Source organism: Macaca mulatta, chromosome 3 (assembly GCF_049350105.2).
Source record: "Macaca mulatta isolate MMU2019108-1 chromosome 3, T2T-MMU8v2.0, whole genome shotgun sequence".
NCBI classification, from domain to species: Eukaryota; Metazoa; Chordata; class Mammalia; order Primates; family Cercopithecidae; genus Macaca; species Macaca mulatta.
This window is the reverse complement of record NC_133408.1, coordinates 184150020-184210967: the sequence shown is the minus strand read 5'-3', so window position 1 is coordinate 184210967 and position 60948 is coordinate 184150020. Positions and strand designations below refer to the sequence as shown.

The 60948-nt window shown below is 44.7% G+C and overlaps 2 protein-coding genes and 1 long non-coding RNA gene across 4 annotated transcripts; 2 read left to right on the top strand and 1 right to left on the bottom strand.

Moving 5' to 3' along the window:
• Positions 1–5341: 5341 nt before the first annotated feature.
• Positions 5342–30583, bottom strand: ARHGEF5 (Rho guanine nucleotide exchange factor 5). Of its 2 annotated transcripts, none has more exons than XR_013415681.1 (15): positions 30451–30583; positions 20147–23312; positions 19559–19616; positions 19066–19130; positions 18622–18875; positions 14694–14854; positions 13982–14134; positions 13585–13714; positions 13256–13330; positions 12721–12810; positions 11052–11258; positions 10315–10476; positions 8802–8872; positions 7110–7214; positions 5342–6084 (listed from the first exon to the last, which is right to left on the bottom strand). XR_013415681.1 is itself a non-coding variant. In XM_001094223.5 (15 exons), the coding sequence occupies exons 2-15, from the start codon at positions 23298–23300 to the stop codon at positions 5927–5929; spliced, it is 4794 nt and encodes a 1597-aa protein (XP_001094223.5). In that variant the 5' UTR covers positions 23301–23312; positions 30451–30583; the 3' UTR covers positions 5342–5926. The 2 variants fall into 2 exon arrangements, 1 of the variants encoding a protein (XP_001094223.5); XM_001094223.5 differs by having other exon boundaries at positions 11101–11258.
• LOC144340208 (uncharacterized) lies at positions 29980–50575 on the top strand. The gene is made up of 3 exons (XM_077998193.1): positions 29980–30055; positions 30176–30614; positions 47922–50575. The coding sequence occupies exons 1-3, from the start codon at positions 29980–29982 to the stop codon at positions 47959–47961; spliced, it is 555 nt and encodes a 184-aa protein (XP_077854319.1). The 3' UTR covers positions 47962–50575.
• LOC144340007 (uncharacterized) lies at positions 30740–35457 on the top strand. Its single transcript, XR_013415683.1, has 3 exons — positions 30740–30970; positions 34932–35057; positions 35364–35457. It is a non-coding gene; the product is annotated as an uncharacterized LOC144340007 (long non-coding RNA).
• Positions 50576–60948: the final 10373 nt, after the last annotated feature.

Sequence of the window (60948 nt, the reverse complement as noted above, 5' to 3'; positions counted from 1 at the left end):
AGCTCTCACCTCAGCCTCCCCAGTAGCTGGGACTACAGGTGCGTACCACCACACCTGGCTAATTTTTAAATATTTTATAGAGATGGGGTTTTGCCATGTTGCCCAAGCTGGTCTTAAACTCCTGGGCCCAAGGGATCTGCCCACCTTAGCCTCCCAAAGTGTTGGGATTACAGAGGTAAGCTACTGAGCCCATCACAAGTATTATTTTATTTCAGGGAGGAAGCCCAGTCTTACTGCATAAATCCCATCTCTCCCAAAGATCTGTTTGTACTCTCTTTCCTTGAATCTAAGCAGCCACCTCTACACACACATACTGGACTCTTCAGTGCTTTAAGGCCCTGCTTGTGCAAGGACAATGAACTGCTTTGAAAACACCACCTTGGTTCGTGTTTTCTGGCTCATGTTGTCTGGCTAAGCTCAATTCCATAACCCAAACCTGCTTATTAACAATTCCACAAGTCTGACCACCACCTCCTCCTCCTCTCTCAAAAATATTCTACCTGTGCATTTTCTGTTCACTCAACCTTTGCATTGTATGGCAAATCACCTTCATCACCTTTCGGTGATGAGCACAATCTCAGTAGGTCACTTGCTTACATCCTAGCGGTGGACATGGAGCTGGACCAATCTGTCATTTATAAGCAACCGGCTGTAGGGCCTTAGGTAAATCACTTCCCCTCTCCAGGCTCCATTGTAACCAGTGAGGGTGTTAGACACAAAGACTTTCAGGGTTCTTTCAAATCCAGCAGTGGATAATTTTCTCATTTGCACCACACGTTGATCTCAATAAGAAAGTACTCTAGAACGGGCTGGCTGAGTCCCACCCAGGGCCCATCATTTCTTTGCTTTCTGCATTTCCCTTTTCTCCCTGAGACTGTCTCCTTCTGGGATAGCCTACAGTCTGTCCCATTGGGCTGCTATGACTCTCCCACAAGATTCCACGGTCTGTTGCTTTTGCCCACCCTTTCCCCAACAGTCTGAATGTTCTCCTTGGTGCTCAGGAGCCCCTTGGTCTGTGCAGACGCAGAGCCCCCATCTCACTCAGCACACCACGTGGACTGGCTCCCTCTCTACTTCTGGGTTTCCATCTGCATTGTTCAGAGCTAGATGCCTCTCTGAAATGCTCAGGTAAACTGCTGGAAAATATTCATCTGCCCCTTGGTGGTTCTGCAGAATGCTGTGAGCCAGACGCAGCCCCTCCCTAGAGCAAGTTCTGCCCTCAGCCCATGACTCATTCACGGAGCAGCAAACACCAGCTACCCCCACCCCAGCAGTATGGAGACAAGTTTGTAATGCACACCAACCCGGCTCCTTTCCTACACAGATGCCCCACTCACAGCCACCCAGAATCAACACCCTCACTCACTCACCTTCACTGCCAGAGTTTTGTCTGTGCCCTCAGCCTCGTTTTTGCGACGCTCCTTGGGAACTGCAGGGTGAATGGATGCTATTCCTAGGAAGAAGCTAGGGAAACTTCCACTCCATGATTTTCATTTACAATGGGCGGGTTGGAAAAATGGGTCAAAGACTAGTAAGCATAGAGAATGTTTTCTAAATCTAAGCAAGAAGTGCATTTGAATCATGACTGAGTTTGGCATCTGTCTCTCTTCAGCTCATTTACTCATAACCTTCGGCCCTTCCACACACCTGACTTCAGAGTTAGAAGATTACCCTCAACTACAGGCTTGGAAGTGCTGTAATCACACAGCTTCTGAGTCATGTTTACAGCCAGTGTGGCTCTGGGGTCACTGGACTGTGTCAGTGATAGAGCGGAGTTACCACCACAAAAGGTGTTTACGTAGAAGTCTGAAACAAGTACAAACCTGCACAAGTCTCAGTGATGTGTCTCAAGGGGATGGGTGGGGAATAACTGTCTGTGAAGGGCCAGTACACCAAAACACTGGAATTCTCATTTGACCCCATAAACAAGAGGAGTTTATGATAAGGGCGACATCACTAAATACTTAAAAAGCACACAGACCATCAAGAATAGACCCGGCTGGGTGCAGTGACTCACGCCTGTAATCCCAGCACTTTGGGAGGTCGAGGCGGATGGATCATGAGGTCAGGAGTTCGAGACCGGCGGATGGTGAAACCCCATCTCTACTAAAAATACAAAAATTAGCCAGGCACTACCAGTAGCATGTGCCTGTAATCCCAGCTACTCGGGAGGCTGAGGCAGAAGAATTGCTTGAACCCGGGGGATGGAGGTTGCAGTGAGCCGAGATCGCTCCACTGCACTCCGGCTTGGGTGACAGAGCAAGACTCCATTTCGGGCGGGGGAAGAATAGACCAACATGGGGTCCCTAAGATAATCAAGTTTATTTATTTAAGGGGGTAAATACGTGCAAAGGAAGGGGAACCAGCAAATGTAATCTGGGTTTTAAAAGACATTTTGCTGTTGCTGTTGTTGTTTTTGGGGGGACGGAGTCTCACACTGTCGCCCAGACTGGAGTGCAGGGGTGCTCACTGCAAGCTCTGCCTTCTGAGTTCACGCCATTCTCCTGCCTCAGCCTCCCGAGTAGCCATTACAGGTGCCCGCCACCATGCCTGGCTAATTTTTTGTACTTTCAGTGGAGACAGGGTTTCACTGTGTTAGCCAGGATGGTCTTGATCTCCTGACCTCATGATCCGCCTGCCTCAGCCTCCTAAAATGCTGGGACTGGGATTACAGGCGTGAGTCACCACACCTGGCCTTAAAAGACTTTTTAACCACCTCAATCCTAAAGGTTAAATTAAAACAAAATCAGTCATAGAACTCAGATTCATTTTATCTGTCATGGACATAAAAGTTATTTGAGACAAAAAACAAAATTAGGGAAAATAAACACATATTAAACTGTGTGCTTTCCAGATACTTGTAGGCTGATCTTATTAAAATCACTACAAATGGCCAAGACAGAGCAAGTAGTGCACAGTTAAAAGCTAAAGGTCATAGTTAACTTTAAGTACAAGTTGGTAGTAAAAATAAACTTTAAAAAGTAGCTTTCTAAGCTGTGTGCTTAGGCAAAAATGACAGAAGTCCAATGTGGTCAAGTGTACACATAAAATAACTGAGCACACACCTATATGATTTTAAGCTTCAAGCATATTACAATTCAGAAAAGGTTCTATGAATAGAACTATTTTTGAGTCTCCTGAAGACACTATTCAATGCATTGTTTTGCTTAAGAAAGCAACAAAATACTGTATATTCATACATGCTTCAAATGTAGTTCTGTCCAAAAAGTCTTGGTTGATGATTGTTTTCATAATCTCTTTTAAGAAATGGCCAGTAATCACTGAAGAAGTTGAGTTCAATTCTGGAAATTTGAAGACGGATGGGACAGTGAGTGAACCTATATTAAATTTTTCCAAACCTAAAGCATAGTTAGTAATTCAACTGAAGAGACATTACTCATGTCTAAATTTCTCTTTTTCTTTTTTTAACCAAGGACTTAAAAGACAGGTAAAGCCTAATGCTTTCTAATATCCCAGATTAGGTGAGCATAACCCAATTAAATGAATACATATTAAAAATCTAAAAAATGGTTTTAGAAGTCTTACAGAACTTATGTTCAAAGGGAAGAGAAAGCCTTAATAACTTCAAGCAAAGAAGCAGTCATGCAACTCAAAAAATTATTTGCATTCAGAAGCTGATGTTGTATCTCTCTGAGAAAATAATGGAGAATTTGCCTTGAAAATAATATAGGGCTATATATGGAACTGTTTGAGCCATAGGGCCAGTATTCAAATACTGGTTTGCACAAATAGTTTGGATTATAATTATTGTTATTGCAATCAATATGAATCAATTATTATTTTATATGTTAGTTTGTGCAAATTATAGCACATACAAATAATATATATTATCTACTTTAAAAATCTGGCTTTTTGAAAAGAGAGAAAAACCTCAATTGAACTTCTCTAAAACCATCCAATTTTTGATATTTTTGCAATGTCATCTTGCTTATGATAAAATAATATTAGCCCACATCTTTTTTTTTTTTTTCTGACATGGAGTCTCACTGTGTTGCCCAGGCTGGAGTGCAGTGGGACGATTTTGGCTCAGTGCAGCCTCTGCCTCCCGGGTTCCAGCAATTCTCCTGCCTCAGCCTCCTAGGTAGCTGGGATTACCGGTATGCACCACTATGCCCGGCTAATTTTTGTATTTTTACTAGAGACGGGGTTTCACCATGTTGGCTACACTGGTCTCAAACTCCTGCCCTCAGGTGATCTGCCCGCTTTGGCCTCCAAAGTGCTAGGGTTACAGTCGTGAGCCACTGCACCCAGCCTAGCCCACATCTTAATGACTACAGTGATAATTTTTTTCAATATTAAGTAAACTGGCCAAACACAGTGGCTCACACCTGTAATTCTAGTACTTTGGTAGGCCAAGGCAGGATAATTGCTTAAGGCCAGCAGTTTGAGACCAGCCTGGGCAGCACAGCAAGATCCTGTCTCTATAAAAAATTAATTCATTAAACTTAAAACATTAAAAAAATAAAAACTTTAGGAAGCTAACATATGTTAGGATACACTGAAAACATAGTATGTTATTAAAAGGATGACAATTATGTCACATCATTGTTAAGTGGGCCTAGGACAAACTTTATAGCATCATTCTTACCTTTGTACAAAGCTGCAATGCAATTCTACTTCTGAGCCTCCTAAACACGAAACAGAGTAGTAGAGTGTCAAAGGAAGGACTATTATAGATGAAAAGATGGCATAAAAGATAACTATGGTATTGTTATATAAGGACATTAATGAGAAAAAAATTTAGTCATATTCTTCAACCGAGACAGGCAACCTGAAAGAAACTAGAGAATAACACATTTGTTAGAGTTAAGTAGGGCTTTGGACGTTACTTGGTTCAAGCCCACGTTTTACATTTAAGGGCACAGAGACACAGAAGGGTTGAACTCTGGCAGCGTGGGGCCTGCAGTTTGGGTCTTGTGACTTGGATCCCAGGCCTCTTTCCATCCTGCCTTTCACAAAGAAGAAAGCTAAAGCAGCTGAGAAGATATTTTCACAGTAATTCAGGTCAGAATATAAAATCATGGATGGTCCGAGTCGGATCTGCCCAATCCACCCAAATCATCCTATACCTATACCTTATGAGTACAGCAACGCTGAGGTTTTCACCACCTGTCAATTACTTCTAACTTTCTCTACAACCTCTGAAGCTGTAACAAGCAGAAAAGCTGTCCAAACTCTCAGGGGTCAGAAAGCAGGAATCAGGAACTACCATCACCTAGGCACCACCTTAGTCTTTTATGACACCTAAACCCAACAGGCTGGAACTCTTGGGATTCCATGTTTTGAACCTTTTTCAGTGCTGAGGAGTTTGAGAAGAAAATACTCGGAGAAGTGCCAAGTTTATTAGAGTGAGAGAGTATTACCCTCACATTGCCACCAATAGACATAGATCTCAGAGACACACTGACCTCGCACCATAATTATGGAGAACTTCTAGGTTGGAAGATACCTTAGAAGTCACTGGGCTGACCCTCCCATCTGATGTGTTAACCCCTCTTAAACATCTCCCTCCAGGACACTGAGGTCAGATTCTGTTTAACATACGGCCATCAGAGAAACTCTGGCCAGCTCTGAATCTGCACCCTGGAGGCGGAGAATGTTTAAGCACTGTAACGCAGTAGAAGGAAAGTTCCTTGGCTCAGGCCCCAATGGTCCCCCTTTTTTTTTTTTTTTTAAATGATAAAAGGTTCCCAGTGTCCAGTGCAAAGTCCCTCGAAATCCCTCCACCAAGCACAAAGCACAAAAGGAGGCCTGGGCCGAGGGACCGGGTTAGCTGGATTTTGTCCTTGAGCTTTGAGAAGGCCTAGTTCTCTGTCCACAGAAGGCCTCTCTTGCAGGGTTCTGGGGCCAGCCCTTGCCACGAGCAGCTTGTTCTTCAGCTCAGGAAAGTCCTCTCAGAGAAGACTTAGGCTTGCTGTTCCACCAGCTGTAGCTTGGCAGTCTTGACTCGATGAGCTTCCTTCAGGTTCCGCGCACGGACCTCTGGGTTGGAAATGAACTCCACCTGTTGCACAGGAAACCAGCCTCGCTCCCCGTCTGAGAGCCTCACGCCCTCCAGCCAGCCTGTGGGCACAGGGTGAGTGGGAAGAATTACCTGGGAAAGGCTCTCTTGCTTCCCTGGATCACCTTCCTGGAGACTTTTCTGAATCCTCAGGCTGAGTGAACTGGGGATCCTCCAGCATAAACCCAGCCTCCAAATGTCCTAACATGGCGGCCCTGGGTGTGGCCAAGTCTACAGCTGTCCACTCCTGAGCCTTCACCACTGTTAATGTTGCATCATGTCCCTCCCAACATTTATGTTGATGTTCTAATCCTCCGTACCTCAAAATGTGACCTTATGGGGAATGAGGTTGTCACAAATGTAATTAATAAAGTTAAGATGAGGTCATACTGGAGTAAGGTGGCTATTAATCCAGTATAAGTGGTGTCTATATAAAGTAGGAAAACTTGGGCTGGGCGTGGTAGATCACGCCTGTAATTCCAGCACTTCGGGAGCCCGAGGGGGGTGGATTGCTTGAGGTTAGGAGTTCAAGACCAGCCTGACCAACATGGTGAAACCCCATCTCTACTAAAAACACAAAAATTAGCCAGGTGTGGTGGCTTACGCAGCTACTTGGGAGACTGAGGCAGGAGAAACACTTGAACCCAGGAGGCAGAGGTTGCAGTGAGCCGAGATTGCGCCACTGCACTCCAGCCTGGGCAACAGAGCAAGACTCTGCCTTAAAAAATAAATAAATTAATAATAATAATACATAAAATAAAAAAATAAAGGAGGAGAACTTGGACACAGACACAGGAAGGCAGAGGCAGAGACTAGAGAGATCCTGCCATAAGCCAAGGAACAGCTGGGGCAACCAGACCAGAAAAGGTATGGAAGGATCCTCCCTAGAGGTTTCAAAAGGCGCATGGCTCTGCCCACACCTTGATTTGGGACTTCTTGCCTCCAGAACTGTGAAAGAATGCATTTCTGTTGCCATAGGCCACCCAGTCCATGGTACTTTGTTACGGCAGCTGCGGGAAGTGAACACATTCCCAGCGCTGCCCTGCCTGCAGTGCCTGGCCTGCTGCTCACACGTCCTCCCGCTTACCATCATTGCTCTGCTGAGTCACCATCACCACGTCGGCTTTCTCCAGTGCCAACTCGTCGTTCTCTCGGGGCTTGTAGGCTCGAAGGCACTGTACCTGGGGGGAGTCTTTGGAAGAGAAGAGTGTGAAGAAAGGTTAGGAGACGCAGGGGATTGGAACACAGACAGGGACTTGCAGGGGGGTGGCGTGGGAGGACTTGAGATAGAGACGGGTTTGGGCTGTTGAAAGTCACAGACAAAAGAGGAAATTTGAAAATGGTTAATAAAGAAATAGACATACCAGAAATGAAATGGACCAAAAATTCCACTTCTCCAGAGGAGACGGGTTGAGAAATACATTGTGACCACCTTTAGTTCCTCATCTCGAATACCTGAGATCTAGCTAATGACCCATCTTCCCTCTGAAACCCTCCCTGACTCTAATCTTCAATGGGTTCTGAACTCTTAAGACTGCTTGTTCATGCCAAGGCATTTATCCCTTATTTAACTGCTACATGGACATGTTTTGCCTCTCCAACTGGATTATAAAATCTGAGTCTGTGTCTTATTGTTCATTTTCTTCCAGGAACCAGATGTGGAACCAAGAAAGACTTAACCAGTGGGGACCCAGGTCTGACCTAAGCAAGAGACTGAATGCCCTGGAGCTTCAGTTTCCTCATCTATCAGTGATCAAGATGGTTATTGATCAAGGTTGATCAGATGACTCTTGAGGACATTCAGGATTTCTCTATTTCTATGTTTTTGAGAACCAGGGGACATGTCCATAGAGCTGAAGCTCAAGAAAACAAGCCTCAGAGAATGCTTCACCTATCAGTATTCCATCGTATGTGGGTTTATGGCTCTTTTATGTTACCACACTGCCTTGATTCTCTTGTAAAACAAACGGAATACTGCATTACTATTTGCTTTCTCAAGATCCTCCCCATTGGCCATTCGCAAGGTCAAAATGAAGGAGGAAGAGTGCTCCTGCCCTCCTCACCCACTGGGGAACTGAAGCCAGCAGATGGAGCACACAGAGAGCAAGTTAGCGGAGCTCAGTTACTACACGGCTCTCCTACTTCATTCCCAGGGTTCCTTGTAGTTGTTTGTTCTTTTCAGTCACTAAAGGTCCAGTGTTGAGATCAGATTCTCTGTTTTTAAATTAGGAAATCTTTGCTGGAGGACAACTGTGGGGCTGGCACGAGAGGCATAAGAAGTCCAGTCTTGGTGTGAACGCAGACACATACAGAATATGTGTGCGCCTGCGGCTCCCCATGGGCACCCAGAAGCCTGGGGTAGGTGACCTCAGGTCACCCTCTTAGGAGAAGTGTGGTCAAGACAGATCTGGGGTGCTACCCTCCTGCACACCTCCCACCACCGTCAGGCTTTCTTCCCCTACCCTCACAAGACCTTCAAGCAGCTAAAATCTAGGCGAAGTAATGTCAGCTTAGACTTAAGGGGACAAATGTTTTTAAAAAGAGCAAACTATTGCCCAAGGAAGGGCATGTATAGGGAAGGGGGACTGCCATGGTGACGAGCAGTTTTAGGCGATACGTTTCAGGCATTTAAGCTCTAGAGGCCAATCTTCCACCCTGACATTTTACAGAATATCAATAAATGGAAGCCTAGAGTTCCCACCCAGTCCTTTAAACCCCTGTATCCAAAGGTGACATCTGACCCTGCTTGCTTTTCTCTCCCTCTTAGACCCTCACTCACCGTAACACTCCAGGAGGTCCAACTCTTCTCTTGGCATGGCCAAGGCTGAGATCCACCGAAGCTTTTCACTTCTGAGAAAACAAAGCAGGGTCATAGCGTCAACTGTGGGGGTGTAGCAGGAGGGCCAAGGATGGGGATGGCAAAAGACTGTGGGAAGGACTTATTAGTTCCACGACTTCTACCACAAAACTATATAGGACTCCTTTTGGTTGGAAACATGACACAATCTTGAACTATATGTGAATGTGTCTTGTCACACTTTACTTTTCCTCTTCTCTTTCCAGAATTATCCTCCTTAGGGCTTCTCATATCTTCCAAGTTGGGGCATAAAGTCTGTTAGTCATAAAGTCTATAGATTTTCTGTTTTGGAAATTGTGCTAAGTGAAGCGTCCATCTCAGTTTAGAGTCCCTCCACCATTTTGCATGATTCTTGATACTCCCTTGCCTATCTCCCTCCAACCAAATATCTCAGAGATGAGCATTGTTTCATAATAATAATTAGATCAGGGAGATATGTCTATTTTATTTGTTGTTGTTGCATAGTGTAATACAAGCCTAAGTTTGTAATCATTTGAAGGTTTTTACATTCTCTTTGCCTCTGCGCTCAGTTGTGCCTAGGTAACTGAGCCCAGACACTATTACTGTTCCAGAACACCGTTCAAAGCAGCAAACCAACAACATGCATCTGCATCTGATTATTTGACTTATGTGCTATTTCGCACACAAACTCCTATACTAGTCCTTCTGTTCAATAAATGAGAACAGGTGTTGTCGGTCCCACTCTGAAGTATCTTCCAAGGGACAAAACTGAAAAAGTGTCTACAACATAGGGATCCTCAAACACTTAGATATGTCAAACTTTTAAACGACTGTTCATATATCTTTTATAATAGGAATAACAGCTACAGGCTTTTATATGTTCATGATTGCAGGCACTGTGTTCCAGATTTTATAGGTCCTATTAATACTCTCAAAAGTGTATGTCTGTGTGAATGCATTTTATTTTATTATTATTGAAAACAGGAGCAAATAAGCATTCTCAACACTATGGATCTCTGGTCAACAGAGGACTGGGTTGGAAGATGGGAGCACAGAAAGCGAAAGTCACCCGGCACTTGTCTTATTCACATCTGTGCGCACCAGCTGGGGCATAGAAGGGCTTCTGCCTCAGGCATGGAGGCAGGTGCCCACAGATATCAGTATTCCAATCCCTTGCTCACTCCATACCAGTCCTTCTCTTTTCTGATACCACACAGACCTGGTCCTTCTTGAGTAAAGAGTGTAAAATAGATGCTAGGCCTCGGTGGTGACTTTGTACCCTCTCCCACCGCAATCTCCTGCAAGTTATCCATTAGTTCCAGGCGTTTGGATTTCTCTATGGTGGTCCCCAGTCCAGAATGGGTTAAACGAGGCCGTGGCTGTTTTCTGGACACATTTTCTGTCTTGGTGCCACTTCTTTTCTAGGCTGCCCATCTTCCCCCATCCCCAACTCCTCTGCCCAGCCCCGTCTCACTGAGTCTCCGTGCTGAAGAGGAGCTCGGCCTGGGCGCCCTGAGTGCTCTGCCGCAGAAAGAGTCGGAACAGGTTTTTGTGAGGTCCATGTAGCTTCATTTCACACTTCTCCCCCCGAATGGAGGAGAAGGGAGCATGGTCAAATACCAGGAATCGGCTACCCCTGCAAAATACAAATCCTTTCAACCTGATTCTAGAGTTTCCATACTTCACCTACCCTCATAACCTTGGATTCAAAATTCCTGCATCTGCAGCCTGCAAATTCCCATAAAAACCACAAGATGGTCCTAACTTGCTCCCAAGATGGTAGCTCCAGGGTCCTCAGGGCTTTGTCACTAGTCTGGCAAACCACACACCTAGTGCAATGGATACATTACCACTTTAAAGAGGTGAAGAGGTAGAATTAATATACATTTCCCAAGAACCTTAAGACCAGAGACTTAAGATCTGGAATTAGCTAAGTATCTCTAGAATAGTAGGTTGAGCCTAGTCCAAAGAAGCCACAAATAGACTGATATGAGAACGTGATAAGCTAATTTGCTACATTTTGCTCTGTGTCTATAACACAGTACATGTCCTGCCATGTGGTCTCATGACATAGTTTGATGGGATCCCCTTTTTGCTTTGGGCTTGTTTTTCTCTTCTCTAGGCTATGACCTGGGCTCTATGGGTTAAGCCATTGACAAGGGCTCTTCTAGGAACATGACCTGTCTCTCTCCCTTTCCGACCCCCTCTTGCCTCATCCCCTTCCTCTCTTGTGCCCTGGCCTGCCACTCCAGTCACTGACTCTCGGGGCCGAGACAGCAGCAGACAGTCATTGAAGAGGTGAAGGTGGACTGGACGTGTGTTCAGCTTCCTTCGCAGCCCTGGGGAAACACTGAACTCCAAGGCTGTCAGCTCCCCACTCTTCACCAGCCAGCGTGACTGAGAAATGAGCGGGAATATCTACAGGGCAGAGGAAGAGAGAGAAGGCAGTGTCACATATGGGAGAAGCATGAGGTTTGCTCCTGGTCCCACCCTCCTCCCCATGACACTTCCATGCAAGTTCCACCTCGAACAAGCATCTCTTCCACATCTGCCTTCTGGCTCATAACCCATCACTTAGATTCTCTTTCTCTCTGAACCCTCTAACTACCACTGTCCACTGGTGTGTGGATCCCATGGTTGTATGCTCAGGCAAACAGAAGATGCCTATGGTCCCACTCAGGATAGTGAGTGTGTGGGACAGCTCTGCCCTAGAAGCCTGAACCGAAGGAGGGATGGAAGAGTCCAATCAGGGTATGTGATGGAACAAGTCAGTGAACACTGTATGTGTCTTAGAGGTTAAAATATCAGAGGCAGGTCTGGTATCAATTCCATTTTTTATTATACCAGAGATATGTGAGCAGTTGGAATCAAACGTGGGGGTGAGAAGAAGAACCAGGTGGGGCGTCTTGGAGCTGGAATTTGGTTATAGATGAGGGTGTGGTCTATGCTTAGTATGTGAATAAGGGATTTTCTTTCTTTTTCAGGAGTGTAAAGATAGTATCTGTTCTAACCACGGGCGTGGTGGCTCACGCCTATAATCCCAGCACTTTGGAAGGCAGAGATGGGTGGATCACTTGAGGCCACGAGTTGGAGATCAGCTTGTCCACTATGGTGAAACCCCATCTCTACTAAAAATAAAAAAATCAGCGAGACATGGTAGTGCAGACCTGGAATCCCAGCTACTCGGGAGGCCGAGGCATGAGAATCGCTTGAACCTTGGAGGTGGAGGTTGCAGTGAGCCGATCGCACCCCTGCACTCTAGCCTGGAGTGACAGAGTGAGACTCTGTCAAAAAAAAAAAAAAAAAAAGAAAAAAAAAAAAGATGGTATCTGTTCTAAGTTGGAATTCGAATGTGGAATGTCTATTTTAGATTTGTATTTCAATGAAGGATGTTGGTCCTAAATTTGGATCCAATCTTATGTAGGTTTGATTAGACTAGAAAGAGATTTGATAAAGTAATAAATGACTCAAGCACCAAAACATTGTTTTATAAAGGCTCATCATGAAAAGTTCTCTCTTATCTGCCCATTTCTCAAATGCACCCCCTTGTCCTCAGGTAACCACTATTCCTTTTTTTCTTATTCTCCTTCCAGAGTTTCCGTATGTACACACAAGCAGATACCTGTATGTATTTGTATCCTCCCACTTTTATACCAAAGGTGATATAATACACACACTTTTCTTTACCTTCTCTTTTCACTTAGCAATATGTCTTGGAGACCGAAGTAGGCCTCCCAGAAATAGGACAGAACAGAAGTTGGGCAGAAATGAGGGGAGGGGCTGGGGATAATGTGAGCAAGGTGGTTCCAGGTTAGGGGTCATCTGCAGGACATGTTGAGGGAGTTCATGGGCAGGGATGGCGTGCATGGGACCGACTCACTTTGCACTCAAACTCAATCTTCTGGCTCAGGTAGATTAGCTCCTCTGTCTGTCGCATACTCTGGACATTGTTATTGCAGTCCCGGATCAGCTAAGGGTGCATAGAGTGAGGAAAGGGGAAGGGCACCGTGTTAGAGGCTTTGACCTTTGAGTCCCCTGCAAGCAATCTGGAAATAGGTTATGACAGCCTCGGTCATTTCTCACAGGCTGGAATTGGGCAGGCAGTATCAAGCACAAGTCCTGGGCAACTTTGCATGACCCGGAAGAACATTCTTGGACTGAGTAAAAATGAGATTGAATGTGGGGGCGATGGTGGAGAGGGCACAGTCCCTTGATGTGGAGCGTGCTCAGCGTGGGACAGGTGGCCGTGGGGTGTGTATGTTTGGAAGTTTGGTGGATGCAGGGAGGTGGCTGAGCTCTCCCAACAGGGTCCCACCTCCCATGCTCCCTGGAGTCACGGGCCTAGGCGGGGAAGACCTCTCTGGGAAGAACACACAGAGGGTCGGAGGGTCAGATTGGAGGTGGTGGCTGCCTACCTGCTCCAGGGCATGGTGCGCCTTCGTGGCCTCTGCCTCCTCCGAGGAGCCAGGCTGTGTTCTCTTCAGAATGTTCTATTGAACAGACAGTGGGCAGGAGTGATAGGGGAAGAAGAAACGGGAAACAGGAAGAAATGATTGGGGGCTGGTGAATGGAGAAGCCCAGGGACCCCATTTCAGCAGCAAACATTTCTAAGCAACCAGGCAGTGGGTAGCAGGGAGACAGGATGTGGAGATCTGGCAGAAGAATGGTTGGTCCTTTGTTATGGGTCTTCCTGAGGGCATCCCTTTGAGTTAAGGGGAGAGGATCAAGGTAGCATCTGCCCTACCTGGAGCAGCAGTTTGAGGCGGGTGATGCGTTGGAAGGGCAGAATCAGAAAGGACTTGAGGGAAAGGCGCTGGCAGACGGGGTCGCTCTCCAGCTTCTCCAAGACCTCTCGGAAATTGCTGTTGCTATTCCTGCATGGAGAGCGAGCCTTAGGGGAGGGGGGATGTGGGGACCAATGGGGATGCAGTGAAGGTGCGGGGAAGGGAGCTCAGTGGAATATCTGTGGGTTGGGAAAGAGCAGTGGGAGCTGATGTACAGGGCGCTCAGATGTGATGGTTGGGGGAACCAACACGGAGGGCGGGATGGGGAAGTGTGCTCTTGGGATAGCCCGCTGGGCTGGGGACTGGTGCATGGTCACTGCAGGCCTACATGGGGATTGAATGGAGGATGAGTCTCACATCAGGCTCTGGAAGGTGCGTTCCTGATAGGTCTGGTTGGTGACATAAGGCAGGTAGACCCGGCGGAAGTCTGGGGCATGGTTCAGGACTACATCACATACTTGGAAGGAGAAGATATTGTTCTCAAAGTTCTCTTCCAGGTCTGAAAGGAACCTGTACAGGATTTAAACAAGTCTCATGAGACTTCTGGGCCTCAGTTAAGCAGTTGACTGGCCCCTGATGTACACTGAGCTGGTGACTTCTTCACTCCATTAGCCAATAACTTCTATTGACTCTCCTTTGCTCTGTGCACCTTGCTATGCACTAGAATTCTCTCCAAAACTGTCCTGAGTTTGAGCCTAATTTAACACTTGTATTCTAATATTCCATTTCTCATTCTTCTTTTGACCCTGTTCAGGTTTTCTGATCTTTAGATGGTTTTTCCACCTCATCTTCAATGTAGTGCATGACCACAGTCATCCAAAACCTCAACCCAGGAAGCATTGCTCATTTACTTCTCCGTTAATGGATCTATCCACCCACAGGCCCTCTCCTCTTCTTGCTATTCTTTTTCCTACAGCCATCAGGAATCATGGAAGAAACTGAGGCCCAATTTCATCCCATCTCATAAGAAAATGAGAGGGTTTCTAACAGGGGAAAAAAACAGTGGAACATTTAAAGCCTCACAACAGCGAGGCTGAGTGAGTGGGATTTGAGAGAAGGGGGGTCTCACGTGGCGCTGACGTCTCGCACATCCTGTAAACGAGAGAAGAGCCATTGGTGCTCCTGGTTGGAAAGTGTGGCCCGGAGTGAGGTTGAAAGTTGGAAATGATCCACAGCTATGTTTAGACTGCGCAGATAGGAGGCCTCTGACACGATCAGCTCAAATTTGACCTAGGAGGTTGGAGATGAGGAAGATTAACTAAGAATTTTATTTACCCCCTGGAATACGCCAGCCACTGTGTAATGTTTTAGGGGTAGAGCGGTGGGCAAGATCCTTTTATGGTTCACAGTCACACCAGAACCTTAGTTGATCTGCGGGGAGAGGGGAAGAGCATTTGAGTAGGATTTAATCTAGGGTTGAAGCACAGGTACAGTCCTTCAAAGGTGTAAGAAAACTATGCTCTCCAGAAATCTAAATAACACAAGAACAAAAAATGAATAACAAAATCAGATGAATATGTTAATTTGCTTCACTAGGGTAACTGTGTTACTATTTATATGTATCCCATAACATCATGTTGTATATCTTGAATATACACAATAAAATCTATATTAAAAAAACTAAGTAGACTGGGCGCAGTGGCTCACACCTGTAATCCCAACACTTTGGGAGGCTGAGGTCGGTGCATCGCTTGAGTCCGGGAGTTCAGGACCAGGCTGAGCGACATAGAGAGACCCTGTCTCTACAAAAAATACCAAAATTAGCCGGGTATGGTGGCATGCACCTGTAGTCCCAGCTATTTGAGAGGCTGAGGCGGAAGGATTGCTTGTGCCTGGGAGGTGAGGTTACAGTGAGCCAAGATCGCGCCCCTGCACTTCAGCCCGGGAGACAGAGTGAGACCCCGTCTCAAAACAAACAAACAAACTAAACTAAATTGAGCATTTTTTGAACCAAGTGTATAGCAGTAGTGGCAACAGATGAAGTTGCAGCAGTTGAGGAGGGCTTAAGGATAATGTAAACAATGTAAAATTGTTTGGACTTAAGACAATGGGACAATGAAAATAGGCTTTACATAGGAGAATAACTTAACCAGATTTGTTTTTTATAAAGTTATTTATTTTTTTTTGAGATGAAGTCTCGTTCTGTCACCCAGACTGCAGTGCAGTGACATGATCTCAACCCACTGCAACCTCCGTGTCCCAGGTTCAAGCGATTCTCCTGCCCCAGCTTCCTGAGTAGCTGGGATGACAGGTGTGCACCTCCATGCCCAGCTAATTTTTGTATTTTTAGTAGAGACGGGGTTTCACCATATTGGCCAGGCTGGTCTCGAGCTCCTGACCTCAGTTGATCCACCCTTCTTGGCTTCCCAAAGTGCTGGGATTAGAGGTGTGAGCCGTTGCACCCAGCCTGTTTTTTATAAAGTTATTTCTAAGCAGAATGAGAATAAAAGATGAAAAGAAGCAAGAGCCATGTTAAGAAACTGTTGTAATAATTCCACATGAGAGATGAAGGCCTGAATAGCCATGGAGCTGAAGAGAAGTATATTAATTTTATAATTATTTATGAAGTAGAATTGGAAGGGTTGGATTATTTGCTAGAAATGGAGCCTTAAAGAGAAGGACGGTTCAAAGCTAATGTTTTGTACTCAAGCAAAAGCTTTATGAGTCGGGCACCTGAGTGAATGATGGAGTAATTTACTGAGCCAGAGAACTTTGAAAAAGGCATAGATTTAGGGGATGAAGGTGATGAGCTCAGTTTGAGGTTTGAGGACAGATGAGGAGCAGGAGACAGAAGGAGGATATCTGAGAACAAGATGGCGCAGCTGTGGTTGAATGCATGCCCAGCATGTGAGAACTTGTCTGGAGGTTCCAGCAAGGTGCGCCATGACTCATGACCATGCCTCTAGCTTGGATGAAAAGCATGAGGCCTCAAGAGAGATGCCTGGATAGAAAAGATAAAGGAGACACACACACCCTGGTGATGACTTGGATGACCAATGACACAGCCAGATGACCCTCCCATACAACAACCCTGAACAGGGACACTGAGGGCTCATTTGCATTCTTGCTCTAACATTCACTACACGACTGACTGTGGGTGGCTCATTTAACCTCTCTGAATCTCACTTTTCTTGTCCTTTTATGTGGATATAGTGACCCCCATCTCACTGTGGAAGATGCGACAGTCAAAAGAAATGGAGTCTGTGAAAGCACTTTGTGGACCCCAGAGGGGCTACTTTGTAAAATGAATTACGTGTGTTTCAGAGAGAGAAATGTAAAGCCCTTTCTTCTCACAAACATGAGACCAGGGCTGGAACAGGAGCCCTGATGGACTTCCCAGTATGCTGGAGTTGGTAAAAGAGAGCTAGAACTCGTGTCATCTCCCATTGTTTGGTCAACAAATATGGGGAAGATCAGTTATTTTCTAAATAGCTTCTCTGTACTTAAAAATTTGCAGCCAGAACAGGGCTCTCAAGTCTGAACTTTGCAAAGTCTAAAAATGTATTCTGTCTCTGACTCGGTAAAAGCATTGTCTATCCATAAGTCCTCCTGGCCCAAATTTTACTCCTCCCTGCCTCTGAAAGGCAGAGAGTATGGCACTAATATTTATCAAACTATACATCAAACATTATTGCTAAATTAGATATGCATTATTTCATTTAAACCATTCAGCAACCCTGAAAGGTAGGCGTTATTATCCTCAATTTGCAAGTGAGGAAACTGAGATTTAGTGAAGTTATAAGGCTGCCTAAGCTAGTAAATGGTGAAGTCATGTTTCAAACCTAGGTCTGGCTTACTTAAAATGAAAAGTCAACATTTTTTGAGAAATTACTATGTACCAGGCATTCATGCTTCTTGATTCTTGCGGTTAACTGTTTCTATCTCAGTTTTACAAATGAGGAAACCGACGCTTAGAAAGATCACGTCGTTTGGCCAAAGGCAAATTGGAAATATTAAAGTGGGCTCTGCGGCTGGGCTCAGTGGCTCATGCCTGTAATTCTAGCACTTTGGGAGGCCGAAGCAGGAGTATTACTTCAGCCCAGGAGCTCGAGACAACTGGGCAACATAATGAGACCCCATCTTTACAAAAAAAATTAAAAAATCAGCTAGGCATAGTGGCACATACCAGTAGTCCTAGCTACTTGGGAGGCTGAGGCACGAGGATTGCTCAAGCCCAGGAGGTTGAGGCTGCAGTGAACAATGATTATACCACTGTACTCCAGCCTGAGTGATAGAGCAAGACCCTGTCTCTAATAAATTAATAATTTTTTAAAAAAAAAAGTGGGTTTCATATCCAGGTCATTTCTTCCAGAACCTAATTTCTTAAACATTATTCTATTCCATTGTTCCATATGGTCTTTATAGGAAGAAAGATTTTATCTCATATTTCAGACAAATTATTAAGAGGCACTCTCCATGTAAAACTTACTAATGGTAATAGCTTAGAATCAGGCAAACAGCCTCTAGTTCAGTCTTGCTGTTAGGAGTAACAACCAAGCAGGGACTGACGCTCATTCTAAGGCCCCTGTTAGATTGATGGACCACAGGACAGCTGCAAGGGGCCCTCTTCAAGGGACCCAACAAAGAGCCCCTGAATGTGCCTTGGCTAAAGAGGAAAACTGTAGTGTAGCCTGAAACCCTGGTTGAAAAGGGAAGCTTTCCTCTACCCTGAAACAGCAGTGATGGTGGGATTAACTCCACATTCCTCCACACAGATTCAGAGGCAATGGCCACCCTGTATAGCCCAGACCAACAGCAGGTAGGAGTAAGTGGCCTATGGCATGAGGAGGTGAGGATAAAAGGGGAGGTGGTGAAATGCAGAAAACGATTCAGCTTCTTCAGAACGGACATGACCCACAGCTGTGGCATGTACACGTGCCTGTGTGGTGGGGACAGCCGACTCTTCGTGGCAGTGGTGAGCAGGAGAGAAGGATGCTAGCACACGAGACCCTGTCATCTTTTCTATAGCCCCCTCCCCACCGTGGCCTGCCCAGTACCTCTTGCAGCTTTTGGTCTTCGTGAGTCATGGAGAGCAGCACGGTGCTGTTGCGCACCACGGGGATTTCCTGCCAGAGGGAGCCGCTGGAGGCCACGGAGAGCCGCTTCAGGTACGACTCGGACGAGACCAGGGCCTTCCGAGGCTGCCGTGGAGAGCTAGGCCCGGGTGTCTCAGGTAGGCTCTCCAGCCTCTGCTGGCTCTGGATCTCCTTATTCAGGACAACATCACTATACTCCTGGTAAAGCAGCTGGGCTGCAGGGCAAAGAAGCATGGGAAGGAAGACAAGCAGGAAGAAGGGACGTGAGTGGAGGTGGGGAAACAGATCTTCTGCAATGCCTTCTCGCTAGGGACATCCCTACCCCACTGCTGACAGTCACAAGCCCCTCTCCAGTGCTGGGCAGAATGCCCACCTGGGTCTATAGTTCCATGTCAAGGTACTCACAGGAGTTGATGAGCTTGGAGCAGCGTCTTGAAAAGCCTCCCATGACCTCCTTTGGTTTTTTCTCCCTGTGGAGTAAAGAAGGGCTCTGGGGTACCTACTGGCCATTAGACACAGAGAACCCTGGTGACTGTGGGGGACAAAGTCTCTAACCTCTGGGATGTGTGCTGGGATGTCAAGACCAAATCCCCCGGAGAGGCAGAGTTGCAGCTTGACCCACTTGGGCTAACATGGAGCTTTTTTTGGGTTTCGTTCATGGCCATAGGGCTTGGGAGGATGGATGACTTGTAGGCTCAGCTGACCGAATGAGGTAGATAAAGACAATCTCCCTACCCTGGTATCCCGGCATCTCTCTCTTCTCCTCCTTCCACCCGGAAGAAACAGGAATGAGCCATTCAGGGTCTCAGAACCCTTATCAACGGAAATTCTCATGAGGGGATCTCAGTATCCCAAGTAAAGAGAGTACATGTGGCTGTTAGGGGAGAGGGTGACTCACCGAAAAACAACAGTGTCTGAGGGTGCCAGATGTTTCTCCATGGCTGGACCTCTTGAATCTAAAAGTGGAAATGCGGAAGATAACAGAGATTTCAGAGGGATAGAGACAGCCAAAGAAGGTAAGACCTAGAGCAGGAGATGTAGGGGTCCAGAAGGGAAAATGGGCTCTATTGGGAAACTGGGAGGGAAGAAAGTGGCAAAGCAGAGAGTGTGAAGGAGACCAGTACCAGCAACGTCCCCAGCCACGGGTCAGGATGGGACTGGGACAAGTACAGGAGGCCTTTTCTACCACCCAGGAGGAGAGCAAGCTGGGGACTGTAACTGAAGAGTAGAGGGGAGTCCAAAACAACCTTGGGACATCCAAAGAAGGTGCTGGTTGAGAGAGAGACAGGGAGATAGAGGGGAAGAAGGAAGAGCATCCCAAGGAGCTTGGAGGGCGTTTCGGGGCTCTGTGTTGAGGTTAGGCACACGTGTGAGTGAAGCCAGCAGAGGGAATGTTAGGAACCCTGAGGACAGAAGATGGGATAAGGTGGGAAGAGCTGGGAAGAGTCTGGTCTGATGTGTCACTGTGGTCCTGGTCCTTGCTCACCTGAAGAGCCCTCAGGCAAGATGGAAGGTCTGCGCAGGCCCTGCCGGCTCCAGCCCTTGTGCTTGCTGGCCCCCTCACTAGGAGCCACAGCCTGTCCACTGCTGTCCCCTGGTGGCCTCCCTGAGTCCCGCCTGTGGGGCCAGCTGGACGCCTTCTCCAGGTGCAGATGGCTGGGTTTTTCTGGCTGCCTTGCTTGGCTCACAGATGACCTCCCTGGACCACTGGTTCCTTGCTGAGGGGTTGTCCTTCTCAAAGGTTCTCTTGCAGGGACCTCAGGATGTTCTGAGACTCCTGCTTCATCCTTAGGGGTGGATCCCTGGAGCTCCGGAGTCCAGGGAGTGGTAGGGGAAGAGGGGCATAGGAAGTTTGTCATGTTGCTGAAAGCCATGCCAGGGGACACTTCGCTCTTACTCCTGCTGGTGGAAGTGAAAGACTCTGTTGATCTACCTGTGGCCGGGGGCCAGGAGGTGCGTCCAGCAGAGGTGGGGATGGGGACTGTCCAGTCTTGACCAGCAGGTCTTGTTTTAGCATGACCCCCTGAGTTCATATGTCCTCCCCGAGTGCTCCTGCTCCTTCCCCTGGACTTTGGGGGTAATGGAGGTGGTTCGGTGGGAGGGTCTATGATGGGTAGCGGGGGTAGAGGCCTGTAGATCCTTGGGATACCAGGAGCAGAAACGGGAGAAAGGTGGGGCTGCGGCAAATCAGGGGTAGGGGGTAGCGGCTTGTTGTATCTCCACCTGGGGGTGACCTGAGCATGGTGGAAGCTGTCTGGGGTAGATGGCAGAGGCCGGTGCTGCCTGGCCACAGCGGGGTCAGAGGCTTGGGGAAGTGGGCCTTTATGGGGGGTATATGGCCCTGAACCTAGGGCCAATGGAGGAGGGTGGCTATGCTGCTTCAGTGTGGGAACCACCACACGAGGATGGCCATCTCTCTCCACCACGGAGGGATGGGCGTCCCTCCTCTCTGGGGGAGGAGGGGGCAGAGGTTCATGGATCCTCACATCCATGGAGACAAAGGATGGGGAAGAACCATAGGCGGGAGACTCTGCGGCAAAGGCTGGATTATGTGGGGAGCCCCAGGGCTGACTGCTGGGAGGACTGCTGGGCCTCTCTAGATTGGAGATGGATCCTTGAGAGTCCTGCTTCGGAGTGGATAAGGCAGTAGGGGATTCTGAAACGGTGCTGCAGTTCCTACCACTATTTCTGTCCCTTCTTGGGGTCACAGAGCTGTAGATGGCAGGTTTGGGGGGCCTCTGGGGCAGCTCTGAGTGGGAGTGGAAAAGCAACATTCCCACCAGGTCTGGAGTCTGCTCTGTCCTGTGAGAACCGGGGAAGGAGTCACTCCGTAAGTACTGGACGGTGCCTGTGGAATTGGCTGGGGGCCTGGGAGGGCTGGCCCCGGCAGAGGGGAAGCCATGGAGGGTAGCCGGGCACATCTCCGAAGTCCCCCGGGGAGATGGGTCATCCATTGAGAGAGGGGCACTGGCAGTCTCTGAAGCATGTGCAGCACAAGAGATTTCCCTCCTGGGAAAGGCACCTGGGGGCCTGGCAGATACCGAGGCAGGTGTGATGGGGGAGGCTTCAGCAGGACTGGGAGGAGCTGAATCTGGTGTCCCTGGAGGAGTCACAGATGCACTGGCAAAGACTGCCTTAGTCCCTTGGCTGGACACTGTTCCCTTCCTCAGCCTGGATCCCTCTTGCTGGCTGTTTTGAGCTATTTCCTTATCAGGTGACTCCTCAGTCGAAAAGGAGCCCAATAGAGAAATGGGCTGGTGAGAGCATCTGATGGGCTCTAGTGAGGGAGACAGAGCTGCAGGGGACAGTTCCTCAGCCCTGGACTCTGTCTGAGTCCTGGGAATCTGAGTCACGAGATATGAGGCACCTGGAAACACGTCACAGTGAGGAGAGTCCTCCGGGGCTACCAGAGCGGGCATCGAAGGCCCATGATGCTCATTCTCCTCTTCCCTGCTCCTCACTCCTCCCACTGCCCCCAGCCTGCCCCCATCCCAACTCCCTGGCTCTTTCTCCTCCTGCCCGCTGACTGGCACCCCTTTCTCCTTTAGACCATGATCTTCTTGCTTTCCAGTTACTTCCTCTGACTTTCCCACAAAGCTTTGACTCTTCTCATCCTGAGAGTCCACCCTATTCTCTTCCGGCATCTGCAGCTCCCTCTTTCTCCCTTCTCCCTGTTCTGGACCTCCCTGACCCTGAGCCCTCCTCTCCACATCCTCCTGCTCCCACTCACCATCATTCAGACCCTCTGGTTCCCCAGTGAGCCTCGCTCTTTCTCCTTGTCTCCCAAGCATCACATCATCTTGTACCTGTTCCTGTTTTTGCTTCTGTTCTCCCTTTTCTCGATTAACCTGCTCTATCATCTGTTCCTCCCCCAACAGCCCATCAGCACAAACATCCTCCCCCAGAGTTCCTTCCCCTGCAAATCCTGCTTCCTGCTGCCCCTGCTCCTCCAGAACTTGGACCTCCTGGGGATGCAAGAGCCCTCGACTTTCCTGCAGCTCCTCGGATGGCAGCTCTTCCCCCTGCCTGATAGTCCCACTCTCAGAGCCTTCACTCTGGTTGGTCTCTGTAGGATGCTCTTCGCAGGGAGAATAAAATCTGGTCTGACCAGAGGTATCTGAAGAGGTTTCCTCTTCTTCTTCTGCCTGTCCAGATCCCAGTGCCAAAGAAGTAAGTCCTGGCCAAAATTCTACCTCCTCTTCTTCGCTTCCCAGGTCACTGGAAAATGAGGCCATGTCTAGATGATCACTCTGAATGGGGCAGGCCCAGAGCTCTGGGGAAGCTACAGTCCTTGCTTGTCGGCCTGCCAGGCTCTGGGGTGCTGCCTCCCAGTGTTCCGGAGTGTCACAGGTCTCAGCCACAAAGCTTTCCTGATTGGGCTCCACATCTGCAGAACCTTCCTTGGGAAAAGAGGGCATCGTCTCACCCGCATAGTCACACACATCCCTTAACTCTCTCTGCTGGGTTGCTGAGAGTCTGTGTTCCTCTCTCCATTTATAGGATGGGTCCTCATCTTCTTGAGCTTCAAGCCCCAAGGCAGACACCTGGCTGCTCCTCATGGGAGCCTCAGGGATAATGCTGAGTTCCACTATGGCAGGGATGGGAGGAGAGGCTCCATGCTGGGCCTCCTCAGCCTCCATCAGGGCTGAGTCCTAAGGAGGAATCAAAGACAAAGGTTTCTAATAACTCCGCTTTTACCTATCAGAGGAAGAGACCGTAAAAAAGAAGAGTGATGCATTTATTTGGTTCCATTTAGGGTCAGTCTTTGAGACAACAGGTTCTCAACAAAATAAGCAATAGGCTCTATAAAACTTGTCATTGATGTATTTATTTCATAAATATTTTCCTAGCGACCCTGTTAAGTGTGGGGCATTCAGTAGTGAATGAGATAAAGATCTTGTCGTCATGGAGCCTGTGGTCTCGTGAGGGAAACAGGTCATAATGAACAATTAAATTATAGCAGAGGACCATTGGCAGAGAGTGCCAAGCAGCTCCTCGTTGTCAGTTCTCTCTAGACTCCATTATGTCATCTTCTGTCTCTCCCTGTCTACTCTTCGGACACTAGGAGTGACTCAGCCTCATATAACTCCCAGACACAGCACAGGACACGCCCCAGATCTATTGGGCCAGAGAAGCAGTGTCAGGAGGGGGTCTTCCTCGTAAGCTGTGGACATCAGTTAAAATAGGCCAGGCTATGACAGCCAATGTGCGAGGTGCTATGGTTTCATCTTCTTTAGAGAGGGCTTGGAGTTGACTCATCTTTCTATTTTCCATAGTGTCTACTACAGCATTGTAACTAACCAACAGTTTTGTTTCCATTCTAGAGGCAGCTGCTGTAAAGCGGGATGATAACCGTCTTACTGGATTAGTGTTGAACTAGACAGGTTACCACCTTCAAGGAGGACCACAGAAGGGCGACTTCTGCATCATCTTACTCTCCCCTTGGCCTCAGTGTCCACACGAACTCTTCTCATGAATTCTTTTGACCTTCCTGTCTTTGGATTTCAACCTTCCTGCCTTTCCTCTCACTTCCAGCAGAACACCTCATCTCCTATTTTGCCAAGAAAATAGAAACTGATGGAACTGGGTTTCTCTCACCTCAGTTTCTAGCGATCCAAAGCAACCTGTATTTCCACTCTTTCTGTCTTCCGCCCTCAGTCAGGAAAAGGTGCATCTCTCCTTTCCATGCTCTGTCACTTCTAGCCTGCTTCTCCAGGAGCCCTGTGCACTCAGACTTTCAACATACCTGCTGAACAACCCCTGGGGTATGGAAGCATTCCCACATTCTTCTCATCTTTCAAATGACTAGAAGGAGTTGCTCTTATCTGCTGTCTTCATACTCTCACATCTCACGTGCCTCCAACCCAGCTTTGATAAGCAGCATTCTGTCAATATTCCCTACAATCTACATGTTGTTAATTCCAAAGAAGACCCTACGGATCTTCATTTTGGGTAGTTCTTGTCAGTATTTGACACTACTGAGGTTAGAAATATTCTCTTGTTACTTGTAGTATTACATTTTCCTGGTTTGACCCCTTTAGTTTCCCCCGATTTTTTTTTTTTTTTTTTTTTTTTTTTTGAGACAGAGTCTCGCTTTGTCACCCAGGCTGGAGTGCAGTGGCGCAATCTCAGCTCACTGCAACCTCCACCTCCCGGGTTCTAGTGATTCTCCTGCCTCAGCCTCCCGAGTAGCTGAGACTATAGGCGTGTGCCACCACACCCAGCTAATTTTTGTATTTTTAGTAGAGATGGGGTTTCACCATTTTGGCCAGGATGGTCTCGATCTCCTGACCTCATGATCCGCCTGCCTCGGCCTCCCAAAGTGTTGTGATTACAGGTGTGAGCCACCACACCCGGCTTCCCCTGATCTTTTAACTAGGTTAAACTGTACCTCTCTTTGTAGCACTTTGCAACTATAATTCAGTTACTTTTCCTTTGTAGCATTTATACAATTATAATTATATAATGATATGTGTATTTTGATTTACCCTCTATTGCAACCAATAGATGGTAAATTTTATGAGATTAAGAACTATGACTTGCTCAGTGATCCATACTTAGCCTAATACTGGCCTAAATTAAGTGTTTAATAAATATTTTTCACATAAAGAATAAAATTCAGGCCAGAATAAAATGTGATCCTTTTACTTCAATGGAAAATGCCCACCTTTTCCTAAAATAATGATTAACAGTTTACACAGAACTTTAAACATTTAGAGCTGTATACACACCAAATTAATTTTTCTTATTTTTCATTCTGAAACACTAAGGTTTTCCTCATACATGTCACTAAAAATATGACATTTCATTCATAAAAATAATGAAACACTTCTTTAAATATGTATATGCCATATATCTAAGAGTCATCATATAAGATGGGTACCATTATTCTGCCCATTTTACAGATGAGAAACTGAGTTTCCCAATGCACTTTATATATATAATCCTGACACTTTGGGAGGCTGAGACAGGTCAATTGCTTGAATCTAGGAGTTTGAGACCAGCCTGGAAAACATGGTGAAACCCTGTCTCTACAAAAAATACAAAAATTAGTGGAGCATAGTGGCACGTGTCTGTAGTCCCAGCTACTCAGGGGCTGAGATGGGAAGATCCCTTGAGCCCAGGAGGCAGAGGGTACAGTGACCCAAGATTACATCACTGCACTCCAGTCTGGGTGACAGAGTGAGACCCTGTCTCTAAATAAATAATTAAATAAATACATAAAAATAAAATAAAATAAAATTCTTGTTTCCCTCCTGGCCCAGATTCTCCATATCTAATCAATCACCATGTGCTATTTACCTCATCTGCTAAATATCCCTTAAGACTGTCCAGTTCTGTCCCATCCGTCTCCACTGGTGCATGCTGCTACTGCCTCGTCCGGCCACTGCACCCGGCCACAGCTTGGGCACTGGCCTCCACTCATTTTGTGCTATTCCAATCCGTTCTCCATACAGTACCTAAGTGAGCTTCAAAAGCACCACTTCTAGCTTAGATTCTTCTGTAACCTCTGAATGCTCTTGAGATGAAATCTAAATCTTCAGCATGGGCTACACACCCTGCATAACCTGGCTCTGCCTTCTTCTCCAGCAGCCTATTCACCTGTCACCATCTGTCCCTGCCCCCATCCCCCCTCTCTCACTGGCTTTCAGTGTCTTTAGCTCACTTCTCTCTCTGTCTCTCACCTGTAGGCCTTTGCAGACACTGCTCCTCTGCCTGGAATCCTCTTTTGCAACAGATAATCCTTTGCTTCTCCTCAAACACACCTTGCACTTGTCATGCCATATTTAATGTCTGTTTTCCAGGCTAGATCATGAGCACCATGAAGGCACAAACACTGCCATATAACCCCCTCTGCCTGAAGCTTAGTTGGTCCTCAACAAAGATGTATTGCATGAATGAATGGTGGAAGAATATAGACTGAAAAGAGTATGGCTCAGTGTTTGGTTGTACCTCTTCGGTATCTTTGCTGGTTTTACGACAATTGTAGAAACCATTTAATTTATTTGAACATCTAATTTCTTATCTTTAAAAAACTCCTTCACAGTTCTAGTAAAGATTAAATAACATAAAAATGTACACTGTTATCTTTAAGGGTCATAGAAATGGTGGCTATCGTAAATACCGTTGATCTGAGAGAGAGAGAATAAGTGTAAGAGAGAAGCATAGGATTCATAAAGCCGGAAGGACCTTCAGAGACACACAGAAACTTTGCTCAATTTACAGATGAAGAAACTAAAGGTCAAAGACCCTAGACCCTTGCTCAAATCTCCTAAGCGAATGGTATGAGCAAACCTGAAGCAAAGTCGCTTAAGTCTACTGTAAGCACTTAGAGTTTCCACTGAAAGAAAGCTGGCAGGGCATCGGTCCAGAGGAGACCCCAGAATTCTATGGACCCAATGCTGCACCTGACCCTGCACATTTCTTGTCTGGTCCAGGCTTAAACTGAAAACTCACCTGCTCAGAATACTGTCCTGCTGAGCCACTATGTACACACACACACACACACACACACACACACACACTGAGCCATCCTTACAATCTCTTGCAATAGAGCCTGACATAACCAAACAGGCAGGTCCCCAGCACACTGCAGAGTAGTATGTGACAAGATTCTGGCCATCCCAGAGACACAGATACCATCTATATGGGGCAAAGAGGTATTCCTGACATAATTGTACACAGGCAGAAGGACTTTTATGTCCTTTTCCAGTTAATTGACACCATGTGCGACTGGCTCCCTATGTCTAGCCCTTAAGTACAAAATAGTATAATCCCTATGGGGGATTCTGTGATGTGGCCCTATTCTCTCAACCACACATCGGATAATATACTTGCTCACTGTAAGACACTTTCTGAAACTTGGCTCCTTCCTGCCTAAGGAGACCATGGGACTAAACCTGTGGTCTCTCCTCACCTACATCTGTATGGTTCAGGCCCTCTCCTCCATATACACCATCACGTCCTCAAAACAAGTAGCCTCTAAATATGTGTGTTTCTGCCATATCTAGGGTATATCTATAAATACCATGTGCTACCTGGACATTTTCTGTTCCAATCTAGTGGCACCATGCATGCCTGCCTCTGCAAACCCATTGACACTGTTTCCAACTGTCTTTTTTTCATTTGGAAATATCAGTGGTCACCTGCTCAGCCACCAGTTACCGCAAAGGGAGAACATACCCCACGTTCCCTATACTTGATCCTATCTCAGTGATCCTGTTGCAATCAGGCATGACAAAGCTAAAATGTGACGAAGTGAAAGGAGATCTGTAAATCATGGTCTTACTCACGTCAAGGCATCAGGAGAGAGTTTTTCTGCAATGCTCATTATGTTAGAGTGCAAACATCCTCACCTCCTTCTCCACCGAGGGTGAATAATCACCATTTATCTGTGTACAGGCACAGCCAGGGCATGGGATCATGGGGATATGGCCTTCCTTCAGACCACAGACATTTCGCATCCGCATAACCTCACCCACGTGTGACTTCTTGAGAGGCAAAGCTTCAAGTCATCCCTTTAACACAATGTATGACAGAGCTCACTATCTTCCCTAGAGCCCCCCCCCCAACACCTTAGGTCTTGTCTATTTCTAGTCACTAGAAACAACACTGTATTTCAAGGATACAACCCCCTCCCCAATCAAACTGCCAATTCTTTGAACTGAGGCTCAGTGCCATATATATTTTTGAGGACCATGCTTCCTGGATTTTCTAGCAACGTCGATTTCAAATATTCTGACCTACAAACCACTAAAATAGTATTGAGGTTAAAATAAGATCACCACATAGATATATAACCTTATTCACTGTTTGACATCACTGCCCTCGACACTACAAAGATATCAAAATAGGGGTAGCTTTCTGGACCACTGACTACTACGTGTGTTCTGTCCACTGTAGGAAAGTCCCACCATGCCAGTGAAAGCCGTAATAAACATTTATCTATTCCCTAATGTCTGAAAATGTCACACCAACTGCCTTATAGACCAGATGGTTTATATAAGAACATTATTAGTATCAATGCTGACTTACACTCCACAATCTCATCTGTGGCCCTGGTGGCATCCACACAGATAAAATTAGTGTAAGTGACATGTTTGTGTATTAACATAGACCTTGAGGGTGACTTTGTTCCAGTCTACCTTGCAGGCACTATAAGCCATCAGCTCCTGCTTACTCCACAGACACTGTGAGTGACCCAGTCCCTATCTACACCAGAACTGTTGGTCGCCTGTTTGAGTCTACACCACTGACACTTGAGTACTGCTGCTCCTGTTGAACCCAAGACCCTATGAGTGACACCATTCCTGTCCATACCACATAGCGACTGATCTCGCCAGACACCACAAATGACGTATTCCTGTCTATCCCACAGACACCACACGTAATGTGGCCAAAGAACCTCAGACAGACCACGTTAAAGGCAGCGATACATTCTCAGGACCTCTGATACATGAAGACTCTTCTCTCTATTGAGAATCGCTATATTCTGTTGATAAGAGGGATTCCTTTACACTCCTCCTGATTTCTCTCTCCTCCCCAGTAGGACCATGACATACATTCCTCCTGCACAACTGTCTCATGCAGAACTGACACACCCTCATCCCATCTTCCCAGCTCCTCAGGACTCCTTCGCTAGCCATGGCTTCAGTTTTAGGCCCACAGATTGGTTCACAAATGACACCTATTTTGCTAAGGCCTATACCAGGAGCTTCTTCATGCTCCAAGTGTGGATAAAACAGGACGTCTGAGACAGAGGCCACATCGGGAGCTTTTGAGCTGGGAGCCGGGATCTCTGGATTAGGTCCAAGATGCAAGGCGAGACAGTGGAGTGCAGTGGGGGAGCAAGCCAGGAAGGAAGCTCGAAAGGAAAACCACCCTCTCTGGTCTGTTTGACACACCCTTCTCTCTCAACCAGACAAGAGTCCTGGCCAGAGTTCACTTCTAGGTAGACAGGAGGGCAAATCTGTCTTTGGAACCCAAGATCCAGGAAGGGAAGAAAGGGACTGAGATCTGGAAATGACGTAGTATCACAATTGGCTCTCCTCGGGCAGTCTGGCCGGAAGGCAACTGCAAAAGATGCTCAGGGGTTCTAGAGCGCTGAGTCCCCATTCTAGCACCCCCACCCCTACCTCAGCCCGCAGCTCTAAATAACTTCTTTCCACCTTGCTAAGCATGCAATGTTGTGATTCACATCAAGCTTTAGGAGGCTCCCCATATGTAGGGAACTGGGGTGAGGGGCAGGGCAGGAGTCACTGTTCCAGGTTACACAGCTTTGGATAACACGGAGAGAAGCTACACATAGACTCACACAGTATGCAAATACCTATGGAGATAAATAAGGAAAGGCCCCGGCCTGGTGAAGGAAAAGGAGCCGATAAAACCTCTCCAGGTAAGGAACAGCCTAGAAAGGGAATCTCAGTTATTCCTTCTAATACGGCTTAGTTTACCCCAGGGCGCCGACTTTGAAGAAAGGGCCCTGATTATTGGCCCGGGGAACGTCTGGGGGCAGGGTGCCTACTTCCTAGGCGGGACCCGACCGGAAGCAAACTTTTAGGCAACATTTCCTTCAGTTCCTCTCCTCTTCCCCACCAGGGTGCTCAGCCACACACCCCGAGCCCTGCCTGCAGGCCCAGCCCCCCCATTTCCGGAGCCTGCGCCCCGGACCCAGCGGGGGCTGATCCCTGGGGAAGGCCTGGCTTCCTCTTCCTTCCTGGCCCTGCCCCACCTCCGCCGGGCTCCACGGCCGCCGGGAGCCCAGGGCCGAGACGGGAAGAGGGCACCCACCTGGTCGGTGTCACATGCTGCTTCGGCCCCAGCGTCCCCTCCAGGTCCCGGCGCCGGCCGCAGTCCCCGGCGCCGTCCCCAGCGCAGGCCCGGCCGCCCCACCCGCGGCCCGCCCCTGGCCGCCCGACGGGAGGGAGGGATCGGGTTCTCCTAGGAAGTTTCAGGTGAGGAAACAGGGACACACCTTCCTGGAGGAGGGGCAGGGCCCCTCCGCGCGCGAGCCCCATTGGTGTGAAAGAAGCTCCCGCGTCAGAGCTGGGAAGTACCGGGCCGGCGGGGAGGGGAGCCCGGGCGCAAGGGCCAGGCCGCGGGCTGTCCCAGGGAGCCCCGAGGGCGCGGTGCGCGGGCGCAGGGCGGGCGCAGGCGGGGTGACCCGGGGAAGGGTCGCGCTCAGAGACAGAGGGAGCCGGCCGGGCCCCGCGGTGTCCTCGGACGCCTCCGAAATCTCCCTGCGTGTTTGTTTCTTCGAAGCTTCACCGGAGCCTGACTCTGGACCCGGCCTGTCTGCCTGCTGCCTTCTGTATGTGTTTGTCTTTTGTTTGGGCCGTGCCTCTGCAAGTCTGACATCCGTGGTTGTACAAGTGTTTTTATCTTCAGGCCTCAGTGGTTTTTTGTTTGTTTGTTCGTTGTTTTTTTTTTTTTTTTTCTGAGACGGAGTCTCGCCCTGTTGCCCAGGCTGGAGTGCAATGGCGCGATCTCGGCTCACTGCAACCGCCGTCTCTGGATTCAAGAGACTCTCCTGCCTCAGCCTCCCGAGTAGCTGGGATTACAGGTCCGCGCCACCAGGCCCGGCTAATTTTTGTATTTTTTAGTGGAGACCAGGTTTCGCCATGTTGGCCAGGAAACTCCTGACCTCAGGTGATGCGCCCGCCTCAGCCTCCCAAAGTGCTGGGATTACAGGCGTGAGCCACCGCGCCTGGCCAAGGCCTCAGTGGTAATTTCTCTTCTGTGATATCTCCTCCTATAGAATAAAGAGTGTCTCCTCCTTCTCCTTCTCCGCCCCCTTCTTCCTTTCTCTCTCTCTCTCCACTCTCTCTCTCTCTCTCTCCACTCTCTCTGTCTCTCCCTCCTCCTCTCCCTCCCCTCCCTCTTCCCTCTTCCCTCTTCCCTCTTCCCTCTTCCCTCTTCCCTCTTCCCTCTTCCCTCTTCCCTCTTCCCTCTTCCCTCTTCCCTCTTCTCCTACTTAAGGCCTAGAGGTGTGGTCTCTGAAAGGACAGGCCGGTGTCCTTCTGTATTCCTGAGTTTATTTTAGAATGAGTGCATATCTCAGGGTGTATGTTCCTTCTGTGTGCTTTCTAGGGCCTCTGTGTGTGTGTGTGTGTGTGTGTGTGTGTGTGTGTATTTAAATCTCTAAGCCCATGTTTGTGTGTTTTCTTCTGCCTGTATTTTTTTTTATTCTTTCAGGGAAACCTTGTGTTCTGTTAGTCTTGGAGGCTGAGGCTGAATGGTTTATGTCTGTGCCCCTCCAGTGACTTCAAAGAATGCCAAAAGTCTCTTGAGCGTGCGTGTGTGCATACACAGACACACACAAAGTAGGCATCCTTTGCCTCAGGGACAGAGATTTTTTATATTTTTGGTTGAGTCTGACCACCCCCCAAAGCCATTCACTACTCCAAGGGTTTCCATGGTGACAGAAGTCAAGTAAAATATTAATGGACTCCTTGCCTGTTTTGCTCTTAGGAATGCCATGGTCTACAGCCCAAACAGCTTGGTTATACCATTTCCAGATCACCGTGCCCATTTACTGTTGCCAATGATCCTGGTTCACTAGTTATTTTGAGGTGACTGTAGGATAGAATGTAATTAAGGAAGTATTAGCCTCTTCTCTAATACAGTCCTGAACAGCTTTATGTTCAAAGAGTATGCTACTTCTGCCGTGTTACTCTGAACGATTAAGTCTTAAACAGTTCAGCAGTTTTCAGCCCACTCTAAGCTGCCGTGGAGTGTGTGGGAAACAATAGGAAAAACTGGGATTAAGACTCAAAAATCTGGATTAAGAAGGGCACGCCCAGCGTGTGTCCTAGGCCCAGCAAAGGGGTAAGAACTGGGAGTACAGAAAGGCAAAAAGTTCAGACTGGGGCTGGCTCTACTTCTAGGCTAGAATACCAAACTCATTCCCAGGTATGAGAAGGCCTTTGATTTGTAACGAGTGAGTAGAGTAAACTTCTGATCTAGGGCAGAAGCTGTTGACCTCTGGGCCGGGCGCGGTGGCTCACATCTGTAATCCCGCGGTGGCTCACATCTGTAATCCCGCGGTGGCTCACATCTGTAATCCCGCGGTGGCTCACATCTGTAATCCCGCGGTGGCTCACATCTGTAATCCCAGCACTTTGGGAGGCCTTGGCTGGTGGATCACTAGAGGTCAGGAATTTGAGGCCAGCCTGGCCAAACATGGCGAAACCCCTTCTCTACTGAAAATGCAAAAATTAGCTGGGCGTGATTGTGGGCACCTGTATTCCCAGCTACTCGGGAGGCTGAGAATTATTTGAACCCAGGAGGCAGAGGTTGCAGTGAGCTGAGATTGCACCACTGCAGTCCAGCCTGGGTGACAGAGCGAGACTCTGTCTAAAAAAAAAAAAAAAACAGAAAATTGTTGACCTCTGGCATATTTCATGCTGCCTACGGTGGGTGGGCAATGGGGTCAGAGGTGCCAAAACTGCCTCCTGAACCAGCCTGGTTATTCTTTCTGCTTCCCTCCAGCTTCAATTGGTTCTTCTTGATTACATCTCTCTCTCTCTCTCTCTCTCTCTCTCTTTTTCTTCTCTGAACCTCAGGTCTCATCAACTTGACCTCTTCTTGTTCTGCCAGCTCTGACTTGTGAGCATATTTTGGTTTTTGAAGTCACAACCCTTGATTCTTGTGCACTTGTCCAGAGAGTTAGCACACAAGGCTTTTCCTGACTTTTCTACTAGTAGGAAAGTTACAACCGACCATTTAGGGAGTTTGCTCTTCCCAACAAGCCTGTTCCTGTCTGCAGGGTGTGTTTGCATGTGGAGGTCACTCTAGCTGTCCCAGGTATTCTTCCTTTACTTTGCAGACTATGGTTGTCAGCATTTTATTTTTATTTTTTCGTTTTCATTTCTTACTGCTTGGTCTTGGTGACTGGGTTTCTTAATCAGGCTTGTCATCCTATCCTGAGATTTTTATATTTTGTTTGGGCCTATATTTCCTCTATATAAAGGCCTAGAGAGGAGAGAGAAAGACGCAATGGAAAGAGAATGAGATTTAGATTCAGACGGGTAAATTTGAATCCTGCCTTCCATTTACTTCATGTGAAATCTTGGGCATATTTACCTTCCTGTGCTTTCTCTGAATCTTCCTACACTTCATTTCCCTAATGTCTTAAATGGGGATAATAGTATGTAATAATACCTACATCACTGGATTATTGTGGTGATTCAATAATGTCCTATATAAAAATCACTTTAGTATAAGTACCAGATGTGTAAAGGTGGTCAACCTGGGTTCGTTTCCTTTCCTAGCAGTTCCTGTCAGTGAGGCATGTTGAATGAATACATTTATAAGAACAAAGTGATAGGGGCTAGGAACAGTAAATAGATGCAAAATAAAGCTATTTTAAAATGAAAGCTGTATTAGTTGGGGCTGAATAAAAATAGCTTCTGGAACTTGAGACTACTGTAATTGACAATAACGCCTTTAAGATCAAGTTATAGGGCATGGGGAGAGGCAGGGAATGATCCTGTGTAGTCTAGGTATCAGGACTAAAGGAATGACAATGACCTTTTTTGAAGCAGGAACTCATCAGCGTTATCCCTGGGGCTGTCATTGTCCTGACTAGATAATGTCATGGTGCCACCATCCCACATTACTGGCTGCATTGTTCCCACGGTGAACTCTCTCTGACTCTCAGCTGGTCCAGTGCTAGTTCTTGGAACACTCCTAAGGCCTTTCTGCCTCTGCTTTTTGTCTGATCCTGTAACCGAACACCGAACCTTTCAAACTGATTTTTAACTCAGTTCTTGTCTTTTTTTTTTTTTTTTTTTTTTTGAGTCTCGCTCTGTTGCCAGGCTGGAGTGCAATGGTGCTATCTCAGCTCATGGTGACCTCTGTCTCCCAGGCTCAAGCGATTCTCCTGCCTGAGTCTCCTGAGTAGCTGGGATTACAGGCGCACGCCACCACACCAGCTAATTTTTGTATTTTTAGTAGAGATGAGGTTTCACCATGTTGGTCAGGCTGGTTTCGAACTCCTGACCTTGTGATCTACCTGCCTCAGCCTCCCAAAGTGCTGGGATTATAGGCGTGAGCCACTGTGCCTGGCCGCAGTTCTTCTGTTAATGGGGCTGACCGTGGTCTCTCCATTAGTCTCTGTTGAAGCCAGGCTGGCTTGGCCGTTGTGGTTCTTAGCTATCCTCTTCTATTCTAATTTTTATTTTATTTTATTTTATTTTATTTTATTTTATTTTATTTTATCTTATTTTATCTTATTTTATTTTATTTTGTTATTTTATGTTATTTTTCAGAGATGGAGTCTTGCTCTGTCCAGCCCAGGCTAGAATGCAGTGGCACGATTTAGGCTCACTGCAGCCTCCACCTCCTGTGTTCAAGTGATTTTCCTGCCTCAGCCTCCCCAGGAGCTGGGATTACAGGTGCGTGCCACCACACCCGGCTAATTTTGTGTTTTTAGTAGAGATGGAGTTTCACTATGTTGGCCAGGCTCGTCTTGAACTCTTGACCCCATGTGATTGGGATTACAGGCGCAAGCTGCCGCGCCCAGCCCATCCTCTTCTATTCTGATGAGCATAGTTTTATCTTCTATCCTTGGCTTCCCCTTACTTATTTTCTCAGTCTTTGCACATTGATTGGCATGAGCCTAAATTTAGTGCCATTCAAGGCATACATACTAATTGCCTCATTCATTTTTTCTTCTATTCATTTACTCTATGCATTCTTAGAAACCAGATATACGAAGACAAGATCTCCGCTTTCAAGAAGCTCTCAATCTGATTGAAGAAAGAAACAGGTAGCAAATAATGACAGCAGAGCACGGTAAATGTTATGTTGAGATGGACCCAAAGTACAATGGAAGCATAAAGGAGAGAATAAGTGGCACTGCTTGGGGAATCAGAGAAGCCTGAATGGATAAGGTGGATTATATATAGTTTTTTCTTTTTGAGATAGGGTCTCACTCTGTCACCTAGGCTGGAGTGCAGTGGGGTGATCATGGCTCACTGCAGCTTCAAACTCCTGGGCTCGGGTGATCCTCCCACCTCAGCCTCCTGGGGCTGGGAGTACACACGTGCACCACCATGCACACCTGGCTAATTTTTGGTATATTTTTGTAAAGACAGAGTTTTGTCATGTTACCCAGGCTAGTCTCAAACTCCTTGACTCAAGAAATTCACTCACCTCCGCCTCCCAAAGTGCTAGGATTACAGGTGTGAGCCAACGCGCCCAGCTAAGGTGAGATTTGAGTTGACTTGTCTTTTAAAAATATTCTGTTACTTGCTGGGCGCGGTGGCTCACGCCTTTAATCCCAGCACTTTGGGAGGCCAAGGCGGGCGGATCACGAGGCCAGGAGATTGAGACCATTCTGGCTAGCACAGTGAAACCCCATCTCTACTGAAAATACAAAAATAATTAGCCAGGCTTGGGAGGCTGAGGCAGGAGAATGGCATGAACCCAGGAGACAGAGCTTGCAGTGAGCCAAAATCGCACTACTGCACTCCAGCCTGGGCAACAGAGCGAGACTCCGTCTCAAAAAAAAAAAAAAAAAAAAAAAAAATTCTGTTACCTAGTAGAGAGGAGGATATATGAGAAGCATACCAACAGCTGAAGTGAAATATGCAAAAATACAAGCCTGAGCACCCTCTGTTCAGGGATGTGCAAATAGTGTGGGTTTAACATGAGATGTGGTGAAGAAATGGCAGAGAATGAAGTTGGAAGGGTAGTTGGGCAGCCAAATCATGAAAGGCCTTGTAGGCCATTCCTGCTACTGAGTTTGGACTTTATTCTTCTGGGGATGGGCCTCCTTGGAAGGGTTTCAAGCAAGGTCATGATGAGATCAGATTATAAGGTTAGATTAAAAAGAAAAGCTCTGGAGGCAGCGTAGAGAATGGACTGGCGTGGGTAGTGAAGTGGAGAGGCAAGGAAGGCAATCAGACAGCTATTGTAGCAATTAGATGGATATTGTAGACATGTAGGTAAGAAAAGAAGATGAACGAATGCAGGGGTGATGGGAAAATAAGCAGGGAATGGACTTTAGTATTGTGCTGACTGTTTTTTTGAAGATAAAATGATTGAGTCCGATTTTAAGAATTGGCTGTTGGAGGTGAATGAAATTATGTGCTCTCTGAATGCTTTCTCTGTCTGTGAGAGGACTCCTCGAGGAGTTCTGCTCTTGCTTTTGCAGGGGCTGCCTCTAGAGCTCTGTGTTTTATTCGCAGAAAGAAGCTTAACTATTCATACTTTACTACTTGCTTTGAATTTGCATTTCACAGCCTGGCACCCTTTTTTTCTCAAGGTAGCTACTTTGCTTTCAAGATTTGGAGGCCTACTGGCTAGATAAACACCTGAAAGAGCCTTGCCTGGGAGTTTAGTCACAGCTGTCATCGTTTGTGTCCAGGAGCCATGGGCTTCAGCTTGCCTGGTTTAGTCGGGACTACCCATTTTTCTTTTTTTTAATCAGTAGTGGTAAGATGGGTGGTTCTGGGAAGGATTACCAAGGAAATAATCTGTTTTGCTTGTAAAAGGAATGTTTCTGTTAATTCAGACGTTTAGAAATTCACTCATTCTCAGAGATATTAAGTCATGAGTATAGGAAAAGGATGGGAGTTTAAGAAGCGAAAGAGACCACCTCAACCTGAATGAATGAATGGTGTATTTTTAATAATTCACAATTGTGTTCACTTGTGAATTATTAATAACATATATAACAACTAAGTGTGCAGAGGGTCTCAAAGTGTAGTTTGTGGATGCATGGGTGATCTGGCTGTGACATCTCATCTGCCACACCATAGATCAAAGTGTAGTTTGTGGTACACCTGCACTGGAGTCTCTAATTCACTTTGTGAATCTTTTTTTTTTTTTTTTTTTTTTTTAGATGGAGTCTCACTCTGTTGCCCAGGCTGGAGTGCAGTGGCATGATCTTGGCTCACTGCAACCTCCGCCTCCTGGGTTCAGGCAATTCTCTGCCTCAGCCTCCTAAGTAGCTGGGATTTGCAGGCGCCCGCCACCACGCCTGGCTATTTTTTTTGTATTTTTAGTAGAGGTGGGGTTTCACCATACTGGCCAGGCTGGTCTTGAACTCCTGACCTCGTGATCCACCTGCCTCGGCCTCCCACGGGTCATTCTTAAGCACAGTATAAAGCTTAGGACTCAGGATGTTCCAGCTTGTATAGAAGGAAGAAGTACATAGGACTGCAATGCCTGCTTTAAGGATATTAGGGAAACAAGAAAAGAAAGTTTTGTGCCAGGCCACTGGGTGTAAAGTTTTATGACCCGAGGATGGAAGGAAATTAGAAACAAGGATTGTAAGGCCAACAGGGAGAAAAGCAGAGCGAGTATTCAACAATTTCTTTAGACAGTACGTGTAATCGGTTATAGTTTAACACTGGACATGCATGTGTGATGTAATTTTTGAAGTTATGAAAGTGTAAGCTATCTTTTGTTCCGAGTTTACCCCTGGATGCTGTGGGCAATGAGGGATGGGCCTGGTGCAATGAAGAAGTAAATTGCTGCACAGCACGGTGCCTCAGGCCTGGAGCTCTTCACATCCTTTAGAGCTGGATTAAGAGATGCTGTGTTAGCTCGAGCAAAGGTCACTAGGATTCTTTGGGTTAAATTTTGTTTTTTTAATCCACATATTCTTGTAGTTCATTGAACTTCTTTAAGAGGAGGAAAGCCCAACTTGGGGTCAGTCAATGGTATAGTAAATATTTGTTCGAGTTCTGAAATGGACTATCATTTTAAAGAGTTGATTAGCAAAGTTTAAATGCTTGATATTCTCCATGGTTTGTGTCTGTGGGAGATGTTTGGTGGAATGGTCAGGAGGGAGAGAGGGAAAGAGTGCCACTGCCTTCAAAAACAAAAAAAAAAAAGAACAGCCCCGGCTGGGTGTGGTGGCTCATGCCTGTAATCCCAGCACTTTGGCAGGCCAAGGTGGGCGGATCACCTGAGGTCTGGAGCTCAAGACCAGCCTGGCCAACATGGTGAAACCCTGTCTCTACTAAGAAAAATACAAAAATTAGCCAGGCGCAGTGGCTTGCATCTGTAATTGCAGCTACTCGGGAGGCTGAGACAGGAGAATTGCTTGAACCTGGGAGGTGGAGACTGCAGTGAGCTGAGATTGCACCACTGCACTTCAGCCTGGGCAACAAAACAAGACTCCATTTCAAAAAAAGAACAGCCTCTTACCAGCTCTGCTGGGTTCTGCATGAATAGTTTGCCTACCCTGATGTCAAGGAGCTCACAGTGTAATGGACGTGACAGATGAACAACAATATTGAAGTGCAGTGCACTTTATGCTAGAGTTGCCATGGGAGTTTGGAGGAGGGAAAGATGATCTTGTCGGTGAGTTTATAAACCAGTGCCAAAGTGTTGATGCAGTTACACCAGCGCTCTTCCTAGGTCTCTAGACTAGAGGCTCATGTTTCTCGAATCTCCTATACAAAGACATTTTTAACTTGAGTGCATATATCATAGAAAAATATGTATGCTTCCAAATCTCATTCAATTGAACATCTCCAAAATGTCTGGTAAATGATGTCTGAAAATGCCTGGGTCCTCCCGGAGGCTGGTTATAGCTATGGTGAGGTGCTGCAGTCTTAAGAGAGAGTGGGTCCTTGCCTGCCTGTCCTATGGCAAGCAATCCCTGGAAGCACCGTTAATCAGGTTGTCTTGCTTTTTGTCTTTTGAAATGTTTGGATTTGGGATGTTTTGGAAATTTCCCCATCCAAAATTTTTGGAAGATAGGGATGGAGATGGGAACGATCCCTGTCCCTTAGTTTTTTTTTTTTTGAGACAGGGTCTCGTGTTGTTGCCTTGACTGGAGTGCAGTGGTGCTATCACACCTTACTGCAGTCTTCAACTTCCAGGCTCAAGCGATCCTCCCACCTCAGCCTTGTGAGTAGCTGGGACTACAGGTGCACACCACCATGCCTGGCTAATTTTTGTATTGTTTTATAGAAACGAGGGTCCCACTTTGTTTCCCAGGCTGGTCTCAAACTCCTGGGGTCAAGTGATCCACCTGCCTCAGCCTCCCAAAGTGCTGGCAGGATTACAGGCGTGAGCCACTGTGCTCAGCCAATTCATGTTGTTTTGAGATGGAGTCTCGCTCTGTCACCCAGGCTAGAGTGCAGTGGCGTGATCTCGGCTCACTGCGAGCTCCACCTCCCTGGTTCATGCCATTCTCCTGCCTCAGCCTCCTGAGTAGCTGGGACTACAGGCGCCTGCTACCACGCCCGGCTAATTTTTTGTATTTTTAGTAGAGACGGGGTTTCACCATGTTAACCATGATGGTCTCGATCTCCTGACCTCGTGATCTGCCCGCCTCAGCCTCCCAAAGTGCTGGGATTACAGGCGTGAGCCACCGTGCCCAGCCCAATTCCTGTTCTTAAGGAGACTATAACCAGTACGTTTCATTTAATGGAGTTCTGGCTCTACTGTAATTGTTACCAGAAAGAGGTTCTGAACCCAACCCCAAGGGAGTGTTCATGGGCCTCGCACAAGAACGAATTCGGGGCAAGCCCGGAAGGTGGAAGCAAATTTATTAAGAAAACAAAGGAATAAAAGAATGGGCTGTTCAACTGAGTATACTTACAGTTATTTCTTCATTATATGCTAAAAAAGGTGTGGATTACTCATGAGTGTTCCAAGAAAGGGCCAGGCAGTTCCCAGAACTGAGGGTTCCTTTCCACTTTAGACCCTACTGGGTCTAAAGTCCAGACACTGCCTGGCATTTTTAAGCTGTCATGGCACTGGTGGGAGTGTCTTTTAGCATGCTAATGAATTATAAGTAGCGTATAATGAGCAGTAAGGATGACCAGTCACTTTCATCACTATTTTGGATTTGGTGGGTTTTGGCTGGTGTCTTTACTGTATCCTGTTTTATCAGCAAGGTCCTTGTGACTTGTATCTTGTGCCGACCCCATATCTCATCCTGTGACTAAGAACGCCTAACCTCCTGGGAATGTAGCCCTGTAGGTCTCAGCTTTATTTTACCAAGTCGCTATTTATGATGGAGTCCCTCTGGTTTGAACACTTCTGACACAGTGGCTCCCAAACCTGGCAAATCAGCAAAATTTCCTTAAGAAAAAACTATCTGTTTATCTGTCTGTCTGTCTGTCTGTCTATCTATCTATCTATCTATCTATCTATCTATCTATCTATGAGACAGGGTCTTGCTACGTCACTTAGGCTGGAGTGCAGTGGCATGATCATAGCTCACTGCATCCTTGAACTCCTGGACTCAAGCCATCCTCTCGCCTCAGCCTCCCTAGTAGCTGGGACTACAGGTATACACCAGCATGCACAGCTAATTTTTAAATTTTTTGTAGAGATGGAGTCTCACTACCCTCTATTTTCCCAGACTGATTTTGAACTCCTGGCCTCAAGGGATCCTCCTCCCTCGGCTTCCCTAGGTGCTGGGATTACAAGCATGAGTCACTGGGTCTGACTGTTGTTTGTTTTTAAGATGATTATGATTAGGGTGAGAAGCCAGGTTTAGGAATCCTGATAGAAAAGCAGTGGTTCTTTAGCGGAGGCTTCCATCATAATAATCTAATCATCATTTTGAATTTGCCATTGCCCTAAACCCATGGAGTTTTAATTCTGTAGGTTTGGGGTCAAGCAGAAGTATTTCAAAATAGCTCCTTGCTGATTTGGATGCATAATAATAGTGGAAACCCTCTGATGCACAGCAGTGATTTTTAAACACCTTTTATCCTACCTCCTGTCAATAAACAATTTTTGAGCAGGCACTCCTCAGTATATGCATGTTTTATTTATTTATGAATTATATATGTGTAATTCTGTATGATATGCAAACACACATGTTTTGAAATAATGAGGTAAGAATAAATGTAATTGAAAGTTTTAATATTTTTATCTCGTTCCGCCAGTGGATACACTGAGGACCCCATTGTGTAGAACACTGAGAGAAAGAACAGGGCCAGTGGTTCCATAATTGACCCCAACTCTTATTTAGATGCTACTGTCACAGGTAGCTGTCTGAAACAGAATCACCTGTTCCCACCCCAACCAAAGCACTCCTACTCCATTCTTTACTTTACGCAATCATTCAACTCATGTGTAGGTTTAGCAGACCGAATTCCCAAATCCCAAATCCAAAATGCTCCAAATTGTGAAATATGATACTCAAAGGAAGTGTTCATTGGAACATGTGACATTTGGGATTTTTGGATTTGGGATGCTCAACTGATTAAGTACCTGCAAATATTCCCAAATCCAAAAAAAATCCAAAATCCACAACACTTCTGGTCCCAGGCATTTCATATAAGGGATACTCAACCCACATTGTGCAAAGCGTTGAATGAGGAGCTAGGGATATAGTTGTGCACGTGGTCCTTGATCTCAAGGACCTAGATTATGCCTGCATAAACATTAAACAAATGATTACTTAATATTCCATTACTATAATTTTGATGGATGCTAAAAAGTGTGAACTCAAAAGTACCTGAGACAAGTCTCAAAGAAAGTTTAGAAAGTTTATTTTGCCAAAGTTAAGGATGCGCCCATGACACGGTCTCAGGCGGTTCTGATGACGTGCCCAAGGTGGTCAGGGTACAGCTTGCTTTTATACACTTTGGGGAGACATAATACATCAACCAATACATGTAAGGTTTACATTGGTTCAATCTGGAAGGATGGGTACAATTTGAGGGTGGGCGTAGGAGGGCTTGCAGGTCATAGGTAGATTTATAAATTTTCTGATTAGTAACTGGACAAAATAATTATCATCAATAGAAAGGAATGTCTGGGATATGTTAAGGGGTTGTGGAGACCAAGGTATTATCATGTAGACGAAGCTTCTGAGTAGCAGGTTTCAGAGAGAATAGATGGTAAATGTTTCTTATCAGACCTTAGGTCTGTGTTGGTGTTAATGCCGGTCAGCTTTTCCTTGAATTCCAAAAAAGAGGAGGGCATAATGAGGCATGTCTGACTCCCACTTCCATCATGGCCTGAAACAGTTTTGCAGCTTAACTTTGGAATGCCCTTGGCCTAGAGGAGGGGTCCTTTCAGATGGTTAGGAGGCCTTAGATTTTTATTTTTGATTTCTGAATATATATATTATATAGTATATATTATAGCATATATTATATTATATATAGTATGTATTATATACTATATATTATATTACTATATATTAGTGCTTTCTAAACTTTCTTTGAGACTTGTCTCAGGTACTTTTGAGTTCACACTTTTTAGCATCCATCAAAATTGTAGTTTTATATATATATATAACCTGAGACCTGAAATGACCTCTTCTGGAGGGTTGAGAAATCTGTAATTTGGAGGTAGGAGTGTCATTGAAGGAAAGCTAGAGAATTTCAGATCTGGAGGACAGAGGTGGAAATACCATAGCACAAGATGAAACTGAAGATGTGAGCAGAGACCAGGGATCATGTGGGCCTGGTAGACCATATTAAGGAATTTGATCTTTATTTTGAGGGCAAGGTAATCCATTGAAGGATCTAAGGGAGAGTGACAGGGCCAGATTTGCATCTCAAAAAGATCACTTAAAGGTGCAGCAAGTTGTATCAGTTCTTTCCCTTCTTTCTCTTTTTGAGATAGGGTCTCATTCTGTCACCCAGGCTGGAGTGCAGTGACCTGATCATGGCCTACTGCTGCCTCAACCTCCTGGGCTAAAGCTATCCTTCCACCTTGGCCTCCCAAATAGCTGGGACTACGGGCATGCACCACCACACCTGGCTCATTTTAAAATTTTTTGTAGACCTGGAGTCTCACTGTGTTGCACAGACTGCTCTCAAACTCCAGGGCTCAAGTGATCCTCCTACCTCAGCCTCCCAAGGTGCTGGGATGTAGGTATGAGCCACTACACCCAGCCTATTCTCTCCTTTCTTATCTTTTGCTTGTATTTAGAAACCTTTGCTTTTACAGTTGCCCTCAGATTACACTCCCCTTTTCCCTACTTTCTATAAACTCTAACAAGTCCTCCAAGATCCATCTCTGTTGTCACCTTCTTGGTGAAGCCTTTTCTTATTCTCTTCTCCAAACATCCACACCCTTTAGAGCTAAACTAATCTATGTGTGTGTGTGTGTGTGTGTGTGTGTGTTTGTGTATAAATTTATGTGGTATATGTGCTGCTGAAGCGAGCACTAGAGCTAATCTCTATAAAGGCACTTTGTAGGTTTTATTACAATTTACCTATTTTGGTAAATTGGGGGAGGGCAGATGCAGAAAATAGAATTACTTGAAGTCTTCATGCACACTATCGTTTGGTTTCTTTGGTTTGTTCAAGGCTTCTGCCTTATTTTACTTATTCCTTTCTTCTTGTAACAAATTCTGTACTGTTTGTATGTGTTTTTAATTTACATAAATACTGTCTTCTATCGACTTTGCATTTTTTACTTTTTAAAATTAGGATGAGTTTTAAACATCTACTCATTTTCCTTTGTGTATCTGTAGTCTTTTGCTTCTAACCAGTGCTTGGTGTTCCACAGTCTGAATTCATCATATTTTACCTATCCTCACTTTCAGTGGTGGCCACCGAAATCCTTTCACCTTCCCTGTATCACAAGCAATGCTGTGATGAGCAGCCTTGTATACATCCTTTACGGACCTGTGTGAGAATTTCTTTGGGATATGAACATCCAGGATTGGAATTCTGGGGTTGGAAAGCGATGGTGTGCTTATTTAGCCAAATCCTGGCTATTGCTCACTAGACTGGCTGCACGGACTGTGTGTTCATTATGGTGCAAGAGTCTCTGTAGCCCCATGTCCCCACCAACACTGGGCATATTTTGATCAGTTGAGTAGCTTCAAAGCAGTATTTCACTGCTGTTTAATTTTCATTTCTCTAGTTACTAGTGGGTTGAGGATCTCAGTAAATTTGTTGTCATGTTATTATTCACATTGCCTATCATGCCTTTGTCTACTTTTGTGTTGAGTTACTCTCATTTTCTTGTTACCTTGCAAAACTTTCTTGTATCCTTGCAAAACTTTCTTTTGCCTTGCAGAAGCTGAGGTGGAAGGATGGCTTGAGCTGAGGAGGTTGAGGCTGCCGTGAGCCATGATCATGTCATGATCAATGTACTCATGTCATGGTGAATTCATGTACTCCAGCCTGGGTGACAGAAGGAGACCCTATCTCAAAAAGAAAAAGAAAAAGAAGAGAAAGAGTAGACACAATTTGCTGCACCCTTAGGTGATCTTTTTGAGATGCAGATCTGGCCCTGTCGCTTGTATAATCTCAATCTTGGTTGTCTGGGAGTTTTAGATATTGAAAACACTGTCTCCTAGTAAGCTGAACAGAAACGTGTAACAATTTTGCCACACACTAATTCTTCTATATTATCTTAACGGCTTTATTTTCCATCCTGAGTCTATTTAGTCTAATGATATTGAGTAGATACTTAATTATGTCAGTTTATTATTATGTCAGTTTTTAAACTCCAATTTTCATCTTTTCTTGATTTATGCTACCAACTTTATTATGTATTACATTCTTAGAAGTAGATCGGTCTGTTTCTGTCGCTTGCTCTCTGTTCTGTTCTACTTGTCCATTTAAATGTTCTTGCTTGAAATTGTTTCTAGGACAGTGGCTTTGTAGTACATCTATAGATTTGGTTGGGACATTCCCTCCCCTACCTCTACTCTACTCCTCTTTCTCGACATTTATTTAGTTATTTGTGGACCTTTATTGTTCCATGTAGATTATAGAGGTTTTCAGAGATCCTCAGAAAACCCAGCTGAAATCTTACTTGAGGTTAATTTGGGGGAGAATTGAGATTTTATGATAATAAACCATCCTTCCCAAAAGTATAGAGTGTTTCCCCAATTATTCTTCTAATCTTATATGTTCTTTAGACTAATTTAAAACTTTTTCTTTATGTTTTTTATTAAATAAGGTTATCAGTACTTTATATTATGCTATTGTGAATTAAATCTTATTTTTCAATTCTGTTTTTCTAGTGAGTTTTCCTTGTCTAGAGAAATGTGCTTGATTTTAATTTATTCACTATGCTGTGTTTCTCAAGAGCAGAGGCTGTATCTTTTGTCTCTGTATTCCCAGTGTTTAAAACATCACATGGTAACTGATCAATGAATGCTTGTTGAATGAATGAATGAATGAGCAGGATACATAAAGCAGAATGGGCTGCTCTGATATTTGGGTCCATACAGACTTCATGGCAACATCCACGACGGTTCCAGTAGACACCCCACCACAAGGACCAAGGGAAGGGGCAGCCTGTTCCTTTACATGACTATCTTCCTGGGTGTGATCCATTAATTCCCCCAAGTGGTTCAATTAGCCTTAGTTGGTACCCTCCCCAGTTTTCCTCATACCACATAGATGTTTTTGAACATAGCTTGCTATTTACTATGGCTTCTTCTGGACACCCACTCTTAGCTCAAATTTACACATCCATTTTGGAAGCCTTCATTGCCAGACTGGTGGTCAGACTAAAAAGCTTGACTTGGCTCTCCTAGCCATAGTTACGAAGTACCATAGGATTGGTTGTCTTCCTGGTACTTTCTTCTCCTCAGAAATGAAGCAAGCACTTAGACCTGTTAACTGCTGATGAGCCCAGCTTGGATCCCTAAAAGCGGAAAAGAGAATTTGAATACCAAGACCCAGCTACCCTTAGGACTGGAGCAAGATGGGACACATAGGTATAGGTGCTCTTGGTAATGTTAGACAAAGGCAAAGGCAACACACAAAGGAAAGTTAGGCTTTTAAAATGAGAGTTCATTTATTTTACAAAAATTGTACTGAGTGCAATATAAAGGCCTTTCACAGTCTAACTCCTGCCTTCATTCCCAGGCTCCCCTTTGGTCACTATCTTTTTCTGTCTCTACCATACATGCTTTGTGCTCAAGCCATACCTGATTGTTTGTCACACCATTATATGCCAATTCTTTTTTTATTCCTGGATCTTGCTAGACAGTATTCTCTGTGTCTAAAATGCTCTTCCTACCTTTCTCTGTCTATTTATCAAACCTCTTAATTCTTTTCAATGATGAATTCATGTTACCTTGTCTCTGAAACCTTTCCTGACTTCTCCAAATAGAATGGTTATCTTTCATTCTGTGGCACCTTAACATATTCAATATAGCCTTCTGTTAGTACATTTTTAATGCTGTGATATTGTAACATTTATTTTTATTTTCTTATCTGCTTATTTTCCATTGCAAGCTTCTTAGGATTTGGTACCGTATATTCTCTATCTTTGTGACTCAAAGCTGAGCATAGCTTCTAGCATGGAGTAGGCGATCAGTTAGCAAATAATTGACTAAGATGAACAAATAATTGAGTAAGTTCACCATGAAGAGAATGAGATTTTGAGCCTATACTGGTCATGTGGTTCTAGAAAAGGAAATAATATTTCTATTCATCTGTAAATTTATATATATATTTGCTCAGTTGTAAAGTTGTTATATTAGTCATCTTGGGTTGCTGTAACCAAATCCCATAGGCTGGTTGGCTCAAACAACAGACACTTATTTCTCACGGTTCTGGAGGCTAGTAAGTCCAAGATCAAGATACCAATAGATTTGACTCATGATGGGAGCTCTCTTCCTGGCTTACAGATGGCTGCCTTCTCATATTCTGCAGAGAAGAAGGTCTAGTGTCTCTTCCTCTAGTTATAAGGGCACTAATCTATCAAGGGAGATCTACCCTTCTGACCTCATCTAAGCACAGTTATTTTCCAAAGGCCCCACCTCCCAATACCATTGCATTGAGGTTAGAGCTTCCTATATGGATGGGAGGGTGGAGGAAAGGACACAAACATTCAGTTTATAACATGTCTTATAAAATATTATGAATCTGGTTAAAGTATTTTCAAAGAAGTGTTCTAACTATGGAGACCAGATGAGTGAACAATGAATCTTGCCATAAATATGAGAGCAGAGAAACAATGACTGTCCCTGATATGATTTGGCTGTGTCCTCACCCAAATCTCAACTTGAATTGTATCTCCCAGAATTCCCATGTGTCATGGGAGGGACCCACAGGGAGGTAATTGAATCTGATATGCTCTTCCTATCTTTCTCTGCTTATTTACCAAACCTCTACCAAATCATTCTTTTCAATGAGTGATTCAATGATGAATTCCCATGCTATTCTCATGATAGTGAATTAAGCTCACAAGATCTGATGGGTTTATCAGCAGTTTCTGCTTTTGCTTCTCTTTCATTTTCTCTTGCCGTCACCATGTAAGAAGTGCCTTTTGCCTCCCACCATGATTCTGAGGCCTCCCCAGCCATGTGCAACTGTAAGTCCAATTAAACCTCTTTTTCTTCCCAGTGTCGGATATGTCATTATCAGCAGTATGAAAATGGACTAATACAGTAAATTGGTACACGTAGAGTGGGACACTGCTAAAAAGATACCTGAAAATGTGGAAGCAACTTTGGAACTGGCTAACAAGCAGAGGCTGAAACAGTTTGGAGGGCTCAGAAGAAGACAAGAAAGTGTGGAAAAGTTTGGAACTTCCTAAAGACTTGTTGAATGGCTTTGACAAAAATGCTGATAATGATAAGGACAGTAAGGTCCAGGCTGATGTAGTCTCAGATGGAGATGAGGAACTTGTAGGGAACCGGAGCAAAGATGATTGTTGTTATGTTTTAGCAAAGAGACTGGTGGCATTTTGCCCCTGCCATAGAAATTTGTGGAACTTTGAACTTGAGAGAGATGATTTAGTGTATCTGGCGGAAGAAATTTCTAAGCAGCAAAGCATTCAAGAGGTGACTTCGGTGCTGTTAAAAGCATTTTGTTTTAAAAGGGAAACAGCATAAAAGTTTGGAAAATTTGCAGCCAGTTAATGCAGCAGAAGAGACAAACCTATTTTTTTGAGGAGAAATTCAAGCTGGCTGCAGAAATTTGCATAAGTAACTGGGAGCTGAATGTTAATCTCCAAGACATTGGGGAAAATGTCTCCAGGGCATGTCATAGGTCTTCATGGCAGCCCCTCCCATCACAGACCCTGAAGACTAGGAGGAAAAAATGGCTTTGTGGGCCAGGCCCAGGGTCCCCATGCTGTGTGCAGCCTAGGGACTTGGTGCCCTGCATCCCAGCTGCTCCAGCCATTGCTAAAAGGGGCCAAGGTACAGCTCTGCCCATGGTTTCAGAAGGTGCAAGCACCAAACCTTGGCAGCTTACGTGTGGTGTTGAGCCTGCAGGTGCATGGAAGTCAAGAATTGAGGTTTGGGAACCTCCATCTAGAGTTCAGAAGATATATGGAATCACTTGGATGCCCAGGCAAAAGTTTGCTTCAGGGGCAGGGCCCTCATGGAGAATCTCTGCTAGGGTACTGTGAAGGGAAATGTGGGCTCAGAGCCCCCACACAGAATCCCTACTAGGGCACCGCCTAGTGGAGCTGTGCGAAGAGGGCCACCATTCTCTAAACCCCAGAATGGTAGATCCACCGACAGCTTGTGCCGTGCACCTGGAAAAGCCACAGATCCTCAACAGCAGCCTGTGAGAGCAACCAGGACAGGGGGCTGTACCCTGTGAAGCCACAGGGGCAGAGCTGCCCAAGATTATGGGAACCTACCTCTTGCATCAGCGTGACCTGGATATGAGACATGGAGTCGGAGGAGATCATTTTGGAACGTTATAATTTGACGGCCCTGCTGGATTTTGGATTGGCATGGGGCCTGTAACCCCTTTGTTTTGGCCAGCTTCTCCCATTTGCAACGGCTGTATTTACCCAATACCTGTACCCCCATTGTATGTAGGAAGTAACTAGCTTGCTTTTGATTTTACAGGATCATGGGTAGAAGGGACTTGCCTTGTCTCAGATGAGACTTTGGACTATGGACTTTTGGGTTAATGCTGAGATGAGTTAAGACTTTGGGGGACTGTTTGGAAGGCATGATTGGTTTTGAAATGTGAGAACATGAGATTTGGAGGAGTCGGGGCAGAATGATATGGTTTGGCTGTGCCCCCACCCACATCTCAACTTGAATCGTTATCTCCCAGAATTCCCAGGTGTTGTGGGAGGGACCCAGGGGGAGGTAATTGAATCATGGGGGCCGGCCTTTCCCATGCTATTCTTGTGATAGTGAATAAGTCTTAGGAGATCTGATGGGTTTATCAGGGGTTTCTGCTTTTGCTTCTCTCTCATTTTCTCTTGCCGCTGCCATGTAAGAAGTGCCTTTTGCCTCCTACCGTGATTCTGAGTCCTCCCCAGCCACATGCAACTGTAAGTCCAATCAAACCTCTTTTTCTCTCCAGTCTCAGGTATGTCTTTTTCAGCAGTGTGAAAATGGACTAATACAATCACCCTCGTCTTTGTTCTCCTTTCTATTTCATCTCTAACTTTTTATGGCATTTGGGGGGTGCTATTCATTGCAAAAGTTAGGGACTCACTAATTCCACTACTCACTGCATATCAAGGTAATCTGTCAAGGTTTGGTTTTATATAAGAAACAAATGAGTCTCCAGAATATCCAAGTTAACATTATTCAATAAAGGGAGGCAGTCATTACCCTTTAACCTCTGAAAGAAAACTGCAGGTAGGCATCAAACTAACCCTGAGATAGGAGAGAGTAGAAATTCCCACACCCAGTGAATTGTAGGACATTAGGTAATTATTGGTGGGAAGTATATTTGAGTGGGAAACTGAATTTCAACTGACTTTTATCCTTGAAGATGGTGCTTCTGTTTTCTCAAGTTAGAAGGTTATGGAAATTGCATCTGAACAACAAGTTGTATTAGCATAAGTTCTAGAATAAACTGAGAAAGCAAGGCTAGTCTGAGGAAAATTTATACCGCTCACACTTCCCTTCTGAATTGGAGAATAGAATTGAATAGCAAAATTGTAACCTACCTTTCAAAGATGTATTATAAAGTATATTTTGTGAACTTTTATACCTTCTGTTCTTATTTTTCTATTGCCCTATTTTAAAATCTGTCTTGAATTTATTTTATTAAATGTATGTGTCTCTGTGTATATATTTATGAGTAATATTGTACTCTTTTTGGTATCAGATGAGAACCCAAAACACACAAATACATACTGACACATACGAAGATGTTTATACTGTGTCTTACATCGGTCGGAAGAGAGAGAGTTCCAAGAATTCCTGTGATGAGGGCTTAAAGCCAAATATTTTTTTTTAAATCATTTTATACATATATATTTTATTTTTTTCTATTTGGGAGAAGCTAGAAAATACACGTTACTTTTTTTTGTATCTTATCTATTTTAGACTAAAATCTGCTGCTATTCAAAGAATAAATTGTATCTTTGTGTATTCTTTTGATAGACATAGTAGGTAAGTTGTATAAGTAAGTTATAAGTAGGTATAAGTAAGTAAGTTGTATCTTTGTGTATTCTTCTTCTGATAGACATAATAATATAAGACAAACCCAATAACAGCATGCTATTTATTTTGAACACAGAAATGTCCTTAGTTCGGCCTAACTCTGTCCTTCCTTTTTGCTGATAGAAAGTCTTTGGCCTCATCCCTCATCTCAGGTCCTTGACGCCTATTTCTTGAGGTGTTCCATCCACTGTCAAAGTCCCCAGTCAGTGATTGTTCTTAGGTATGAGTATTCTCTTCCATCCTAATCCATGTTATCCACTCATCTTCCAAAAGGCAGCCTCTACTCCTAGAGCAGCTCAACAGGTTTCCTCCTCTACTCTTGATGGTGAGCCCAGAGTACCCTGTTGTCTCTGTGGCCCTAGGCTTCCACTTACCCTGCCCTTACCTCTGTGGCAGTGGAGAGGATATGGTAGCAAAAGAGAGCAGGAGTGATCCCCCATGTCCAGTCATCCTAGGAGATTGATTCCAAGGACCCTTCCCACCCCCCACAGATACCAAAATCCCCAGATGCTCAAGTCTCTGACATAAAATGGCTTAGTCTTTGCCTATAACCTATGCACATCCTCCTGTATACTTTAAGACATCTCTAGATTAATACCTACTACAATGTAAATCCTATGAAAATAGTCATTATACTGTGTTGTTTCGGGAACAATAACAAGAAAAAAAGCCTGTACATTTTCAGTACAGACACAACCATCCATTTTTTTTTTCCTGAATATTTTTGATCCATTGTTGGTTGAAGCTATGATGTGGATCCTGTGGATGAGGAGGACTGACTGTATAGCTATGTCACATTTTTGACCGCCAAGGCACAGAGACACAGAATAGAATAGAGAAAAATGGAGACAAGAATAAAGATGAGGCCAGCGTAGTGGCTCATGCCTATAATCCCAGCACTTTGGGAGGTGGAGGCCGGAAGGATTGCTTGAACCCAGGAATTCAAGACCAGCTTGGGAAACATAGTGAGACCCCATCTCTATTTAAAAAAAAAATTTTTTTTCTCTTTGAGAAGGAGTCTCGCTCTGTCACCCAGGCTGGAGTGCAGTGGTGTGATCTCAGCTCACTGCAACCTCCACCTCCCAGGTTCAAGCGATTCTCCTGTCTCAGCCTCCTGAGTAGCTGGGACTATAGGTGCCTGCCACTACTCCCGGCTAATTTTTGTGATTTTAGTAGAGGTGGTGTTTCACCATGTTGGTCAGACTGATCTCCAACTCCTGATCTCAAATGATCCACCCACCTTGGCCTCCCAAAGTGTTGGGATTACAGGCGTAAGCCACCATGCCCGGCCAAATTTTTTTTTTTTTTAAGAATAAAGATGAATAGGAAGGGAGGTGCCATTCACTTTAGCAGGAACATCCTTCTATTTCCCTTGTGATACAAATGTTCCCACTTCTATGACTCTGTCAGGAGAGGGATACTGAAGATGTTAAAGTCATTAAAACAAGACATTAAGAAAAATCAGGACAGTTTAATCCTATCCTGTTAGAGATGATCAAACAACTCCAAAAAGGTGATGACTTAGCATATTTCTAGGTCCAAGTAGTGGCCAACCGGGGCCAGCATCCTCCCAGTCACCCGGGCTGCCAGCCAAGGTGACTGAATACTTACTCGAGATTGCCAGTGTTTGTGATAGCATCACTGGATAAATTCAAGGTAGGATCCTCATTGCCGTGGGCTGTAAAATGGACTCTGCCCCCCTGCCAAAACTTGGCACACTTAGATGGAAACGGAAAAATGGTATTCTAAAACATTCTGTTGCATTATTACTTGTACCCCTAGGCAGGTGTGATTCACGTGGGACAGAGTGGCAAGGAAAGGCTCTATTGAAGGGGCGAGGCTTGATCTGCCCCTGGGTGGAAGTGTGGGTGGCCGTGGGAGCTGCATTTCTATGGTGGTGGGAGCTCTGGGCCACTCCTCAGTCCCATGTCTGACACACACACACACACACACACACACGCACACACACACCTACCTGATAGTAGGAGGAGCAGCATTTTGGACAAAGAGGAAGCTGAAGGCTGCATGAAGCCTTGGGACATCAACTCAGGTATGTGTGGAGGTGGTGGAAGGTATTATTACCTGGAACAATCTTCACCCTTTAGGCCCAAATCAACCTCCACCTCCACCGGGACGTTTTTGCACAATGTGTTTCTTTAACAGACTTGCCAGAGCGCATGCAGATTTGGTTCTCAATTAGAAACGTATTTTGTATTTCTAGTTCCTAAAGGAAATGTGAGTTTTGTACTTAGCAGAAGCTATAGCACCATCTTGTGGAAATAAGTGCATCAGATCACAAGCTTGCTCTGAAAATTTTAGTCATCTTAAAAAAAAGTAAATCTTGATATGCCTTCGTAGCTCTAAATCACTCTTGGAATACACAATCTATTAGTAGCAAAAGACTTCTCATATATTCTAATTGTATGAGGGTGGAGTTAGCATTCTCCACCAGCTGCAGCTTTCTTTGTTTGACTTTTGAGGTAGGCTCTTACTCTGTCACCCAGGCTGGAGTGCAGTGGTGTGATCATAGCTCACTACAGTCTCGAAGTCCCAGGCTCAAGTAATTCTCCTGCATCAGCCTCCCGAGTAGCATAGTGTGCCACTATACCCAGCTAATTTTTTGTAGAGGTGGGGTCTCTCTATGTTGCCCAGGCTGGCAGTGGCAACTTTCTTCTTTTTAGAATAATTACCATACTTAGGATCCAATATTCTTCCCATCTCAGACTCATTTCTTTTAGAATGTGTGTCCTCAGGTTTGGATTTTAACCATGTCCCAAGGGATCTTGCCTTCTAAATAAAGGAACACTCACTGGGTACCAATGTTCTTTTCTGTCTCCTCTGGCGAATCAGACACCTCTCTTCTTGATAGAGTTCATTGATACAGGGCTTGGGAAAAGGAGGTCCCTTCATTATTGAGAATCTAAGAATCTAAAGCATTAGATTGGGAGCTTACAGAAGAACTGGAACAGAGGCTAAGGCAGGAGGATCACTTGAGCCCAGGTGTTTGAGGTTGTAATGAACTATAATCGCATCACTACAGTCCAGCCTGGGTGACAGAGTAAGACCCCATCTCAAAAAAAAAAAAAAAAAAAAAAAAAAAAAAAAAAAAAAGTTCCTGGAAAAGGTTTTATTTAGAATCATGAAATCATTGAATCATTTAATAAATAATCAGTCTTTTTAATGTAAGTAGTATACCCTTCAGTGGAGGGGAAAAAATGCCCAATGTTCTCAACCTTTCTTATCCCTAGTTTGATCTGCATCAAACGTGGAATTGATGTGAAGGTTTAGGGCTTCACTAGGCACCCCTCTGAACAGTCTCAGGCTTGATTAGAATTTAGGGCTGGTGTGAATTTTGCAAATATTAAAGATCTGTGTTTATCTTCAAAACATATTTTGAAAAAGTTACACATTGACATCCTTCAAAAGCTAAAAGCACAGAAGTAAATGTCTCCCTCCACACGTTTCCCAGCTATCCGATTATCTTCTCTCAAGGCCCCAGTATTACAAGTTGTTTGTGAAATGCTTCCAAAAATATTTTGCACTTACAGAAAATATATTACATCAATGATAGTCCACAGAATATTTCAAAACTTGCATTTTTCACTTAAAAATATAGGTTGAAGATTGTTCTATATGAGCACATACAGAGCTTCCTTATTTATTTTTCAGCTGTACAAGATTTTATTGAGTGGGTGTAGTCTCCTATTGACATTTTTCCCAGTAGTTTGGTAGTACAAACAATGCTGCAGTGAATAACCTTTACATCTGTTGCGTAGCACACATGCTAGTCTACCTGTGGAATGTATTCCTGGAAGTAGAATTGCTGTGTCAAATGGTGCATTTGTAATTGTGGGAGACTTTGGCAAACTGTTCTTCATGGAGGTCATTTATACCAAATTACAGCAATGTATGACACTCCATGCCCTCACTAACTGTGCGTTTTTAAAACTTTTTTTTTTTTTTTTTTCTGAGACGGAGTCTCACTTTGTTGCCCAGGCTGGAGTGCAATGGCGTGATTACAGCTCACTGCAGCCTCGACTTCCCAGGCTCAAGTAATCCTCCCATCTCAGCCTCCCACAGGAATTCACCACTATGCATGGCTGATTTTTTACTTTTTGTAGACGGTTTCCTCATGTTGCCCAAGGTAGTCTTGAACTCCTGGGCTCAGGTGATCCTCCCACCTCAGCCTCCCAAGGTGCTGAGATTACAGGCATGAGCCACCACACCCAGCCTTTAAAACTTTTTAACTTTCCTAATGTAATTGGTGAAATGTTATATTTCAGTGGTTACTGTTGTCATTTTTGCAATGTTCCTTTTATGAATTTGGTTATAGGAACCCACATTTTTCATGAGGCCTGGTCACCTAGTCAGTTCTCTTTCTCCAGAGCTATTTTGGCAAATACATTGATTTTTTTTAAATTAAGTTTTATGAATAGATATAAATGACTCCGATTTCAATCAGCTTTCAAAATTTTTTTTTTAATATTCTCCCTTTCCTACTTGTCCCCAGTAGTGGATTTACCATGAAGCTAGCAAAGCTTAAGCTTAGAACTCCTTCCAAGAGTCCCTTCCAAAGCTCTGAACTAATATTGTACTCATACCTTCACATTCTTTTTCTTAAAGAAGCTGCCCCAAATTGTATAAGCTTCAGACCTAGATATGCCCCTGCTTGTCACCATCTTCCCTGTTTTCAACCTCTCTCTTCTTAGTTTCTTCTGTATTCCTCTTAATGCATACGTAAGCACCTCCAGATAGAGTTTATCTACCCCCTTCCTTTTTTCTTGCTTTTCTGAATGGGTCTTGGAGATTTTTCGATGTAAGATCTAGAGACCATCCATACCGTGTACTGTTTGTTGATAATTTTATGGTATTCCATTGTATGAAGATACTGGTCTTTACTTACGTCAGTCCTGTATTGGTGGAACTTAGTGGACATTTATTTATTTATTTATGTATTTATTTTTGCATTAAGAAAAGCTCCTGGCAGGTTTCAGAGACCTAAATGACAACTAAAAATCTGGTATGATTACAGGTTTCAGAAGTGATAAGGCTTAAAATAGATGAAATTGTTGGGGAAGCCCTAGCCTCCCTTCCTCCACACCCTCTTCAGGTATCTAGGACTCGAAGTCTTATCAAAACAGGACCCTTATTACCTGCTAGTCATAACCTATCTATATGAACATATACATCGGCATGGGAAGTTTATCTGTGATTGTGAAACAAGATTGTCTTGCTAAAGACATTCTGAATATCTGAAGGCAGGAGGGAGAGATAATTGTAAGACTTTGAGTGCCTCCAAAATCCTGCTAGACAGTTGTTGGCTTCAAAAAAGGGCACATAGCTTCTGAGGTCATATTATTCTATCAGTGGCATTGCTACAGCCTGCTAACTGATTTCACTGCCCACACGCTAACATTTTGTTCTGCCATATCTGATGGCGATGGGTTGAGCCACCCAGGCATGGAGCGCTGGATGTCTTCTGCATGCCAGAAGAGCTCATTACTTAGTGTTTTAACCCTTCATTCACCTAATTTTATTTATTTATTTATTTTTGAGACTGGGTCTCCTCTGCCACCCAGGCTGGAGTGCAGTGGTGCAATCTCGGCTCACTGCAACCTCTGCCTCCCGGGGTCAAGCGATTCTTCTGCCTCAGCCTCCCGAGTAGCTGGTATTACAGGCATGCACCATGATGCCCGCTAATTTTTGTATTTTTAGTGGAGATGGGGTTTCACCATGTTGGCAAGGCTGGTCTCAAAGTCCTGCCCTCAAGTGATCCACCCGCCTCAGCCTCCCAAAGTGCTGGGATTGCAGGCATGAGCCACAGCACCTGGCCTTTCATCCACCTTAGTCATCACTTCCTTTCTTCTCTTCCAGTTCAATGCAAGCACCATGGGAACCACATTTTGGATAGCTGGAAATTCAGCCTTTTTGTTCTCTCTACCCCGTTAAAGCATGGAATGGCTGATCTATCACAACCTACTTTTTGAGACGAAAGGATCATACACCTGTCTGATTTGGTTACCTCAAATCTAATCCTGTTGCCCAGTATTACCTTTTGTTCATATGTCCTTGTTTGGCTCTTCCCTAGAACTCTCTTCCCTGGGACTAAATTGTAGTGGGTTTTAGTTTAAGATACCACATTAAAATTTTTAAAACATTTTAAGTATTTGTGAGTGCATAGTAGGTGTATATTATTTACCTCTTTTATAAGAGATCAGGTAAATAATACATAGAGGAAGTAAGGAAGGAGAAAACAAAGATGAGAGAAGAGAATAGATGGATCTCAATGCTTTATGATTAAGAATAACTTTTAGTACTTCTTTTCAGTTTACAAAGTGCTGTGTATATTACCTTTTGTGAAGCTCACATTTCCTTGAAATAGATGGGGTGGTGTCTTATCACCATTTTATAGACAGGGAAGCAAAATAAGGATAAGGCTGATCATGGCACACCTGAATCCAGGTTTATAGGATTTCCCGACATCTTGAGACTTGATGGTTCATGGTTGACTTTGTCTGGGTCCCTCAGAAGGTAATCAGCGCAGTAACAGTTTCAGAATTTTTGTACTGAAATGGGGGCTAGGGATTTGTCTTGAAGCTCTATTTGGATTGTATTTCAGATAAAATTGAAAAAAGAAATCTATTGTCTGATAAAATTTAAAAAAATTCAGACAAAATTGAATTCAGATAAAATTGAAATATTCAGATAAAAATGAAAAAAAATTCTATGGAGGTGCTGATGTTGGAGATCTGTGGAGAAGGCTCAAGTCTCTTGGTCCCTCCACTTCTTTTGAGTTTTACTATTGTCCTGAAGAGGCAGAGAGCTAGAAACTCAGAACCTCTGATTCCCTATGGCACAGGCTGCTAGATGTTTATCAGAATTGTTCCTCCTATGTCTGGGTACATGGACCACATTTCTCAGAATCACTTGCATTTTTTATGGCCATGGTGACCAAGTTTTAGCCAATGGGAAGTGAGCAGAAATGAAGAGTCCACTTTTGGGCCAGGTCACTGAAACTTTAATGCTTTTTCTTCCAACACACATGACGATCATGGGAACCATGTGGAAATGATGGTAGACCCATGAGGTGTAAGAACCCTGGGTTGCGGAATCACCAATTAATGGCATGATGTCTGCTGGTCAGGAAAACCTCCTCTGAACAAGAATGAGCATTGGTTTACTGTAACATTTTCAAATAATGCAATATTCTTTCCCATGGTTCAGTCTACATTTTGAGAGGTCTCTTCTTTAACTCTTTAATGTGTATTATTTTAAACATTTTCCCATGCTTTAGTATATTTCTCTCTATGTATACATTCTCGTACATACACGTATCTATAGGTTTTTAAGTGAATGAGAAAGCACAGTATCGATATACTGTTTCCTCACTTCACATTTTATGAAAATTTTGCTTATGGTAATATTAGTTTATATGTTAACTGTACATTAATATCTAATTGGATGTTAATATACTAATAAAACTTATATTAAGAGTTGCATAATATTTCATTGTATATATTTGCAATGTTTTATTTAATAACCTCACTATTGATATTAGGTTATTTATCAATATTACAAATATTGCTTCTGCTTAAAATATATTTACATGTATATATTTATGCATATGGGTATATTTCTGTAGGATATGTTCTTAGAATTGGAGTTGCTGCATCAAAAGGCATGCACATTTTATGTTTTGAGGCCAGACACAGTGGCTCATGCCTGTAATCCCAGCACTTTGGGAGACTGAGGAGGGAGGATCGCTTTAGCCCAGGAATTCAATACCAGCCTGAGCAATATAGTGAGACCCCATCTCTACTAAACAACCACAACAAAATTAGCCAGGCATGATGGCTTGCAGCTGTAGTTCCAGCTACTCGGGAGGCTGAGGTCGGAGGATACTTTGAGCTCACTGTATTCCAGCCTGGGCAACAGAGTGAAACCCTGTCTCTGAAAAATCACAACAAACAATTCAGTTTTTGAAGAGACATGACCACATTTCCCCCAAATCTATTAAGACTGTGGGGAAATATCCCCTTGCCTGCATGCTTAGTGATGCTAGAAAATATCCATCTTTTAATTTTTGTCCATCTAATGGGCGAAAAATGGTATCTTGTGCTTTAAAATTTATTACTTACTAGAGGAGCTATACATCTTTCATTATATTTATTATTGTCTGTCACTTGTTCTACTGTAAATAGTTTATTTGTCTCTACTTGCATCTATGTATTTTTTCCAATAAAAAACTAGTTTGTATATTACTATTTTGCTTATTATATACATTGGGGACTACATTAACTATATTTTTATCGTTTTCTTAAAGCTGATTTTCTTTTCTTTGTGTGTGGTAAAGATGGTGGACTTTTTAAACATTTTATTTTTTTTTGGCCGGGTGCAGTGGCTCATGCCTATAATCCCAGCACTTTGAGAGGCTGAGGCGGGTAGATCACCTGAGGTCAGGCATTCAAGACCAGCCTGGCCAACATGGTGAAACCCTGACTCTATTAAAAATGCAAAAAATTAGCCGGGCGTAGCGGTGGCCACCCGTAATTCCAGCTGCTCAGTAGCCTGAGGCAGGAGAATTGCTTGAATCGGGAGGTGGATGTTGCAGTGAGCCGAGATTGTGCCATTGCACTCCAGCCTGGGCGACAAGAGCAAAACTCCATCTCAAAAATAAGTAAATAAATAAAATTAAGTAAAATAAAAGTTTTATTTTTTTAATTGACAAAATGGTATAGATTTACCATGTATAAAATGATGTTTCGAAATGTATGTACATTGTGAAATGGCTAAATTGGGCAAATTACCATATGAATTATCTAACATACTTGTCATTTTTGTGGTGAGAACACTTAAAATCTACTCTCTCAACATTTTTCACAATACAATATATGTTATTACTATCCTCACCAAGTTGTAGGATAGGTCTCAAGGCTGATTTTCTTGATCCTTACTTAACTGTTCACAGATATATATTCTCTAAGTCCAGGATAGAGGGAGGCCTTATGGCCCAGTGGTTATGGAGTCAGGCTGACCTGGATTAGGGTCCAGGTTATGTCAGATACTTGCCGTGTGACCATAGAAAAGTTTCTTACCATCTCTGTACCTCTATCTCTTCTTTTGTAAAAATAATCATAATAAAAGTACTAACTCACAGAATTGTTATGAAGTTGAGACAGGATAATGATGCATGTACCTTAGCACAATGCCTGGCATTTATAAGCTCTCAACAAATACTAGCTCTTAAAAGTCTATCTACAATGTGGGTAATATGGGTACAACACTAGACATTTATGTTTTAGTCTAGTTCCTAGAACCATTCCCAATAAAAGTTATTCCTAGTAATATTCTTTCCTTAAGGTGGGCATTTCATTAACTTTTAGCCAGTCTTACGAAATTTCTATTTCCCAGTGCACTAAAATCATCAACTAATTAATTAATTCCGTATATACTTTTTTTTTCCTTTTTTGAGACAGAGTCTCCCTCTGTCGCCCAGGCTGGAGTGCAGTGGCATGATCTCGGCTCACTGCAACCTCTTCCTTCCAGGATCAAGCGATTCTCATGCCCCAGCCTCCCAAGTAGCTGGAATTACAAGCACACGCCACCATGCCTGGCTGATTTTTGTATTTTTAGTAGAGAAAAGGTTCATCATATTCACCATGCTGGTCTCAAACTCCTGGCCTCAAGTGATCCTCCCGCCTCGGCCTCCCAAAATGCTGGGATTACAGGCACAAGCCATTGTGCCTGGCCAGAATGTATTTTTGGGGTTCTATTATATTTAAGGTCTGAGAGATTCAGATAGCCTCAGAAGTGCATTTCATTTTCTGTGTATGGAATTTGTTTTATAGTCCTTTGACAAAAATGAAAATCCAAATTAATATGAAATGTGAAGAAACTAATAAAGACAGGGAATTAGAAAGCAAAAGGGGACCTTAAAGTTTGTCTAGTTCAGTTCTTTATTTTATAGGTGTGGAAATTGAAGCCCAGAGGAGTTAAGGTCA

Coding starts and splice junctions, on each gene's coding strand:
- ARHGEF5 (XM_001094223.5), bottom strand. CDS start 23,300: ATGGAGGCTGAGGAGGCCCAGCATGGAGCCTCTCCTCCCATCCCTGCC. Junction 14,135..14,693: donor GTGCGAGACGTCAGCGCCAC/GTGAGACCCCCC, acceptor AATCCTGTACAG/GTTCCTTTCAGACCTGGAAG. Junction 10,477..11,100: donor CTGCTGTCTCGGCCCCGAGA/GTCAGTGACTGG, acceptor TGTATTTTGCAG/GGGTAGCCGATTCCTGGTAT.
- LOC144340208 (XM_077998193.1), top strand. CDS start 29,980: ATGCAAATACCTATGGAGATAAATAAGGAAAGGCCCCGGCCTGGTGAA. Junction 30,056..30,175: donor AGCCGATAAAACCTCTCCAG/GTAAGGAACAGC, acceptor GTCTGGGGGCAG/GGTGCCTACTTCCTAGGCGG. Junction 30,615..47,921: donor GTTCTCCTAGGAAGTTTCAG/GTGAGGAAACAG, acceptor TTTTCTTCCCAG/TGTCGGATATGTCATTATCA.